Genomic DNA, 72089 nt, shown 5'->3' on the forward strand with positions numbered 1-72089 from the left:
CAAAGTTACTCTCATCACCATCATCCTTTTGAACTCTCACTTTCCAAATATAGAGTTTTTACCAAAAATTTTTATGTAATAACTGTTAATTTATCTAGTTTATTTTATTAAAAAATCAAAAAAGTAAGAGAAATTGGGTACTTGAAATACATTACTTCTTATTCTGCACTGGTTTATTGGCTGTACTAAAAAAGATACAGATATAATTCTAACCACACAATAGGAAAGAGGGGATGTTGCTGTAGAAAAAATAAGATATGACTGTAAGTATAAAATTATCAACCACCTATAACTTAAACATGAATAAAGAAAATGAAAAGCATTTTGAGACTAGATATAAATTTTTGAAGATATAGTGGTAATTCAGACACAGCCTCATTATCTGTAATTAAAAAAAAAGAATTTTAGAGATTATAAGCCCTCGCTTTTTTGAGGGCCAAATTTAATTACAAGAACAATCAATATCAATAACAACAAAAATAGAGAAATAGTGCCTTTATCATATCTAAGAGAAAATTTGAATTATTGTAGCATTAGCATGCTGTGTACACTGATACACTAACAAGGCAGAAGCATGCTGATCTCTGTGAGTTTGAGGCAAGTCTGACTTACATAGTGAGCTCTAAATCACCCAGGGCTAGATGGTGAGATGTTCTGATAAAAAAGGAGCTAGAATAGTTTTGTGTTTACATATGTTTATACACACATGTAAATGTGTTTGTGATTTTCTTAAGGGCAGAGAATGATATCTAGAGACCTATTTTATTAATGTTCTTTCTTGAAGTCAGGGTCTCTCACAAATCCTAGAGTCAGCCAAGAAGCACAAGAAAGTGGATACTTTCACCGCCTCAAGCCTCCAGTGCTAAGCTGGGTACATAGAGATGCTTGAATTTTATGTGGATGCTAGGTTTTGAATTAAATCCTCAGGGATAGACAGCACACACTCTACTCACTCTCCTATCTCTAGCTTCACTAGAATCATTTTGCACTGATTATAGAACTCAAGTTTTCTTTTCCATTGTGAAAAGTTGGGCACATCTATATCCTACAAGAAGACTTCCATGACAAACATATGTGCACCTCTATCTATCAGAGACCCAGAAAATCTTAACTAAAAGCAAAAAGATGATCATCTGAGATAAAGAATGAAACTTGAGTCTATCTATCTTTGCAGATACTAGGACAAAAATTCCTGAATCCGATCTAGATATTTATTTTTGTTGCAAGCATAGGCATAGTAAAATTATGAGTGAAAATTTTCATGTGACAATTATCACCACAAAGCTTTAAGTATAGCTACATAGAAACTCCCTAGCAAAATGCAAAGGAACTGCAATCTTCACAAGAATAATGTAGTCTATTTGCTGATCAACAGAATCCAGGGCTAGAACCTGGAGGAAAGATCTATAATAATCATAAGGATAGATTCTATTGGTGGAGGATGCAAAGTACCTGGAAACACTTTCATAAGTATGGGTTTTATTCACCGGGGGAGAATAGGATTGAGATTTAAACCATGTACAGGATATTAGGGAGAGTCAGATGGAAGCCTGCTTCTGATAGAAAAGCAAAGGATCACCAGGTTGTTCAAACAGATTCACTCTGGCATTCTAGGTGACCAGGCACCATTCACTTCCTTCCCTTGTAGAAAATAGGCCTGTGTGATTGATAATTCTCATTTCACTGACACTCACTCAAAGAATTTTGACAGTTCATTTTTCAACATAAAATATAGGATGGCGATTGTAGAAGTAGGCTGCTGATGGGCTGCATACATGGTTTGAAATTGCTATAGAGATAATTGACACTCAGAATATGCACAGCCCAACTTGAAACAAAGCCCTGTCTTTTGAAAGGACTGTAGCTGACATGGAATTCCAATATAAAGCCTATAAAGATGAGGAAAGCATTTCTCAACTTTGCTGTGTTCAGTTCAGGAGGTAAAGAGGTGAGGAATTGGAGCTGCCAACAGTGACAAGCGATAACTTATCTAGTTTTTAATCTCAAGTGTGTATGTGGGGAGCTGCACTGTCAGTAACATGATTTCTCATGTCATTTGTAGAGAGCTGAGATTTTATTCATTACCATGTGGATTGACTTTGACTCAAAATAAGTCAATGCTTTACAGTCAAGCATTATTATTTCCTGCCTTGGCCATTTGATGGGAATATTGCAAGTGTCAAGCATATTCAAGTTTCTGAAGACAACAAACCACAAATTTCTTTATTTCTAATCATTTCTCTTACCTTTAAATATTTTTATATAATTAAATTATTTCCTTCTTCCCTTCCTTTCATCCAAACACTCCCTTGCCTCTCTTTGTGTTCTCTCCTAAGCATATCATTGTGTTATATCTTTATCATTAATTATATAGATAGATATAGATAAAATAGATATAGTAGATATGGGAGGGAGTTCATATATTAATAACTATAATGTATATAGTGTGTTCCTATATTCATAAATTTATAAATTTAAACCCCTCAGTCTGTATAGTGTAGTATATATGCATGTTTCCATGGCTGGCTATTTGGCTTTGGAAAACCAGTTGATGTAGGTTCTTTACAGTCTGTGAGAAAATTAAAAGAATGGCACCTTGATTTTGCTAAGAATGGTAAACACCTTAAATGCTCTTTGTAAACTAATGTTAATGAAAGACATAGTTTGCTCTCCTTTCCACATGTCAGCAGGTCCTATCTTAAGGAACTATTTCTAGAAGACAATCATGAAAGCTTTTATTGCAGTTTCAGGGCAGCAAACCACATTTATAGAAATAGGAAGAAGCACCCTGAAGAATGTGTGATACAATAAATTGAATTTCTAAACTTACACATATTTCCTACATTTTCCCATAATTTCCATCTTTTTGTAACTTTCATCCAATATCATGTTAATAGTGAGAGGCTATGGCTTGGTCGTGGTGATGCTCATTCTTAACATGGACTCAAAATTTCAATTTTGGATTAATAATTTTGTTTTTTATTGGTTATTTTATTTATTTGCATTTCAAATTTATCCTCATTCCCAGTTACACCCTAATCTCCCCTCTCCTCTTTGCTTTTATGAGGTTGCTCCCCAATAACCCTCTCCTGCCTCAGTGCTCTAGCATTAAGTTTTGTTGTTAAAAATTAAGATGAACTCCAAGGGAGAATCAGGAGAGTTTAAGAGTGTTGTCATGCTATTCATCTTGTCAGCTGGTGTGTTATTAACTTTCTCAGCTGGCTTAAGGAGAAATACAGAGAACCAGCAGAGAAAGCTTGCCTTTTGCAGTGCTGTTTGACAACCCAATGAGAGAGTGAAAGTGGGCTTTAGAGAGTGTGGGAGAAAATCAACGACCTGGAAAAAGTATGCCTGCCCAGGCTTTACCCTGTATCTTAAAGGAAAAAAACCTACAGAAATAAAGAAAGGAAAAGTTGTTTGTTACTTAGAATCTCAAAATAGCAGGAAGTTTGGCTGAAAACAACCTTTATAAGCTGCTGTGCTGGAATTGTATCACCAATAAAGGGTCTCCATGGAAAGGTGCATTATCATTTTAAAGGGATAATTATCCCTCTTTTACTCTTAACCTGTTTATCATGTTCATGTGAATCAGCCTGGAAAGTGGTAGACTTCTGATCAAACTGCACTAATTCTTATTTTTAAAGTTTTATTTCTTTTGCTCACTTTACATCCTGATCACAACCCTGATCCCTCTCTTCCTAGTCTCACACTTAAAAATCCCTCTGTCAATTGCCCTTACCCCTTTTCTTCAGAGAAGGAGAGCCCACCTTGGTTACCATCCCATTCTGGGACACCTAGTCCCAACAGGACTAGCCACATGCTCTCCTACTGAGGCCCAACTAGACAGTCCAGGGAAGGGAAGGGATCCAATGTCAGTGAACAGAGACCAAGACAGCCACTATTCCACTTTTTAGAGTGAAATGAACATTAAACAGCCCACTTTCTACAGATGTATGTAGAAGTCTAGGTCCTGCTCCTACATGCCCCTTTGTTGCTGCAGCAGGCTATGTGAACTCCAATTGTCCCAGGTTAGTTGACTCCTACGGTCTACTTGTGGTGAACTTGACCCCTCTGATCTCCTCAATTCTACCTTCCACAAGATGCCTGGTTTCCCCTGATGTTTGGTTATGCATGGGCTACTGCATTTGCCTACATCTGCTGCTGGCTGAAGCCTCTCAAGAGACACTCTAGTTTCTTATCTGCAGACATGGCAAAGTATCATCAGCAGTGAGAGGGGTTGGCTCTATCTCATGGGATAGGACTCAAGATGGGGCAGTCATTGGTTGTTTGTTCCCCCATTCTCTGCTCTAACTTTATCCATTACCATCATGTAGAAAAGATAGGTCTTTTGGGGGTTAAAAGTTTTTCCATGGGCTATGTGTAGACTCAGAAACATATTCATATTATTTTTTTCTACATTCACTGTCTGAATTTTAAAATGCTGGTTATAATCTTCAATTCAATGATAGAAAGTTTGTAGGTAATATTTTAATTATGATATCTTATTAGAATTATGAAGGAGACAAGCATCAGCCATGTCCGTGTATAGTCAAGAAGACCTACATTAGCTGTGAACAGCTGAATAAAACTAAAAAGGAAACTGAGTATGAGCCTTGACCCACCTCTACTTCCTGACTGTATCCTTCCTGAGATATCCTTCTCTGCAGATCAAGCCATCTCCTCTATGATCTAATCTCTATGATCTGATTTATCTTTGAAATTGTTAAGACTAGGGAACCCTCCCTTCCTTGATGCTTCTCTAAGGTATTTTATTGAAGCCCACTGAAAAGCACAACTACTTTGGATGGCAGAGAACATGAGGATTTGTTGTACATGTTACTTAAGCTTTTATTCTGAACAAGATCACTATCATGATGTTCATAAAATATTATGATGTTACTTTTTAGAAGTCATATTATAAAAAAGTACATATACAGTTGCAGGTTGTCATTATTTTCTGTCTATATGTAAGAGCAAACTCAGCTAGGCTTATGGAAAAGTAAGTTTTGTGAAGTATCCATATGTCTGAATTAACTGAGCTTATTGATAATTGAACATAAGCTAAACAGAGAAATATGGATGCAAAATGATGTTTGTTTGATACCCTACCAATAAAGGTAGTTTCCAGGAAGAAACATAATAATGTATTAAATGTGACCCAGAGTCATATTTATTACTTCATTAAAAAAAGACATTTCTATTTTAGAAGATTATCTCTTTATTCTCATATAGCTTCTCTACCCACTGCTCAGTAAGAAAGAGAAAAATCAATTGGAAAAACAATGAACTGCAAACATCAGATGACTATGGAACAGCTATTAATTGAGGATACTGAAGTTCCAGTTCCTCTTCAATACTAAGATTTCATGAAAGCATAGAAGATTGAGGGAAGAAGATTCAGTGATGAGAAAATGTGTTATTCAAAGGGAATTTCTGAAGTTTTATTTTGCATGACTAATATCTTTGTTGACAAGAATGCAGAAGGGAGAAAAAAGGAAATCAAGGAGTTAAGGAAGTAACAGATGTGAGAGAGAAAATAAATAGCATTAGACCTGAATATGGTAAATATGAAGGATTTACATGGCAGAACTCTATGGGAAACCTAGCACAAGATAATAAGTATTATTTATTTAATTAATTAAAAGGATGACAATTACATAGAAAAAAGATAGATACTGTTACAGATAAATGTAACATACATATAGGTATATGTATATATATATATATTATATGCTTATTAGGGTAGTTCAGAAATAAACTAAGAGACGTACACTTCAGTATTGTTGTCAGCAAACCAAGATAGCGCAAAGTTGATTTGCTGGGTACTGTGTCTTTATTTTGTGAATATCTATCTCTCTGCCATCACATTTGTTGCATTCTTCAAACAAGTGTTTGCATCAAACTGGCAAATAGTGAATCATATTGAGTTTGCATATATATCAAAATAATGATAAAGCTAGGTAATGGTACCTATTTAAGAACATTTTCAAGTTACCTGAATTTGAAATTGAATCAAATTGTGGACATAATTAAATACCAATTGAGGAGGTTAAAATAAAACTTTGGCATCTAATTTAAAACAAACAAACAAAAAAAACACCCTCCAATCATTGAATCAACTATCCTCAATTTTACTTGATCTGATGGTAACTGAAATCAGGATATAGGAACAGTTTATGAAGCAAATTGTGTGAAAATTACATCACATAAATTTTGTTACTCTTCTCTTTGTTGAAATTTATAAAATTAATACTTGAGGAACACTAAAGACATGTACTTAGAGGGCAAGAAGTTGTCCATCATTATAATTGGAAAACGTTTCATAGAATTGATGATGGTTTCTTATTTTGTATGATGTCATACACTGAAACTGCTATTTAAAATGAAAAACACTGCAGATAACCTAGAAATTCCAGGTGACTTTCAACAATATCTAGATAATTGGCCATTTATTCCGATAATGAGAAAAAAGTACTGAAGTGTTGCTAAGTTACAACTCTTTTTTAATTGTAATTAATTATGAATTTATATAATAAAATAGGTATAATGACTATGTAGGAAATCAAGTACAAACATTAATAATCATATTGATTGAGGTGTTATTTTGTTTCTAGATTAATGCAGCAGTATAGTTTGCATTAAATTGCATGTCAAGTATTTCATAAAGTTATAACTTGTTATTTGGTGTACATATCATATCATATGTACACATATCACATTTTATTTTATATTAATGTAAATATCAGCTCCCAATCTTTTTATTTGATCCTTAGCAGATTTATAGTAATAATAATAATAATAATAATAATAATAATAATAATAATAAAATAGTAATAATAATAATGAAAAGAAGGAAGAAAGAAAGAAGAGAATGAAGGAAGAAGGAAAGGAAGTTTTTTCTTCAGGATAGTCATAATCTGACAGAATAGACAAATAAATCTTCTAATTCCCCTTAAAAAGAAGTTAAAGCTAAAGGCATTGACAGAATGAATTTATACTGCAGTTACTGTAGCTCCTGGGAACTAAAGTTGAGTGATAAATGCTAATGCTCCTAAAGCAAAGTCATTTGTGTGTGATTCTGAACTTGTCTGGAGCATTGTGCAAAATACAGGTTGTCATACAGCCTCTTAAAGGCATATTTACCCCGAGGACACAGAGCACACAGAGTTTCAGAATCAATGATGTTATTTAAGAAAAATTGAGGATATTGGATGTATTTCTCCTAATAAATGAACGTTAGCCTTTTTTGACCTTATCAAAGTCAAAGTATTCTCAGAGTTATAGATAAAGTTTATTGTGACAAATTCTCTCTCTCCTAAAAATCAATAGGAAAAAGAAATCATCTTGAAATTGAGAAACTAAGGCTTTTCAACAAAATTCAGGTGTGGGAATTACATTCAAAGTGTGGGACAAACTATAGTTAAGATTGTAGCTGCCAGAGCAGTAGAGATGTAACACACATGCATGTATACATGTACTTGTATGTATGTATGTATGAGTGAGAAGAATCAAGAGTTAGACAGATCCCTGAAAAACATACTGATATAGAGAAGGATCATAGATAAATAGACACCTTTCAGTGTTAACAAAATTCCATAGCAACCTTAGAAAAATATCTGCCCTATTTTTTCTCACTCCAATTGAACGCTTTTCTCCTCCGTTCTTCTGACTTGTTCGACTGGTCTAATAAGCTCAAAGAAAGACCTATACATTGTTATTCAAACATAAATGTGGAATGTTTGAATATCATGTTAAGTGTGCCTGACAACTTCCCTTAATACAGCAAATTTTGCCAAAGTAAATTAAAAAATGTTGAACCCATATCAGTAAACCAAAGTCCCTTAAAATCTCATATTCTCCAGAATGGTATATAATTGGGCTTCCAGAGTCCCAGTCTAACCAGGTTATTCCTTAGCGGGGCTGTCTTTTCTATGAGTGTGGTTCCTTCTCATCTGTTGATCCACTCGGTTTTGTATGCAGTTTTTCCCAGCTACTATTTGTTGTTTGACATTTTTTTAAAAAAGCTATCATTTAAATTTTTATTAATAAGCAAGATTAAACTCGATCCAGATCACTAGAATATGGTAAGTATCTGTGCACGTATTTCTGTGTGTGGAAGTCTGAATGCATGTGCCAGGATATCCATGTGTTTGACTATGTATACATGTCCCTGTGAGTATGCATGTATAAATGTATATGCATGAGTGTATGTGTTTGTCTAAATGTACAGATATTTGTGAATATATGCATATGTCCAACTCTTCGAAATGAAATTGAATGAAGAAATAATGCAAATTCTGAAGAAAGAAATATAATATTCCATTATAGGTTCACTCATAAACAATCTCTATCAAGTATAAAATCATATATAAAACTAATAAATCAGTAGACTCATGATGATGGCCGCTGGGCTTCTCCTTTAGCAAGTGTCTTGACTTTTTATTTTTTATTATCATTAATATTAGACTCATGAATCATTAATGCTACTATTTTTCTTCTCTTTAAGTTCCGTATTCTAAAATAATTATTTCTAAATATGATTTTGTCATTATACATGGTAGAATTTTACATTGAAAATTTATTTCTACATCTTCTCTATTTCATTGTGTAGAAAGGAATATTGTTAAACATGCTACTTCAGAAAATAAACTTAAGTAATAAAACTAAGTCTTTAAGACGAACTATAACTAGAATATTTATAAATAGCCTCCCAAATTTATTTGACAAGATAATTTTGCCACAAATCTAAATAAAGAAACACACAAGGAAAGGTTTTCCTAGAAACATTATGGTAAGTGTTTAAATTTCATACAACTCCAGATTAATGCTTCCAAATACTGTTTTTGGTAGTATACAGGTAAAAGTAAGTTTCAGGAAGACACATGGAAGCATTCCCCACATTCTCAAATGCTTATTTTTCCTGCAACACTACAGATTTCACAACCCTTCAAGTAACTGTCCAATTTAAAAATCTTTGTGTCTCATTTTGATTTTTTTGTAGGCAAACCGTATACAGAGCTGTAGAGAATTTTTTTTTCTTTATTAACTCCAGTATTTCTTATTTACATTTCGATTGTTATTCCCCTTTCCGGTTTCCTGGTCAACACCCCCTAACCCCTCCCCCTCCCCTTCTATATGGGCTTCTCCTCCCCATCCTCCCCCAATCACCACCCTCTCCCGAACAGTCACATTCACTGGGGGTTCAGTCTTGGCAGGACCAAGGGCTTCCCCTTCCATTGATGATCTTACTAGGCTATTCATTGCTACCTATGAGGTCAGAGTCCAGGGTCAGTCCATGTATAGTCTTTGGGTAGTGGCTTAGTTCCTGGAAGCTCTCATTGTTTGGCATTGTTGTTCAATATGGGGTCTTGAGCCCCTTCAAGCTCTTCCAGTTTTTTTCTCTGATTCCTTCAACCCGGGTCCCGTTCTCAGTTCAGTGGATTGCTGCTGGCATTCGCCTATGTATTTGCTGTATTCTGGGTGTGTCTCTCAGGAGAGATCTACATCCAGTTCCTGTCGGCCTGCACTTCTTTGTAGAGAGATTTTAATCCAGCAATAGGACTGCTCTGGCAAGGGATTTCATTCAAAGACTTTTTAGCTTTTCGTGTTCCCCTTGGAATGCATATATATATATATATATATATATATATATATATACCTTTAATCCCAGGAGACATTAACATGCAGAACTCTGAGTTCAAGGCCAGCCTAAGGAGTGCAATTTTCAGGTAAAGTTCATCTTATGCTCAGACATGGTGTTCCATTCTTTAGTCCTGGCCTTCAGGAGACAGATCTCTGAGTTCTAGTAGGTGATTTCAGTCAGGCAGGGCAGGAGGATTGCACTGGAGTGAGTTAGGTACTTTGGCAGTTTGTGCTTTCCATTCAGCTTGTGCAGGCAGTACAGTCAGTGTAGCTCAGCACATCTAGTTTAGATGCAGTTTTTCCAAGCAGAACAATTTAGTCAGAAGCTGAGAATCACTAATATGAACCAGTCAGCTTGGAGAGGAGTTTGAGCCAGAACAGCTGAATTGAACCATCCACTCAGAAGTAGAAAGGGAGATCTTTTTCAGCAGTAAGTTTGGGGGGCTGAAAACAAGATAAGCCTAGATTTGACTGTACAGAGGCTAGGAGCTTCCTGGACTAGTACAAGGTTCACAGCAGAAGCAGTTAGATTCTGAGAAGACAATTATATCAGGCGGATAAAGGAATGAAGGAGTTGGAGGGGCTTATGACCCCATAAGAAAAACAATATCAACCAACCAGAGCTCCCTGGGACTAAACTACTACCCAAAGAATATACATGAACAGACCCATGGCTCCAGCTCTGTATATAGTAGAGGGTGGCCTTGTTGGGCATCAGTGGGAGGAGAAGTCCTTGGTACTGCCAAGGCTATTACCTCTAATGCAGTGGAATGTTATGGGGGGTGAGAAGGAGGTACGGTTGGGGAGAGGGAACACCCTTATAGTAGAAGAGGCAAATGGGATAGGGTGCTTATGGCCTAGAAACAGGGAAAAGGAATAACATTTGAAATGTAAAAACAAAGATATCCAATAAAAAATAAAAATATAATTTTTAAGTCTGTTTATATTACTACCATTCTTTAACCTATTTTTTATAGTCCAGTTGTTACACCCCTCCATGTCTATCCTCTGACAGTTCGTCATGTCATCCATTCCTCCTCCCTGTTTTCCGAAAGGATGTCTGTCCCCACCCTCTCCCCATCCCACCAGACTTCCCCACTGCTTGTGGCCTCAAGTCTCACAAGGGAAGGATGTATCTTCTTTTACTGAGGACAGACCAGGCAGTCCTCTACTGTATATGTGTTGGGAGGGGATCAGCTAGTGTATGCTGCCTGGTTGTTGGCTCAGTGTCTAAATGATCTCAGAGGTTACACAAATCAAATTCTGAGTAAAAACTAACTTCACATTATATTATATTATTTAAAGAATGACTACTCCAGACTGAAGTAGACCATGGATGATCACAGTTAGGAGTTTTGGGAAGTGGTAAGGTACAATGACATGTGAATTCAGCTACAAAGCAATTCATATATATCTCTTTATTTATATTAAAATTTGAATTTTGGTTTAAAAACAAATTACTTTAAAAAGTGAGCCTATTCCAGAAGCTAAGATCCATACTAGGCACCATTATTAGGATGACATTCTGAAGCTTTGTAAGTGATAGGCCCTGGGACAGAAGCCACTTCTATTACTCTAGCAAACACCCATAGAATTAAAATGACTCCTCTTGATTAATCACTATCCTAATAGGTGAGTAGATATATTAATACTCATCAAGGAAGCTTCTATCTACACTAAGTGACAATTATCACAGAGAACTACTGGTCAGTGAAGAGAATAAGGGTCTAAGGAGGGCTGAGGCTTCTATGGGCAATCTACATCATACCCAACCACAGGGATGCTTGTGGACAGAAAGATGACTTCAAAAGCCAGAGGTAGTAGATGGATACATCCAGTGTTTTAAAAACAATAATAGCAGGGCAATGACATGCATAAGTTGACTCAATAGTTGTCATAACATGTACGAGACCTTCATAAACTTAAGACAGAAAATCCTAGCATAGCATGAAGATAATCATGAAGTCTCAACTCTAATTCAGGTGCTATTGATGACTGATTATGTGAGAGGAAAAGATAGTTTTCTTTTAAGATGTATCCATTACTATGTGAAAAAGCACTCCAATGAATTTGACTTCAGTAATTCCACTGGATTTAATTTTGAAATATAACTGAAGTGAAGACACAAAGTTCATTCCATATATGGAATGAATGTTAGTTCTGGAAGAAGTTGTGGAACAGGATGAAAAAAAAACAAAAATACAATATACATGATCCTCTTAGAATTACTGGAAATATAATTTTGAAAAAAAACATACAGAATCTAATTCTTATCTTTACAATTTTGAATATTTTCTCATTAGAAAATAAATATAATCAATTTCATCTGCTCTGTTTAAACATGCAATTTTAGATTCAACAAGCAAAAGACTTTAATTATATTTTTTAAAATGAGCATATATATATTACTATTCTTAATAAAAATTAAAATTCATTGAACATCAATAATATCCATACTCAAATGGGACACTTTTATATGATTTGACTGTTTTATACAAATATGGCTAGAATGTTTGATTAGAAGACACTTCATTCAAAACAAAAGCCTTTGGTAGAACATGTTATGTTCTCAGTTATCTGTCAGCTTTTTACTTCAATGTGTATTATATGCTCCCCTGACTGGACTAGATTAATTATTAGGTAAATACATATATTCTTTATATAGCCCCATTGGTCACATCAAAATGAATGGCTTTGAAAAAAAAAGAAGCTATTAACCTTATTCTCATAAAGATGAATTTTGACAAGTTGCACTCCTATTGATTTAAAAGCATTCCTCTCAGAATCCATCCTGCTGATAGCTTTTAGATATTATTATGGCTCAATAAATGATCAATATATCTGAGTGTGTGTGCTCAATTTGTTTGTTACATTCTTTAACATTCCTGAGATAGTAGATAGAAATCAAATCTATACTTCAGTGGGCATTAGTCCTCAGGGTGATAAAACCATGATATTGTTAAGTGTAACTAGGATATAACTTAGATTGCTGTTGTCTTTCATAACTTTTATTTACTTGCTTCTATTTAAAGCAGAATACATTTTATAATTTTAGATGTTTTTCACATTTATAAAATATATAAACACAGCAATATACAAGTGCATTTACTAAAATATTTTATTGTATGATGTTTCCCAATTAAATATGCAAACAATAAAATGTGTTTCATTAATAAGTCTTTGCATCCTATGTAAACTGACTACAATATCAAGAAAGAACCCACCCTGCCACTAGTGCTTAACTTCACATTTGTAATGCAGGCCTTTGTAAGGACCCTACAGGCAAAAGCACCACCCAGATATAGAGCTGAATGATAGTCATGTAGAGTTCAACAGCAGGAAGCTGAATAGAGTGGTTCCCCTTTGTGCTTGTTCATGTGCCTGATGGGAGATGTTTTTCCTGATAGGTGGATTAAGGTCACAACTGAATTGGATTATTTCAAAGCATTATTGTCAAAAGAGGAATTCGACACTTTGGGTTCCCATGATACATCCCACCATATGTCACTTTCCAACTTGTTGGGTTCAGAACTGCACCCATGCATGTGCTAAATCTTGTCACCCTTGTCTTATTCTTTCAAAGAAACATGAGGCAGTTCAATTTGACTTTTCCTGGTCTTTTGTATTATATTTTAAAAACAGACCACGGACTAAGGCAGTATGCATGTAAATAGACACAAATATGTACATAAAACCAAGTTGTTAATACTAGCATGTATACATATTGTACGTATTTATGTGTTTTGTGTATGGTTGGAGAACTAACAATGGGCATTTTTACAGTGAAATTATATTAGTAGCCATAATAAATGTATAATTGTATCCATGACTTCTGTAATGAAAATAATAAACCTTGATTTGTTCCCCACAACTCAAAAGCAATGTGGCCTTCCTTGAAGAGGGTCCCATGCTCCAACAAACCCTCATCCTAATTCTGCATCACAAAACTCTCATTGAAGGACACCATGCATTCTGTTATCCTCATGGGACATGATCAGGGCAAAAGTCAAGCAGACATTAATGCATAGTGTGAATCTGAGCCTTCAGGCTAGTCAAATGGACTCGAAGGCACTGGGTGAGTCAAAGTGTTAAGGAAAATAAGGGTGAGCTTCATTATTTTAAAGTTTCCCGAGACACATACCAAAATCATTAACTCACCTATTATCTCAATGAAATTATCCCACAAGGGATTTTTGACCGGTATTCTGTGTATTCTATTTATTTGAGTAGAATTTGGGCAAGGTTTTATTGTGGCCTTACCCTCTATTCATTTTTCTTTATTATCTTAGTAAAATAAATATATTAAAGATATCATTCTCAAACAGTAAACTTTATATTTGATGTTGGAAATACTTTTGAATAATATAAATTAAAATGTATACATGATCTGCATTGTGTGAAAACTGTGGAATTTGGACAAGTCAGGATGATCCTAGCAATTTTCACCAACAATAAAATCATTCTATGGTATCTGAGGGCAACTACATCCAGGCTCCCTAGGGATACCAAAATCTATAGATGCTCACATTCTGTGCATAAAATTGAGCAATGTTTTTTATATAACCTCCATAAACCCTCTGTGGTACTTTAAATTGTGTTTATGTTACCTCCCATATCTAATACAAAGAAAACTGCATGCAAGTAATTGTTTGGAAATAATGACAAACGATCTATAGGATCTATGCAGCACATCTGTAACCAATAAATGGCCTGAGTGTATCATCCAAGTTGGCAGTGGTGTAACAGAATTCACTAGGCAGCTGAATCCACAGAAGCAGAATCTAAAGAGACAAAGGGTCAATTCTACCATGCTATAAATTAAATTAAGTTTTTTGTGATAGAAATAACTCCATATCTTTAATCAGTTTGTTTTGTCTATTTTTTTTTAAAAATCAATATTTTACATCTGGGTTTCAAAATAAATAAGTGCTAGGAGAATGCATATATCACTCAAACTTGCTTTAATTAGCCATTTCTAAAGGTTTATACATGTTCACAAAAACTAAAAAAATTATAGAAACTTCAAGTCTGATGAACTTGACTTTTATTTATAACGTTCAATATTTATAGGTTATTTTGTACATTTTAATGCTATTTTTGTCTCAACAATATGAATGATGAGTAAAATAAATCTTTGTCACAAGTCAAGAATAAGATTTTGGTTATGACTGGTATAAAACAAAAATAAAATTTCAAAGAATGTTTTCAAATTCTCTTAAATGTTCTGATTTATCATATTATAAATTTGGCAGCAAAATTTCAAAATATTTAACACATGAGTATTCAATTGGCATCTATCATTAAGAACAGACATACCTAGAGGTTTGTTGTAAGGCATTATTTTCTTAGTTTCTAAATAACAGAGTGCTCTTGTGAAGGAATAAGTTGTGACTGGAAAAGAAAATGATTCTAGGGACTCAGGGTGGTGACTATTGATTCACACAAGAGAAAATTGAGTCCTTAGTTTCATGGTTATAGATAATTTAAATGAAACTAATATGAACAACGTATGATATAGTGGAAAGTGAGGAGTGCTATAAAATGTTATCCTCTGGATGCAAACACATCAACCACACACATGAACTTACAGCAACTCACTTCCTGTGTAAGATCAAGCTAGTCAAAATGCCAGGACAGATGCTGCCGATGACCTCCAGTTCACATCCCACACTGAGGAGCTCTTGGATTGGAAATGGCATTTCTCAGGAAAGATAGATCTGCAGTCCTGTGTATGGTCCACAATCCTAATAGGCACCACTAACTGCAGTCAGTTCGCTATCAAAACAAAGCAGAACACAGAACCTGAAGGAAGGCATGTGTGACAGAGATTAGAGCATTTAGAGTGGGTAATGGGAGAAAGATTAATCGTATTTTATTCAATAAATGCAGAGTATTTTTTAAAAAAATAACATCCAAAAATTGTCTTTAAATTATAAAATAAATGTTTTTTCGGAATTTAATTCTTTATTAGATACATTTCTTTATTTACATTTAAAATGTTATTCCCTTTCCCAGTTTCCTGTCCATAAACTCCTATCCTCACCACCTCCCCCATATGTGTATTCACCTGTGAAACCCCCTTTTCGTCTCCCTCCCGACATTCATCTGCACTGGAGGTCAAACATTAGCAGGACCAAGGACTTCCCCTTCCAGTGGTGCCCAAACAAGGCTATGCCCTGCTACATATGGAGTTGGAGCACTGGGTCAGTCCATGCATAGTGTTTCAGGAGTGCTTTAGTCCCTGGAAGCTCTGGTGGTTTGGCATTGTTGTTCTTATAGGATCGCAAACCCCTTTAGCTCTTTCAATCCTTCCTCTAATTCCCCCAAAGGGGGTCCTGTTCTCAGTTCAGTGGTTTGCTGCTAGCATTGACCTCACTATTGGACATTCTCTGGATGTGTCTCTCAGGAGAGTTCTATATCCGATCCCTTTCAGAATGCACTTTTTTTATGTCCATCTTTATTAATTAGGTATTTCATAGTCACATTTCAATTGTTATTCCCTTTCCCGGGTTTCCAGGCCAACATCCCAGTAACCCCGCCCCCTCCCCTTCTCTATCAGTGTTCCCCTCCCCATCCTCCCCTCATTACCGCCCTCCCCCCAAAAATCAAGTTCTGGTACAGTCTTGGCAGGACCAGGGGCTTCCCTTTCCACTGATGCTCTTACTAGGCTATTCATTGCTACATATGCAGTTGGAGCCCAGGGTCAGTCCATGTATAGTCTTTGGGTAGTGGCTTAGTCCCTGGAAGCTCTGGTTGGTTGGCATTGTTGTTCATATGGGGTCTCGAGACCCTTCAAGCGCATTCAGTCCTTTCTCTGATTCCTTCAACTGGGGTCCCGTTCTCAGTTCAGTGGTTTGCTGCTGGCATTCGCCTCTGTATTTGCTATATTCTGGCTGCATCTCTCAGGAGAGATCTGCATCTGGTTCCTATCAGCCTGCACAAATTTGCTTCATCCATCTCATCTAGTCTGGTGGCTGTATATGTATGGGCCACATGTGGGGCAGGCTCTGAATGGGTGTTCCTTCAGCCTCTGTTCTAAACTTGCTTGCCTATTCCCTCCCAAGGGTTTTCTTGTTCCCTTTTAAAGAAGGAGTGAAGCATTCGCATTTTGGTCATCCTTCTTGAGTTTTATGTGTTCTGTGCATCTAGGGTAATTCAGGCATTTGGGCTAATATTCACTTAATGAGTGTGTATTTTTCTGTGATTTGGTTACCTTACTCAGGACGATATTTTCCAGTTCGATTCATTTGCCTATGACTTACATAAAGTCATTGTGTTTCATAGCTGAGTAGTATTCCGTTGTGTAGATGTTCCACATTTTCTGTATCCATTCTTCTGTTGAAGGGCATCTGGGTTCTTTCCAGCTTCTGGCTATTATAAATAATGCTGCTATGAACATAGTGGAGCATGTGTCTTTGTTTTATGTTGGGGCATCATTTGGGTATATTTCAATGAGAGGTACAGCTGGGTCCTCAGGTAGTTCAATGTGCAATTTTCTGAGGAACCTCCAGACTGATTTCCAGAATGGTTGTACCAATCTGCAATCCCACCAATAATGGAGGAGTGTCACTCTTTCTCCACATCCTCGCCAGCATCTGCTGTCTCTGGAGATTTTAATCGTAGCCATTCTGACTGGTGTGAGGTGGAATCCCAGTGTTGTTTTGATTTGCATCTCCCTGATGACTAAAGATGTTGAACATTTCTTTAGGTATTTCTCAGCCATTTGGCATTCCTCAGCTGTGATTCTTTGTTTAACTCTGAACCCCATTTTTAATAGGGTTATTTGTCTCCCTGCAGTCTAACTCTGCAGTTCTCTTTCTTCCTTGGGTCTTTGTGTTTTAGGTATAAGAGTAATTGTTGCTTCATAGAAGTTATTCGGCAGCATTCTGTCTCTTTCGATTTTGTGAAATAATTTGGATAGCATTGGTATAAGGTCTTCTATGAAGGTTTGATAGAATTCTGCACTGAACCCATCTGGACCTGAGATCTCCTTGGTTGGGAGACTTTTAATGACTGCTTCTATTTCTTTAGGAGTTAAGGTGTTGTTTAAATTTTCCATCTGTCCCTGATTTAACTTCAGTATCTGGTATCTGTCTAGGAAATTGTGCATTTCCTCCAGATTTTCAAGTTTTATTGAATATAGGCTTTTGTAGTAGGATCTGATAATTTTTTGAATTTCCTCTGATTCTGTTGTTAGGTCTTCCTTTTCATTTCTGATTTTGTTAATTTGGACATACTCTCTGTGTCCTTTGGTCAGTCTTGCTAAGGGTTTAACTATCCTGTTGATTTTCTCCAATAATCAACCTCTTGGTTCTGTTGATTCTTTGTATAATTCTTTTTGCCTCTATTAGGTTGATTTCAGCTCTGAGTTTATTTCCTGCCTTCTACTCCTCATGGGTGTGTTTGATTCTTTTTGTACTAGAGACTATAGGTGTGCTGTCAAGGTGCTGACATAAGCTCTCTCCTGTTTCTTTCTGCAGGCTCTCAGAGCTATGTGTTTTCCTCTTAGCACAGCTTTCAATGTGTCCCATAAGTTTGGGTATGTTGTACCTTCATTTTCATTAAATTGTAAGATGTCTTTAATTTCTTTCTTTATTTCTTTCTTGACCAGGTTATCATTGAGTAGAGCACTGTTCAACTTCCATGTATATGTGGGCGTTCTTCTCTTATTGTTAAAGACCAATTTTAGCCCGTGGTGGTCTGATAGGACGCATGGGATTATTTCTATCTTTCTCTATCTATTAAGGCCTGTTTTATGACCGATTATATGGTCAATTTTGGAGAAAGTATCATGAGGTGGTGAGAAGAAGGTATATCCTTTTGCTTTAGGATAGAATGTTCTATAAATATATGTTAAATCCATTTGGTTCATGACTTCTCTTAGTCTGTCTATGTCTCTGTTTAATTTCTCTTTCCATGATCTACCCATTGATGAGAGTGTGATGTTGAAATCTCCTACTATTATTGTGTGAGGTACAATGTGTGCTTTGAGCTTTAGTAACGTTTCTTTTATGTATGTAGATACCCTTGTCTTTGGAGCATAGATATTCAGGATTGAGAGTTCATCTTCTTGGATTTTTTCCTTTGATGAATATGAAGTGTCCTTCCTTATCGTTTTTGATGACATTTTCTTGAAAATCGATTTTATTCGATATTAGAATGGCTACTCCAGCTTGCTTCTTCAGACCATTTGCTTGGAAAGTTGTTTTCCAGCCTTTTACTCTGAGGTAGTGTCTGTCTTTGTCTCTGAGGTGTGTTTCCTGTAGGCAGCAAAATGTTGGGTCCTCATTGTGTATCCAGTTTTTTAATCTGTGTCTTTTTACTATGGTATTGAGTCATTGATGTCGAGAGATATTAAGGAATAGTGATTTTTGCTTTCTGTTATATTCATGTTTGGATGTGAGATTATGTTTGTGTGCTGGTCTTCTCTTTGTTCTGTTGCAAAAATATTAGTTCCTTGCTTTTTCTAGGGTGTAGCTTGCCTCCTTGTGTTGTGCTTTACCATATATTATCCTTTGTATGATTGGATTTATAGAAAGATATTGTGTAATTTGGTTTTGTCATGGAATATCTTGGTTTTTCCATCTATGTTAATTGAGAGTTTTGTTGGATATAATAACCTGGGCTGGCATTTGTGTTCTCTTAGGGTCTGTATGACATCTGTCCAGGATCTTCTGGCATTCATAGTCTCTGGTGAGAAGTCTGGTGTAATTCTGATAGGTCTACCTTTATATGTTACTTGACCTTTTTTTCCTTACTGCTTTTAATATTCTTTCTTTGTTTTGTGCATTTGGTGTTTTGACTGTTATGTGACAGGAGGAGCTTCTTTTCTGGTCCAATCTATTTGGAGTTCTGTAGGCTTCTTGTATGTTTATGGGCATCTCTTTCTTTAGGTTAGGGAAGTTTTCTTCTATGATTTTGTTGAAGATATTTACTGGTCTTTTGAGTTGTGTGTCTTCACTCTCTTCTATACCTATTATCCTTAGGTTTGATCTTCTCATTGTGTCCTGGATTTCCTGTATGTTTTGGGCCAGTAGCTTTTTCTGTTTTAAATTATCTTTGATAGTTTGTCGATGATTTCTATGTAATCTTCTGCTCGAGATTCTCTCTTCTATCTCTTGCATTCTTTTGGTGATGCTTTTATCTATGACTCCTTGTCTATTCCTTTGGTTTTTTATATCCAGGGTTGTCTCCCTTTGTGCTTTCTTTATTGCTTCTATTTCTATTTATAACTCCTTCACCTGTTTGATTGTGTTTTACTGTAATTCTTTCAGGGATTTTTGCATTTCCTCTTCATAGGTTTCTGTTTGTTTATTTGTGTTTTCCTGCATTTCTCTAAGGGAGTTCTTTCTCTCTTTCTTGAAGTCCTCCATCATCCTGATCAAATGTGATTTTAAATCTGGACCTTGCTTTTTTGGTGTGTTCTGATATTCAGTGTTTGCTTTGTTGGGAGTATTGGGCTCTGATGATGCCATGTAGTCTTGGTTTCTGTTGCTTGTGTTCCTGCACTTGCCTCTTGCCATCACGGTGTCTCTGGTGTTGCCTTGTTCTGCTATTTCTGACAGTGGATAGACCATCCTATAGGCAACTGTGTCAGGAGTGCTGTAGACCTGTTTTCCTGTTCTCTTTCAGTCAGTTATAGGAACAGAGTGTTCTGCTTTCAGGCGTGTAGTCATTCCTGTCTACTGTTCTTCAGGTTTTCTTGTGGGTGTGTGTCCTGAGTCTACCAGGCAAGTTACTTTGAGCAGAAAAGTTGGTCTTACCTCTGGTCTCAGTCCTGGAGTTGCTTCTCAGTGCTGGGTTTCAGCTCTCTGTGAGGGCAGCAACCAGAAGGGCCTGCCCCACCTTTGCTCTGGACCCTGTGCACAGGGGTCCCAGGTGGTACTAGGTGTTTTCCTCTGGAATCAGAAATGTGGGCAGAGAGTAGTCTCCTCTGGCTTCCCAGGCATGTCTGCCCCTCTGAAGTTCTAGCTCTCCCTCCCACAGGATTTGGGTATAGGGAGCTGTTAGACCAGGTCCCTTCAGATCTGGGTGGTGTCTGGAAAACAGCATTGAGTGCCCCTATCTTCCTTTTCCCAGAGGTCCTATACAGTTTCCTCTTGGGCCAGGGATGTGGGCAAGGGTGGGCAGTACTGGCGGTCTCTCCTGCCCTGCAGTCTCAGGAGTGCCCACCTGTCTGGGCGGTGAGCTCTCTCTCCCATGTGGTTTGGGAGCAGGGAGCTGAGGGCTAGGGACAGCGAGGTTTCTAAAATAAATGTTTTAAATATTGCTAATATTGCTTGTCATTTTTTTAAATTGACTAAGGGACTACTTGTTTTAATTAAGGTTTAATTGTTCTGAAGAGATACCATAAATGAGTCAACTTTTATAAAGTAAAATAGTTAACAAAAGCTGGCTTACAATTTCAGAGGTTTGGTCCGTTATGATCATGGTAGATAGAATTGCAATTGCCAAGCTGACTTGGTTCTGGAGAAGAAGCTGGGAGTTCTACACCTTGATCTGCAGGCAGCAGAAAGAAACAAGTATCATACTGGGCATAGCTTAAAGATATAGGACTTTTAAACCTGCTCCAGTGTGACATACTTCTTCCAACAAGCCTACATCTCCTAAGAGTGCCTAACACTTTTACATGAATTTATGGTGGTCATACATATTCAAACCAAAAAACTCCATTCCCTAGCCCCTATTGTTTTACAGTCATCACATACTCCAACTTAAAAGAGCACCCTCATGAAAGAAGGGATTAGGGGAATGAGATGAGGTTTTTTTTCTAAGGGAAAGGGGATAACATCTGAAATGTAAATAAAAAAACTAATAAAAGGAAAAAGAAAAAAATAGTCTCCACAGTCTATCACAGTTGAGAACATCTTTAAAAGTTCCACGTTCATAATCTCTCCTGGAATTCATTCCATCTCCTAAAGGTAATCCTCTGTTAAATGAAACAGTAGATAACATGTTATCAACGTACAATGACAAAGATAGGGAGGACAGAGAACATTTCGCAGAAATACTTGACTAAAGCAGGACAGACAACCATGTCGACAAGCCCCAAGCTCGGCATCTCTGTATTTGGTGTCAAATGCTCCAGGTTTCCAACTCCTTTCAGCTTTGTTGATGGAAACATATTTCTTACTCTAAGATGGTTTCCACTGCCTGTTGTCAGCTTTCCTTAGCTGCTATCTCAGGGCTCTGGCATCTCCAACGTCTCCAAAACCTTGGGGTCTCTAAGGCAATCCAGGCTTCACCATCAGAGCTTCACAGAGCTGCCTCTCTGAACCTCCATGCACGGACAGTGCTGCTGTACTGCTTGCCTCGGTGGGTTTCCTTAGTCCTGGAGGGAGATTCTATAACCTCTAAAGCCAGAAAAACCTGACCAAAGCTGCTAAGTTCTGCGGCTTGCCGGAGTTGGAACATGGCCCTCTCTTTCAGCTACACATTACCTGTTTTCTTTTTTCAATTGTTTTTGGAACTGCCAAGTTTGGCTGTCCTGGAACTTGCTCTGTAGATCAGGGTGACCTGAAACTCAAAGATCTGCATGAATTTGTCTCATGAGATCAGAGATTAAAAGTGTGATTCCCCAAGCCTGGACTTAAACTATTCCTTCTCAAAATGCAAAAAGCTTAGGTGGGTAGAAATTTACCCTGAGGTCACAACTCCCTTCATTATAGTTCTTATCTTAAATCTATTTATGAACCACACATTTTATATTTTTCCTTGCTCAGCTTGCACCTTTTCATCAAAATGTTCTTTATAAGAGTAAACATTAGTAACTACAGAACAGAGTTCTCTATATATAGGCTACTATGAGATTCCCCTTGCCAATGTAATTAATCTATATTTCTTAATGTTAGCCTGAGACAGACACTTAGGACAAGGGCATTCTTCACTAAATTATCACAAGAATAATCTCTAAGCAAGAGTCTGAAAAGTCTTCTTAGAGATCTCTTTAGCCTGGCCCCCACAATTCAAGACACACCCAGCCCTACTATTTTCCATGTTTCTAATGGTATATTCCATTTTTAGCAGCACTTAATGCATTCCACTGCTTTCCTAAACCAATGTTCCAAAATGCACATTTCTTTAGACAAAAACATGGTCAGGCTTATTGCAGTAATACCCTAGTTTGGGTACCAACATCTGTAGAGTTTTATTGTTGTGAAAAGACACCATAACCAAGACAACTCTTATAAAAGAAAATATTTAATTAGAGCTGGCTTTCAGTATCAGAGATTTACTACATTATCACCGTGGTGGGAAACATGGCACCTTTTTGGCAGACACAGTCCTGAGAAAGGAACTGAGAGTTCTATATCTTGATCTATAAGGCAGCAGAAAGAGACTGTGTACCACACTGGGCATAGCTTGAGGATATATGTCCTAAAAACTTGCCTCCATAGTGACATATTCCTCCAATGAGACCATAACTATTCCAAAAAGGCTACATATGTTTTCCAAAATAGTGCCACTCCTTGTGGCATTCAATGAATCTATAGGGCCATACTTATTCAAACAACCATATTATCATGCATTTTTATTTTTTTGAAATTATGCCAGCAATAATATTTGGATCACAGAAAATGCTTGAAAGGCACTAGGATGTTTCCAACAATGTTGGGTAATATATGGGGATTTTTGTTTTTATTGCATATTTTCTTTATTTACATTTCAAATGTTATCCCCTTTCCTGGTTTCCCTGGCCCAAACCCCCTATCCCATACTCCATCCCCCTGTTTCTATAAGGAGATCTAATTTATACAAAAGAAAGAAGAGAAGATGGTGAAGAAAAAGAACAAGAACAAGGAAGAATATAAGGAAGAGTGAGAAGAAATTGTGTTACATAAAATTTTCAAGGTTATATTACAGATATACTTTATAAAAATGTTTACCATTATAAGATGTACAAGTAAGATATCACTGTTCATGTTTTATGCACACACACACACACACACACACACACACACACACACACACACACATTCAAATAATTATGGTAAGGAAATGCTGATGTTATTTTACAAAGAAAAAAGTTAATAAAAGCACACAAACTTTTCTCCAATTGTACATTTTTATGAATATTTCTTTACATTCTGGGCTAAAATCAAGGAATATTCAATTCCATTGATATTAGAGATTACTTTTTGCAGGAAAACAAATATAAATACTCAAACAAGCTTATTTTTCTAGAAAAATGGAGTAACTATTTGCTGAACATGAAATAAATACTCCATTTTTGTTACAGTTTAGTAACTATTGCACTGTCCATAAATTAGTGTTATTTAAATTGATGTTTAGAATTGTTTTCATACAATATGAATACATGATCCAGAGTATCACAACAGCTGTGATTTGTAAACATCCACTGGAAAATAATTTCCCACATGATGATCTTTTTCTAATTAGAAATCATATTAATCTTAAATGTCAAGAATTCAATTAAGAAGCAGAAATATTCAAATGAAGTGCTTTTATCTACCTCTTTATTTCAGGCATTATTGATTTTTCTAATTATCAAATTATTTGGAAATGTATTCTCTTACCAATATGTCTTCTTGAAGTTGTCTGTGTATGATTGAATAAAGGGACTGATGATAATTTTACTTCGGAGTCTTAGCAGCAAGACTACTAAGTGATCCAAACAAAATAAATCAAGAAGAACTTTTAACAGAAGACTCTTAATTAAGTTTATACCGAAATAGTAGTGACTACAGAGAACCTGCCATGGAAGTAATTTAATCATTTTTCAAACTATAAAAGATCACTAAACAATGTTTACATTTACAAAAAATAATTACTCCTTTACATGTGCATTTGGTTATGCATTTATGATAATATTTCTCTGGTTTTAGAAATTTTATTTATGCTTAAATTTGCAATAGGGTCACCTTGATATTATAATGTAAATGGGTGATATGCAGACTAGGATACAAAATATTCTAAGAACAATTTCTTCTCAAGAATGTGTTCCTTTTGTTATTCACTTTAACGCACAGTAATTGTGAATGTTTTATATAAGCAAAAGTGTATTTGAAAGACAATTGATAAATGTCTTATACCTCTATAAACTATGTTTGCGTTCCTCATTCACCAGTGAGAATTTACCCTCCAGTTAAAATCAATATGTTTTTGTTGTAAGATATAAGGCAACCAAGTTAAGTATTTCGTTGAAATCTCTGGAATCATTATTTCACAAAAAAAAAAATTGAGGCAGGGCTTCAATATTAGTATAGACATTACTTCCTAGAAAAAAAAAACATGTATCTATTTCACAACAGAATTTGTAACAAAAAAGTTATGCAGGAAGTATTGATGGACTTACTGGGCAGGAATATGTGCTCTTAATCTGATGGGTTTATTTAGAAAGCAGATTCAAGTCGTGTCTGAAATAAAGTAAGATAAATGTAAGACATTTGTATTTATCTGTAAAATGTTGACAGCTCAATCCATTAAAATCAAACAGTTATATGGATCTCAGATCTTTTTCATGAAGGGTAATGATACTGGCATAACTATATGGGGATCATAAAGTTTGACATGTGTTTGATATAACTTTGACAGGATTGCAATGATCTGGAGAAGCCTGATTTGATTTTAACATAGTCAATAATGGCAAAAATTTTATCAGATAAGCTAGTACCTTCAATATTTAAGTTTTACATTTTCTGAATATTTTTTCTCCATTTTACCATGTCAGATAGAGGAGAAAATAAGAGTGTTAGGTTTTGTAACTGAGTCTTTCCTTATATGTATATACTGTTTTTTTAAATATTTAAATGAGAATGTAGATCTGAGGAAATACTGGAACTTTTATATTTAGTTACTTTTATATTTCTGTGGCAGAGCACCATGACCAAATTAACTTATAAAAGAGGGCACTTGATGTAGACTTACGGTTTCAGAGGATGCGTCCATTACCATTATTGTGGAGAGGATAGCAGTAGGCTGGTGTGTTAGAGAAGGAGCAGTATCTTATCAGAGAGTTAAGTAGAAATAGCATGGGCTTCTGAAAATTTGCAGCTTATGTCCAGTGATATATCTTCTCTATCACTGCCTCCTAATCCTTCACAGATGTCCCATCAAATGGGAACCAGATTTTCAAATATATGAGCCTATATGCACCATTCTAGTTTAAACCATTATATATAGCTTTGTTAGTTATAGAAAGATGGTATAGTTCATAATTTACTCGAAAAATTGAATATACACATTGAATTAAAATTAATATAGAATTTCATAGATGAAGATATTATGCATACATTTATTTAAGTAAGAATCCAAGTGGTGGATAGCTCTGAGAAGGGAGTTACTATCTTGTCAAAATCCACTGCAAAATTAGTCACTGTCACAATAAATAAAAGTTTAGTTTATATCTGTGAAAAATAATTACCCCATGCTTTATAGTAAGGAAAATTTATAAGTGGTGAGAACTTGAATAAACTTATGATGGTTTGGAGAGAATACAACAAGGGCACTTGCTGCTCTGACTGAAAACCTGAATAGATTCTCAGCACCCATGTCTAGCTGTGTCCCTAGAACTGTCTGTAACTTTATCTCAATGGCATTTGACATCCTCTGAGGGTACAAGCATGAACCTACATAGCTGCATGGACAAACACATATTCTCTCTTTTTCTCTTTCTTTCTTTCTTTCTCTCTCTCTCTCTCTCTCTCTCTCTCTCTTACACACACACACACACACACACACACACACAATTACACATACACACACAAACAAATTCATACAAATAAAAATAAATTTTGAGAATAAGAATATAGAATAAAATATTTGTCAATGACTTTTTCAATTTACGTTTTGCCACACCATATAGAATAAAGTGAATAAGATGGGTTCACCAATTACTTGTAAATATGACAAAGAGCATTAGTTCTAAAAACTTATTTTAAAATATAAGTCCAAGAAGCTTGAAAACACACAAGTAAATTGGACAGAAGAGTGCTTTACTTAAATTGTATATAACAACATCCCTGTGAGAAAAAACTTTGTCGTCAAGAGCGAGGTACATGATGTCGTGAGCAGCAGATGGCTTTCAGGTACTCAATCTTTAAATATTCTGCAACATGGAAACTATGAATATTGCCTTTGAAAGTGGCCAGAAAGCAATGGTGACCTCGGATGTTGGTCAGTTTTTTTCTCCCCATTGTGAAATTCTTCAATGATGGTGGACCCCCCCCCCCGAGTTCTTTGTCTACATGGTTTAAACTCCCTTTGAGTTACCATCCAGTGATCTCTTGTTCTTTTCCCCAATTTATTTCCAGTGTCATCAGATTATAATGTGTTTGTCTTCCTCCATCTTCTGGATGTCTTTAACGATATCAGAATTAGTAATTCTCTCTTTTAAATTAATTTTCATGTATACATGTAGGCAGGTGATCTTGACAATAATAGAAAGGTTCAAATGTGGTCTCTTAATTTGTGGTGTAAATTTTAATACACTTTCAGGTATGTTGGATTCATTGAAGAATGACAATGGGGAACAGTGTATACACCTGATAGAAAAACACTTAGGTACAATGATACAACATCAGAGATACTCTATATACATCAAACTAACAGCACTTCTTACTCAAAGGGCATTTGTTTGTAATGTGCCATAATAGTTCTATCAAGATGCCTTCCATAGAGTGGAGAGTTTACTTTATTTTGTTCAGTAATGGATTATACAGTTGCGCTCTCTCTAGAATGTACACATCTCTTAAGAACGAGGACATCCTGAGTTTTGCAGGCAAATAATTGGAACTAGAAAATATCATCCTGAATGAGGTAAATCAGACCCAAAAGTATAAACATGGTATGTTCTCACTAATAAGTGGATATTACCAAAAAATGTGTGGAATAACCAAGATACAGTCCACGGAACTCAAAAAGCTCAACAAGCTGAAGGGCCCAAGTGAGGACACTTCAGTCTCACTTGGGAGGGAGTAGTAGTAACCACAAGGGGAGTGGGACTGAGGGACAGGGGAAGGGAAGGGGATGGGGTTGGAGGGAAAGGGGAAGAAGATCTGGTATTGGGTGGGAGAAAAAGACTGAAGACCTGCAGATCAGCAGAAAAAGAGGAAACAGGCAACCTCAGGAGTTAGGAGGTTGGAAGGATGCTCTAGAATGTACCATAGACCTGGGAAATTAGAGACTTACAGGACTCAAAGTAGGGAACTCAAGAGGAAATGCCCTATAGTTCAGAGAGGGAACTTGTTGAACCCACCTCCAACAAAAAGAAAGGGCATCAAGTGAGCGATTGTTAGCCCACAGTCAAAACTCTGACCCATAATTCTTCCTATCTGAAAGAAGTGCAGGGATGGAAATGAGAAGAGCCTGGGGAAAAGAAGGTCCAGGGACAGGCCCAAAGTGGGCTCCAGTTCAAGGGGAAGCCCCAAGACCTGACACTATTACTGAAGCTATAGAGTGTTCACAAAAAGGTACCTACAATGTATTCTCCAAGAGACCAAATAAGCAGCTAATAGAACCAGATGCAGATATATGCACCCAAAAAATGAAAGAAGCTGCTGACTCCTCTGGTTGAATTAGGGAAAAACTGGAGGAAGCTTAAGAGGAGGACAACACTGTAGGAGGATCAGCAGTCTCAATTAACCAGGACCCCCGAGATCTCTCAGACCCTGAAACACCAACTAGGCAGCATATACCAGCTGAGATGAGGCCTCCAACACAATAGAGGAATCTGGTGTGAGTGTGTGTGTGTGTGTGTGTGTGTGTGTGTGTGTGTGTGTGTGTGGTGTCAGGGAGAAGGTATGGGATGTGGAACAGTCAGAGGTGAATGGGGAGGGAAATAATCTGTAGTGAAAAAATTAATTAATAAAAGAAAGTACTCATCTCTTCTTAATTCAATGAATACTGAATTTTGTATGCAATGTGAAACAATGTGGGAAGTACTATTTATTTGAACACTTAGCATTTTATATAATGTGTGCTTTGTGTCAAATCTTACACTTCTTTGTCCAAGAAAATGATAAATTATACACAATTGAAAGTACATTTATAGGTAGATAAAATAAAGAATGCTGAACAAACATGGGTAGAAAAAGTCATCCTTTGAGTATGAGATAAACAATGACTTATGGGTAGAAAACTCTTGAGATTTACTTTTCAAACATGTAATTTTTAAGTGGGCAACACTTTCTACATTGTTAATTGTTTTATAAAATATTTTGTGTGTTTTGTTTTTATCATGACATGCAAAATACTATTCTTTTATAAAGTAAATTATTATATTTGATGGTTTAATTATTATTTGATGGCTTCATATATTCATGTAATGTGATTTGTTCATATGTAATATGATGTACAATGATATTGGAAAATATATAGGCATGTATACTATTTTGGAAATGAAATGAACATTTAGTTAATTTTATTAATATTTCCTCAGATATTAGATTGCACTCAGTATGAAAAAATTCTTGTAGCATGAGGAATAAAAATAATCTAAACACAAACACTTTCAAAGTCCTGAAGTTTTAGAACAAGAGAAAAACAAAAACAAAACAAAACCAATGAGCATACAAAAGCAAGCAGCACTATTTCCTCAAAACTTTACTCTGTAGCAGAACAAAGGAAACTAAGCAAAACACAGAAGATGAGTTGAACAATGGGCAGAGGTACTTTATATAATCCAAAGAGCAATGCAACCTTCAATTGATGCACCTGGACACCTACCATGAGGGCAGGAAGCCTTTTATTCATCAGAGACTTTCATTGAATCACTGCAAAATCAAAATGCCTGTTGGGAAATAAATATTTGAAAACAGAAACAATCTGTGTTGAACTAAGAATGACTTACATTCTTTGTTATATTTATAAATAGTTTAGTAAATAAAAGCACAAGAAGTTTAATATAAGAATTGGATTTTGTTCATAAGAATACTAGGATAACAACTTGTTTCAAAGGAGGGAAATAATTATGAAATTGCCAGTCATAGTGGAAAAGTAAACTCTGGAATGGCCTGTATGCCTCAGTGGAATTGCAGCTATGTCAATGGGTGAATGCAGTATGTGCACTGGTTGTATCCCCAGAACATCCACAGAAAACATGAACCAGGTTAATGACTTACCTTATTGTTCATTTTCAGTTTGCAGTATGTTCTAAAATGCTCAATAATTTCAAAGTTAACACCAGAATCAAAAAGTTAAAAGATACACATAGGAACAAGTAACAAGGAAAGCCAGGCTGCCTGTGAGTTTCACATAGGATTTAGGTCAATCTTGAATTTGGGATGAATATTTGAACCACAACTCCTCTGAATTAGGTCACCCATCCCTGGTGACATATGTATTTCAGAAATTAACATTGACTTTCATGTTACTGAGTATTTTTTCATTATTTTTTCTTTTTGAGATTAAATATAACTACATCATTTAACCCTCTATTCTTCCCTCAAATCCTCATATACACCTACCCTTGTTCTCTTTCAAATTCTTGTCCCCATGTCTTCTTTTTCCATAAAATCTTGTTTCAGACACACACACACACACACACACACACACACACACACACACATTATTCTTAAATACACAAATACAACCTCATTAATCTATTCAGTGATTTTTGTATACTTGAGGGCTGACCACTTGGTTCCTTATAATCAGTGGGCACTCTCTTTCCTGAGGAAGACTTCTGTTTTCCTCTTTCGGCCCTACTTACTTGCCTTGACTTCTTTGTTTAGGGTTGAAGACCCTATTTTGTAGCAGTTTGCTTCCAGATTGAAATATTCCATCCTGCAGTAAAGTTCCTTAGGGCAAAAGGTAAACAACTCAAAGTAGCTACAGAAAGTCTTTGAAGCAAGACCAAGATTCTCTAAGTACCTCTTCTGTCCCTAGAGTATGCAAAAAAAGGCTGAAAATCACTCTGAGACAAACCAAGTTGCAAAGAAAAAGACACCGAGACCAATCCTACTGTCTGAGAGAAACAGAAAAAAGCAGAGCTGACTGAAAGTGATTTAGATCAACTGAATGAGTTGGAAAGGATATTCTTCAAAATGTTTAGCTGCTGAGCAATGTGCAATAGATTCCCAGATTTTCCTTCATAAAAAATGTGTTTATACATCAGATTATGGAAGTATGATGTAAGTATTTCTATGGCATTAGTTTCTCCTGGTGTTAAAATCATGCAGAAAAACACACGTGGTATGCACTCATAATGAGTGGGTATTAGCCCAAAAGCTCTAATTACCCAAGATGCAATCATAGACCACAGGAAGCTCAAGAAGAAGGATGACCAAAATACAGATACTCCTACCCCTTCTTAAAAGGGCAAACAAAAATATCGATAGGAGAGGATACGGCGGCAAAGTTTAGAGCAGAGACTGAAGGAATGGCTATTTAGAGCCTGCGCCACATGTGAGATATATACATAAAACTAGATAAGACTGAAGCTAAAAAGTGTATGGCAAAAGGGACCAGATGTAGATCTCTCCTGAGAGACACACCCAGAGTCTGTCTAATACAGAGGTCAATGCTAACAGAAAACCACCAAACTGAGAATAAGATCCCCTTTGGAGGAATTACAGGAAGATCGAAAGAGGTGAAGGTGCTTGCAACCCCATAAAGGCAACAATGTCAACTAAACAGAGCTTCCAGGGACAAAACCACTACCCAAAGACTATACATGGACTAACCCAGGGCTCCAACTGCATATGTATCAGAGAATATACTTGTTGGGGCACCAGTGGAAGGGGAAGTCCTTGATCCTGTCAAGGTTGGACCCCCAGTGCAGGGGATTGTCAGGGGGGTAAGGGGAATGGATGGGGGGAATGCCCGTATGGGGGAACTGGAGGGGATGGAGGCTTATGGACAGGATACCGGGAAAGAGAGTAACATTTGAAATGTAAATAAATACATCTAAAAAATAATAAAATAAAAAATATGCACATTGTCTTTTAAGGGTTTAAGGAAAATTTCTACATATGCCTGCCAAAAAGTAGGTTGTTCAATTTAATTAAATGTAAAGTTTAATTGACACTCTCCCTTTCCTCAATCCCATATAGTTCATTTAGTGGAGTTTAATCTGCATGATTCTGACAAACCTGGCTTGGGCAGCCCTTGAGCTTCACCCTTTTTCTGTATCTTTTGTTAAGATTTAGACTGTATTCCTAAAGCTAGAAGCCATAGTCTGCTCCCTTACTTGTTTATTTGTTCCTCTAGAAGCTGACTGCAAAATTACCAAGTTTTGAAGTTCAGCAATCAAAGACTTCTTTAGCTCACTTAATTAACACACACAATTAAAAGTATATACCTCATCCTAACACAGGGTTTCCCATTTTACCATTATAAACCTTTTCTCTACATATTCTCTTCATCCAGAGGAATTCCTTTTTCTCCATGACAGACATTCCTGTCCCTCTGTCTCTATCCTTCCCTGTACCTTCCCTCTGGTGCCAAAGAATGGCTTTTGTACTAAAATTTGGTCTTGAGGGTCCTGAGTTTATACTTTTCCTGTCAGTATGTGTTGTGCTTTAAATCTCCAGGAATGTGAGCCATTTTAAAAAGGAAAATATCACCTGTTCCAAAATCTATGTCTTTACAGACACAATATTAAAGTACTTAAGGAAGAAGTGCTTTTTAAAAAGTACATTTACAAGGATTCTACGAACACTGAAGAGATTGGAGATGCACCTTACAAAACAAAGAAAGCTTTAAATTACTGTTAATAATATTATTAATCATTAATTTTCATGGCATTACATTCAAAATTAATTGAAAGTTATGATGTGGTTAAAGATTCCTTTTGAGACCAGAAAGTCATACCTGGCATATTTTCAGTTCTCCTTAATATCTTAGGAGGCCGCATTGGTGTTACAATATAAAGTAAATTAACATATTCTGTTTAGGCTTATGGATTCCTTACAAAATCAAGTTTTTAATTAGATTGAATATTATACACATAACAAAATAATTTTAGTATAAAATATAGTGTCTACTTACCTTTTCTCATAAACTTACATCAAACATACTATTTCTTTCAATTTTGCATTTTATCAATATTTTGAAGTTACCAATGTATGTGTAATCACTTCTCCAGATATGTTCAACCTGCTTCCAAGAGGGCAGAAATTTTAAACGAGATCTGTTATTTCTAGCTCCTAGATGAGGGATGATAATTCTTGAAAACCAAGGTGAATAAAGACAATGGATCATGTTGCTTTACAAATGTGACACAGGTGAAGTAAGATCATAATATATGTAAGCCCTCATGTTTTTCACCTATACAATACAACTTCAACTCAAAAGATGAACTGATAAAATCCCTGGTTTTTATTGGAGAATAAATTGCTGTTGGCCATCTATCACCTGAATGTCAAGTGAAGAGTAAGTTGCAAAGATATTTATGTCCCTTTCTTCTCATTGAACTTATCAGAAAGTTTTCTATCATTGAGACAGTGCCAATGAATCCTCTATACTTAGTCTCCCCTGTATTAAATAGGCACGCAATCTTTCTTTAAAATTTTATTAATCCTACAATGTATTATTTAAAATAAGAGACATGGAAAATTATCATAATAAAATATATAAATCCAATATTCATATATTAAATATACTTTATAATAAAACCATCAACTTCTTAATAAATTTATGGCCTTTTGACTCTATATCATAGGTTCTCATTTATCTTCTTTCTTGAATGAATTGCGTGATATAGGATGTGGCTTAAAATAAATGTGCTATGAAAATATTACCACTTGAGAAGGAGAAGAAAGCAACCACAAGTGGGGAGGGACAGACAGGAAAGGGAAATGAGATGGGGATTGGGGAGAGGGAAACATGATCTTGTATTGGGTAGGGGAAAAGGACTGAAACCCTGAGTGCCAACTAAAAGAATCGAAGCAAGCGCCCTTGGATGGTAAGTGGTTGGGAAGACCCTCTAAAATGTACTAGAGACCTGGGGAGTGAGAAACTCTCAGGACTCAAAGGGGGCACCCTAGAGGAAAGGCCCTATAGTGGGGAGAGGGAACATATTAAATCCACCACCAGCAGAAAGACAGGGCATCAAGTGAGGGATGGGGTAGCTATCCCAAGTCAATGCTCACCTATAATTCTTCCTGTCTGAAGAAATGCAAGGATGGAAATGGAGAAGAGCCTGAGGAAAAGAGGGTCCAGCAGCAGGAGATATGGAGCTTTCACAAAAAAGGATTTACCATGACTGCCCTCCAAAAGACCCACCAAGCAGCTGTAAGAGTTAGATGCAGATATATGCACCCAACCAATGAACAGAAGCTACTGAAACCTCAGATTGGATTAGCAAAAAGCTGGAGGAAGCTAAGGAGGACCAACAGTCTCAATTAAGCTGGACCCCTGATATCTCTTAGACACTGCAATACCAAACAGGCAGTATACACCAGTATACACGTATATAGCAGAGGACCCCCGGGTTGCAATCAATGATAATGGAGGCCCCAGGAAGTGTAGAGGTCTGGTGGGGTAGGTGGGGTGGGACCATCCTTGTAGAGATGGCAGGGGTGGGGGAAGTGCAGGAGCAGGAGGAGGTATGGAATGTGGAACCAATGCATGGTGGATGAGGAGGGGAATAAAATCTGGAGTGTAAAAATAAATAAATAAATAAATAAATAAATAAATAAATAAATAAGAACATATTAGCGCATATCCTCTTCATTCTTTCCTGCCTTTAAGAAATGCCTTTCTGGTGAGTTGAACTTCCTTTTCAGGAGCAAAGTAAAACCTTTACATTTTTACTGAATCAGTTCTTCCCCTTTCCTGACTAGTTTAATGCATAACCCGTTGATGCAATGATTACATCTATTAATGGTATCTAATCATATACGTGCATATTTCTCAGTGTATTTACTAATCTTTTTACTTCCTTTTTACACTATTATTCTGAAGATAGTCATATGAAAAGAAAACCTACGTTTTATAGAACTCTGTGGTTTTTTCCCCAAAATAAATTACTTAAGAATTTTTACCTTAAAAATAAATTCCCAGAGTTTGTCTGTATAGTGAAGAACAAGCTTTTTTTTCCATATACAAATTGAAATACTTTGCATTTATGTGGCGAGAAATTTTGTTGTTTTCAGGGGGCTGGAGAGAAGGCTCTGTAGTAACAGCACCAGCAGTTCTTCCAATGGGACACTGGTTTAAATTCTCAGCACGTTTGTGTTACAAATAGTCATATTACTACAATTCTAGTGATATTTTGGCCACAATGGTGTTTGTTGACATTGCAAGCAAATACTGAATGGACGTGCACAAGCTAAACACCTCTCTATAGTAAAAAAATCACACACACATATGTATATATGGCATATATATATGTATATATGGCATATTTACTATTGATAATTAAATGAGGGTAGTAAAAATATAATAATAACCCCATAATTGTTTCCTTGAAAGAGAAAAATGATCAATCAGGTCAATTGTTTAGAAAGATAAAGTCTGAAACATTAATCTTAACATCTAAAAGTATGTGAATTGCTTTAAAATGAAAAAATGTAAACTTTAAAGTCAATTTAGTATCTAGAAAATGATGAAATGATAAGAGGCAGTTTGTCTCCTGAATAAGTTTGACAAGTGCAGTTTCTTTTCAAAGGATAGAAGATTCAGAGTTCTACATCTTGCTCTTTCTTGTTACTGAGATTAAAAAAATCTAACAATAGGTTTTAGAAGTATATGAGGGGAGGAGAGGATGTAAGGGATTGTAAATTACCTTCTCAAAGTAACAATTTATGTAATTATCCAAAACTTACTACCTTGGTATATAATGTGGATTTCATTATTCTGGAAGCAGAAAAGGTAACATGTAGAAGATATTATGAGTCATCTGTTAGGCAGGCTTTGTCTAAGTCTAGAAAGAGTGTAGACAAGGAACTCTTGAGTCTTGGTTTTCAATAGCTTAAATATGACTTGTCTCTTACATTGCATACTAGTGGTAGAAGACAGTGGGACAAGGATCACTTACGCTGTTCACTCTTAGGACTCATTCTCATAGTTGTGTAATGTGATGGTTGATGCTGCAGCTGCCAGAGAGGCAAAGATCCTAATATGTCTCTTCTCTTCCCATGGTCGGGTGTTAAAACTCCAGGACTTGGGTGGGTGAAGCCCCTTGGCTCTGAATTTGTAACAGGTATCCTGAAGCCTTTGCTAACCAGTTTTTCCAGTTTCTGTTATATTTCTATACAGACTTCAATGCTTCTTTAATACTGAGCTTGCCTCACTCAACTCATGATGAGTCACTGTCACCTCACAGCCTGGCCGACTGTTCTGCTGTCACTACAGCTGTGGCTCCTCTGTCTCTGCCTTCATGGCTGTTTTACTTTTCTGCTCCTTCTTTTTTCAGGTTAGCAACTAGACTTCTTATTATGAGCATTGCTCATTATTAAGAAAGAAAAACGCTCTGGAGGAAATCTTTTTACTGGAAGTAATGTGCAATACCACACCAGGAGAATTTACTAAACTGACTCAACATATAAACTAAACAGTGCATGCCACAAGTAAATGATAGTGTGGGATGAAACCAACCATAGCATTCTGTGTTTAGCACCAGTCACTAGAGTTCAGTAACTAGAATTAATCTAAGATTGTGAAAGCAAAATTTGAGCAGAAACTTTGAAATATCCCTGGCTGAGTTTTCATCTTCAGGATCTAGTGATGGTTTTATTTTCCCAAGGCAAGTACGGATGATCAACTTGATGCTATTGGAGTAAATGTAGTATACCTTACCTGTTTAACACACAGTTGGCGCAAGACAAAGAGAAAAAGAAAAAAAATTAGTATAAGCTTCCAATTAAGAACTCAGTTTGTCCTAGTACACATTGCCCTTGCTTATGTACATGAAAATAAATAATGCTTACAATAATTAAAAACTTGATTAGTAAAACTAATTGTGACTTCAAACCATAATTTTCCACGATATAACAAGGGTGGAGGCCTTATAGATATGTCAAATGCAGTTTTTTCTAGTTTTCTTAGGTAATAGATATATTCGACATAGGTAGATTTAGGTGTTCATGCCCAGGAATGCAAAGCTAATAAGAAGTGAAACTTGGGTTCTATAAACATCTGGAGTGAAAGAAAAGATGAGAACAATATCACATTTGATCTAAAACATAATTCATAGTATGTTTATAAAAAATCTTAGGTTGGATTTATATTTTAGAACTCTCTCAAAAGTGATAAATTTAACTCAAACTCTTGCCCTTTCCCCTATAGGTTTTCCCCTATAGGTTTTCTGGTATTTCTTCAAAAGTATCTCATTCTTAGAACTGAGTGAATCCTTGTAAACACAATATAACTAAATATAAACAGAAAAGTCCTCCCTATTTACTAATAGAATATCATTATGTTTTAAACCATGGATACAACATCTTTACAGTTCTTTCTTAATTATATCAAAGATTGTACAGTATGATCACCTATGTTAATTCTCTCACTCAAGAGTTTACTGTTCATCTTGAATGCTATTCCATTTTTCCTGATTTACTATTTCTAAGGACATGTTCCAGCCATATCTAATCCAAATTGTTTCTAGTACCCCTTCTAAATGACAAATAGATTCTCTATTAATGTTTTGAGTAGGGAACAGCCAGGGAAAGGAAATCATAGTATGAAGAGTAAAAGTTTTGGAAGATCATTAGATTTTAATGAAGAGCCTGGGTAAATGTTCTAAAATTATTTTCTTGAGAAAAAACCGTGTTCTTGCCCAGGCTAGATGTCCAGTTTTCTCCAACATCAAGAAGGTATTCAGCAATTTAATTGAATTCTGACACCATGCCAAGTTATACTTATGATTGTCTGACTCTTACAATGCCAAGAAATGTTCTCAGGAAATACAATACTCATTTATTACAAAGGATACAACCTGAAAATATTTAAGGTGCAGAGCTCACATCTGCATGCTGGTGCTACTGCCAATGAGTGCAAGTGTATATAAAGTTCTGAGTTTGGAATCAGGCAATTTTTCTCCATCAGTCACTATCAATTTATCTTTAGAAGAAAGCTCTCTCATTAAATCTGAAAAAAATCAATTTAATCAAGCTTACTGGCTAATGATTTTCAGGGATCCACCAGTTTCTGCCATTCATTCCCAAGGAACTGCGGTTTTAAGTACATACCAATATGAATGACTTTTACTTGGGGATCCAATCTCAGACTACTATACTGGGTTGTCTTCCCAGTCTACAATGTTTTCTTTTCCTTTGGCATAACATATTTTTAACATGTTCTGTTCTAATCAATTAGAAATTGTTTATTTTTAATTAATGATTCCATTCATTTACATTTCAAATGATCTCCCACTTTCTGGTTGCTCCTCCACAAATGGCCCATCCCACTCTCCCTTCTCCTCCCCCTTCTCCGTCCACTTTGCCTCTATGAGAGTGTTCCCCAACCCACATATCCTCTCATGCCCCATGCCCCATTGCTCCAGCATCACTTGATGCCGGAACATCAAACCTTCACAGGACCAAGGGCCCCCTCCCATTGATGTCTAATATATATATATATATATATATATATATATATATATATATATATATATTCCCTCCCTATGCACTCCTTAGTGGTCTAGTCGCTGGGAGCTGGAGCACTGGGGAGTAAGGAAAGCAAACATTGTTCTACCTATGATGTTGCAATTTCCCTCTGCTCCTCCATTTCTTCCACATTTATTCATTCTTCCAATCAAATTATATACAAAATTAAACTTTCCATCTTTTCCTATGTCTAAAAGACTTAGTTTGGTTTTGTATATAATAGATGGATATTTATTTTTAGGTCTTTATGAAAAATAGCTGGCAGAAATGATATAGTAGGAAGAACTTATTTTGATTCTAGTTTGATGTTTAGTCCATTGTAGTGTAACTGGGCAGAGAGCAATATTCACTTGTTAGCCCTATTGAATCAGAATGGGCATGAAAATATTTTTTGGGAGAGTTAAAACCCCAGCATGGGCAATCCCATGTTAAAGAAAGAGAGGGGAGTTTTTAAGAATTAGAGGGGTCAAGCATAGCACAAGAAAACCCACAGGATTAATTAACCTTGGTACATAAAGACTCACAGAAACTGAAGCTAAAATCAGGGATCCTATGTGAGTCTGACCCTTGGCATATATTTTATGACTGTGTAGCTTGGTGGTCTTGTAGGACTCTTCACAGCAGGAGCAGGTCTGTTTCTGACTCTTTTGCTCCCTTTTGGAGTATTTCCCACTTCCCTCCTACCAGGATGCTTTGTCCATCCTGAATATTATGTGTTTGCCTTGTTGTATTATAACATTTTATGCCATGTTTGGTTGATATACCTGGGAAGCCTACTCTTTTCCAAAAGGAAACAGAGGATATGTTGGCCTATTGGTAGGGTAAGATATTGGGGAGGAAATGAGAGGAGAGGAAGGAGTGTTTAGAATGTAATACATGAAAAAAGACTAAACAAGCAAGCAGGCAAACCAACAAAGAAATCCAACAAATCACCCCAAAAGAAACCAAAATAAAATAACACACAAAAGGGAAAAAAGAATAAAAGACAAACAATAAGCAAAACTAAACAAAAGAAGAGAAAATAGCCTTTAACCAAATAAATTCAAACACACACACACACACACACACACACACAGAGAGAGAGAGAGAGAGAGAGAGAGAGAGAGAGAGACAGAGAGACAGAGAGAGACAGAGAGAGACAGAGAGAGACAGAGAGAGACAGACAGAGAGACAGAGAGAGAGACAGAGAGAGAGAGAGAGAGAGAGAGAGAGAGAGAGAGAGAGAGAGAGAGAGAGAGAATTGTTTAGTTGAATGGCCAAGCTCTCCTGAACTACCCCTAAACTTGAGTCCTGCCTATAGTAGTTGATAAAGCATGTATGAATCTACTGAAGAAAACTAATTTTCAGTCTCCTAGTGAGTAGAATTGGTAGTTCATTGCTAACCTTACCCTGGTAGCTATCTTTTCTTTCTCCATCCATCCACCCATAGTTTAAGATGTAACAAAATAATTTATAAGACCAAATCTATCATACTGACTTTGAACAAGAGAAACCAACAGAAAGAGAAGAACCCAAGAGAATGCATGATAATCTTACAAACGTTCATCCACACACCTAGGAATCCTATATATCCAGGATGTTATATTGGATGTAGGGCAGATATTGGATGCCTATTAAAATGGACAAAACACACTTTAAAATTATTTTTGGTTCTTGACTTTTTTATCCGGTTAAAATCAGAATATTTCTCCAGGGAAGTCTAAAAAGTCTAAAGGGACTTTACTATTCAGCAACTTCAAAATCTATCTTATCACACTAATTGTATGTATGGGAAGTTAACTGTACCTGGTGTTATTAGAATTAATATATCATACTTTGTGTGTATTTTCTCCTAATGAAAAGTCCTTAGTGATTATAAAAATTTAACAAAATTATAATATGACCAGGTTTTTTTTTCTTCTAGTTAAAATCAAAGGTGATGTATAAATTTCAAAGTGACCAGTTTACTTACACAAACTCCCATTTTCTCTCTACTTGGTATTTTTACCAATTATATTTTGAGACTGAAATACCTCTGTGGCTTTTAGGCCTTTATCTCTTTTGGGAGTATATACATTCACATTATTGCCAAACTTTTCTCTCACAAATGTCTATATTCCTACATCTTAAGAGATACAAAGTGAATAAAAATAACTATTTGGTTTATCTTTCAAAACTATTTTGGTTTATCTTATTAGTATAAAACAAGATGTTGGAATGCTTTAATTAAAATTTAAATATAATAATTATAATATACTTAAATTAATTTATAAGTTATGCATATTTTAAATTCTCACTTATACCATCATATATAACTGAAAACAGATTTAGAGACTTGGAAAAATAGGACAAAAGTTTTTTAATCAAATACACTGCTTTTAACAAAATTGTGAGATTTCTAGATAATGCCACTTTTCTCAGTCCATTTTCTGTTTCGTAGGCATCAAATTCATTATTTGTATAAAAGATGTCAATACTATTTTTATAGTGTTGAGAAAAGAAAGGCATAAAGTAGGGGTGCAAAGATGAATGTTCTATGAAAATATAAAGTGACATTTTCATGTACAGACCTTATTGAACTAATAACAGGATTTCTCAGCATACAAATAAGTTATTTAAAGTGACCGATGTTGCACTTAATTGCTTGTGAGGTTACTGGGGCTTTGATCTCATTATCCAATGCCACATTGAGCCTTAACAGAACGTTTTGAAAACGATCCAGTGTTGCTGCTGCTCATCAAGGGTATGGCATGTGCACTTTCACATGCAAAGGGTTCATGCTACAAATGCAGCAGTAAGACTCACACTTGACTGTTTTGATGAAAGAACCCTATGTCATTTCAGAATTTATTCTACAATTCATAAACAAATGTTTGCTTTTGCTTCAGAAATTATTTTCATCTGCTACTTTATTTGTAACAGTAACTATTGTTCTCAGTTACCTGAATCAGGTTTTCCGGACATGTTTGATTATTTATTGTTCATTAATCAGCAATAAACTACTCCACTGAAATCCTTTGACAAGCCTGAAAAAATATGTACAGTTCAATATTAATCTGCATTCAAAGGTATAATTTTGCTATATTGTTTTATTAGAAAGACAAAGAAAGATAAAAGATAATTAAAATGAATTTATGAATTAACACCTAAATTCATCTTAATTCAAGGGATTCTTTTCTTTTGTGGACAGTTTGGAAGCAGGATAATTAGAAACCAGGAGTAATGATTTTTTTTTCTTTTTTGAGAACTTCTTAACTGAAAAAGGCCTGAAATTGGAAGTTGTTACTTATATTTGATAGAGCACAGGGAGAATTTGTAAAATGTGTGCATAATTTTTAGAGTTAAAGTTTTAATGACATTTTATGAATAAAAATAAGTAATTTTTTTCAATGTGGTTTCTCCCCTTTGCAATTTTTTCATGAGGTTATTAGATATGACAGACGTCAGAAGTAGTTAGAGCCTCTGCTAACTGAATCCTTCCCTATTTATCAGGCCTTTCTTCTTCCTCATTAACCAAAATGCGTTTAGGTCATATATCATATCTCTGACAATAACGCCACTTTTATGCTTAATTGGTTAAATAAATGTGTAATTATTGCTCTGTGCTGATATACTATAATAAATTCTTATAACCACAGCCTTCGCCTGATGTAGGTTAGGATATTATTTGATATTCTGTAAGTTGTAATAGCACTAAAACCTCACAGAGAATTTCTTCAAGCCAGTATCATTACTTCCAGGTTGTTAGCAATCTTTGAGAAATAATATAACAGATATCAGAATATTTTATATACAACATTACACTAAATGCTGGCAACATAACTTTTTAAAGAAAATATCTCTGACAGAAGGCCTTAAAATGGAAATGGTAATTTGTTACTAACGGAGAGACCAAAATGTTGACATATGGTAATTAGTAGAATTTATATCTAGCTGTGGGATATTTACAGTAATGATTATATTCTCAGAGTAATTTTGGATCATACAAAATATGGGCTCATTGAAAAATTACAAGAATTATCTTAGAGAAAAGGAAGAATATTAATAGTTGTAAAATCTTTTAACACCTTCTCCTTCTAATTAACACTTCTCTAATGGATGTGAAAAAATGATACTTTGACATTCAATTTTCAAGTAAAAATGTTCTTCATACCTCCCAAAGAGTAAAACAAATGACATATGGGAAAAATTAATATAGTAAAATTTTAAGTGTGTTTTATTTAATATAAAAATCTATTTATATGTTAGGTATGGAGTTACCCAGATCTCAGATTTATCACTGAGTATGAGATCTGAGTTGAACTTAACTAAATGCAATGCTGTCATGCCTTAGTCACTTCGAGGTGCTGTGACAAAGCACCATGTGTGACTCACTGTTTCAGTAAGTTTTCAGTGGATCGACTGCTACTTGCACTCTGGAGTCCTTCTCCATTAGAGAGGAGGGAAGCTGTGGAGTAGATCCCTCAGCGAGTAGCAGTTATTAGAGAGAAAGGAGTAACAGAAGAGGCCATAGCCAAAAGCACCTTCCAAAAGCATGCAAACGACTAATTTCCTTCAACATGGCAAGAGCTTCCATAACCTGCCAATGGTCTATTTAATTTTTAAAAAATGTATTCTTATATTAATTTGTGTTTGTGTGTGCCTGCTTGTTTTTGTGGGTACAATGTGCTCACAGGAGACCAAGAGGGCCAGAGGAGAGTGTCACATTTCCCTGAACAGGAATTATAGACTCTTGAGTCCGTCCTGTGTACATGTTGGGAATTTAATCTAGGTGGGGTTTTTTGTTTGTTTGTGTTTGTTTGTTTGTTTGTTTGTTCCTTTTGCAGAGCAGCAAATGGTCTTAACTTTTGAGCCATTACCCTATCCCCATGACTCTTGAGTGTAATTGATTAGTTCACTGCACTCAAGGTTTAGAAACTTTTGAAAAATCTCTTACAGGCACATGCAAAGTTTGCTTTACTAAGGCTCTAAGCATCCAACTTTAAAGAACATAAGAATCAGAATTAAAAATCATGTACACACATGCACATACAAAAGAAAAGCAGTAGGACAGAGAAATAACATATATTTCTGTTCCATGTGAAAGAAATTAGGAGTTAAGTAATTGAATCTGTTGCAGAATTTTTCACCTACTGTAAACATTGAAACACAAACTCAGCCACTTATTTTCTATTTTTTGTTTTTATTTTGTTTGTTTGTTTTGTTTTTTGTTTAATTTTGTTTGATGTAAATCAAGGAAGGAAAATTTAAGGGGCCAGACTGGATATATGTTAATCTTTTCAGAACTTTCAACTTCTATCACACTATTCAACTCTTTTTTTCTTTTTCTCTTCTTTTTGAAGTGGATATTTTCTTTATTTACATTTCAAATGTTATCCTCTTTCCTGATTTCCCCTCTGGAGTCCCCCTATACCCTCCCCCTCCCTCTGCCTCTATGAGAGTGTTCCCCCAGCCACCCACCTACTCCCTCCCATCTCCTTGCCCTGACTTTGCCCTCCACAGAGACACTGATCCTTTACAGGGCCAAGGGCCTCTCTCTCACTTATGCCCAATAAGGTCATCCTCTGCTACATATGTGGCTGGAGCCATGGGTCTCTCCATGTGTACTCTTTGGTTGGTGGTTTAGTCCCTGGGAGCTCTAGGGGGAGGGAGGGGTCTGGCTGGTTATATTGTTGTTTGTCTTACAGGGTGGAAAACCCTTTCAGTTCCTTCAGTCCTTTCTTTAACTCCTCCAGTAGGGACCTGATCTCAGTTCAATGTTTGGCTGCAAGCACCTGGCTTTGTATTTGTCAGGCACTGGCAGGGCCTCTCAGGAGACTGTCAGCATGCACTTCTTGGCATCCAAACTATTATTTGGGTTTGCCGACAATATAATGACCTCCACATAAAACCTGAAACACTGAAAATAATTGAAGAGAAGTGGGGAAAAGCTTCAAACACAGGAAAATTTTCTGAACTGAACACCAGTGGCTTATATTCTAAGATTAAGAATTGACAAATGGGACTTCATAAACTTGCAAAGCAATATTGTATAGCAAAGGACATTGTCAATAGGACAAAATGGCAACCAACAGATTGGGAAAAGATCTTTATCAATCCTACATCTGAAAAAGGGTTAATATCCAATATATACAAGGAACGCACGAAGTTAGACTCCAGAGAATCAAATAACCCTATTAAAATATGGGGGGCAGAGCTAAACATAGAATTCTCAACTGATAAATACTGAATGGCTGAGAAGCACCTAAAAATTGTCCAATGTCCTTAGTTATCAGGGAAAAACAAATCCAAGAAACCCTGAGACCCTGAGATTCCCCCTTGCACCAGTCAGAATGGCTAAGATAAAAAAGAAAGAAAGAAAGAAAAACCTCAGGTGACAACAGATGCTGGTGAGGACATGGAGAAAGAGGAACACTCCTCCATTGTGGGTGGGATTGCAAACTGGTATAACCGCTCTGGAAATCAGTCTGGAGTTTCCTCAGAAAATTGGACATTCCACTACCTGAGGACCCAGCTATACCATTCCTAGGTATATACCAAATGATGCTCCAACATACAACAAAGACACATGCTCTACTATGTTCATAGCAGCCCTATTTATAATAGCCAAAAGCTGGGAATAACCCAGATGTCCTTCAACAGAGGAATGGATACAGAAAATGAGGTACATTTACACAATGGAATACTAGTCAGCTATTAAAAATAATGACTTCATGAAATTCTTAGGCAAATGGATAGAATTAGAAAATCACACCCTGAGTGAGGTAACCCAATCAGAAAAGAACACTCATGATATGCACTCACTCATAAGTGAATATTAGCCCAAAAGCTCAGAGTACTCAAGATACAATCCACAGACCACATGAAGTTCAAGAAATTGGAAGACCAAAGAGTGGATTTTTCAGTCCTACTTAGAAGGGAGAAAAAATATTCACAAGAGGAAATACAGAGACAATGTGTGGAGCAGAAACTGGGGGAAAGGTCATCCAGAGATGGTCCCACCTGGGGATCCATCCCATATAATCAATTCATTCTCTCTCTCTCTCTCTCTCTCTCTCTCTCTCTCTCTGTCTTCTCTCTTTCTCCCTCCCTCCTACCTTCTTTCCCTCTCCCTCCCTCCCTCCCTCCCATCCTCCTTTCCCCATCCACCCCCCCCTTCGAGAAGAACTCAATTTGCCTTTGTGGCATAGCAGTAGCCTTAGACAATACTGGCATGCATATAGTGTGTTTAATGCCATTTCATTAAAATGCTTTCTTGGAAAATATGAGTTTACCTAATGTTTAATTTTTAAGGCTATTTGTAGTGTGGATTTCCATTGTTGAGGTCATCTCATGTTCTAACATAACTGATAAAGGTTCCAGCCCTCAAATTCTAGGGGAAAATCCAAAACTACAACAGTCAGAATAAATTTACTGCATTCTCATTAGAATGAAAGGAATTTTTTATACTTCTGTGTGGGTGTTCGGGAAGAAAAAAAAAAACAGAGACAACGGTAGGGAGGCTGGGACAGAGATTCATAAGTGCATGAATTCAAGTTAGGTTGTTCAAGATGTGCATATATTGAGGCTCAATTAACTTGTGGAAGTTGGCTCTATCCAACATTTGGATTCTGATAATCAAACTTGTGATGTTAGGCTTGGTACATGTGGCTTTATGTACTGAGCCGTCTTTATGGCCCCCAAATTAGTGCTTTAAATTTAATATGTAAGATAAACTACACAACATTTTTAAAATTTCTCTGTGACTTATTTTTTTTTCTTTTTTTTGGAGCTGAGGACTGAACCCAGGGTCTTGCGCTTGCTAGGCAAGCACTCTACCACTGAGCTAAATCCCCAACCCCATGTGACTCATTTTTTATGTCTTCTTGAGAACTAAATATGTAATTAGGTGGAATAAAATTTTTACTTGGTTTTTGTCCTGATATTTTTGGGAAAGAACATCAACCTTCTCTTAATTTTATTAATGATGAGTATTTTATTACTCTAAGTAGAACCCATGGAATTATATCTGTTGTTTTTGGATAGTGTGATGACTTATGACTGGATCTTATATTTGTATGAAAGCAAAATTATTGGGAGTGAGGGCTATTGTTGACTGGCTGTGAGGAAGAAGCTGTGACTTTGATCTTATCAACCAGCAAAATTCCCAAGAGAACAAAGAAATGGAGATTAGGTTCCACAGCACAGTAAAACAATGATTTAATCAATAATTACTTTAGAAGTCACCAATTCGAAATTTGAAAACTAGTTATGTTCCTTGCGACTGAATATCAATCAAATTGTCACCTAACATGTGACAGAAAGTTAGTGGATAATGAAAACCAGGAGTCTGCCTTTTTGAAGTAATAACAGATCATGCCCAATACATGTATCCATTGGAGGATCTGATTTCTCTTTTTCTGCTATTATATAATTTATTCATAACTAATGATGGGGCTCATCACAGGGTTTCTACTTCTCTGACACTCAGTATTCTTTAATTGCCTGCAGATCGTTAGGCTTGAGTCTTAATGATTGTTCCCACTTTCATTTGTCATTCTTGGACAGTTCTTTATGCAATCCTGTTGTTAAGACCTCAAGAGTATAACTTCCAGGTCATTTCTACAAAATGCAAGAATGTTTTTAACAGAAGATTTTCTGTCCCTCTGGTTTTTATAATTTCTGCCCCCACCTCTAGTATTGAATATCATTATTAGGCCTGAAACTGGGCTGCAAGTGTATCTATTGAGGCAGGATACTACATAATATTTTATACTCTATATTTTGGTCAATTGTGCTTTTCTCTTCTGCTCTGTTCGTTATAAAGAAAGGTTGTTTTGGTGCTCAGTGACAACTACAGTTATCTGTGAATAGAATGATAAGTATTTAGACTATAGTTAGGTATTTTACCAGTCAGCCCAGAAACTATACACATACAGGTAATGTTGTTTGGACTGACATAGTCATATTTATATATTTAAGAATATAATATGTATATGTAATAATAATTAAAGAGGCCATGCATGTGAAGAAGAGCAAGAAGCAAAAAGATATACATGAAAAGGGGGGTTGTAAGAATAAAAGAGAATTTGGAAACAATATAACTATGATTTCAAAATGATGAAAACTTTATAACAAGTTTTTCTCATCTTTTAATAACATCCTTATTGTTGAAAATAAACCTAGGAATTTTCAAATTTGAGTAGATAATTAAATCTCCAGAATTTGTAGCCAATTTATATTAGAGATGTGGTAAGTTTGTGAAGATTAGTTCAGATGAACATAGTTAATGAACTAAATATTTAATTAAAAATCAAGTTAACTTCATTTACCAGAATTTAGTCATGCATTCTAAACTAATGTGTGGCATAACATTACATAGAGAGAAATGTAGGCAAAACTATCAAATCACTTTGAGCTATATATTTTTTGAGTTCAAAATAATTGTCATCTTTCTTCTAGATATAGAATTATAAATGAAAATTTAAAGTTCCCATAATTTGACTTATTGTAATTACTACTAAAATAACACTACAAGATAATTCAGTATCTAATAATGTTTACCTGACATGATTAGACAGATGAAAAATACAAAATCCTTCATCCTTGGTCTGCTATATCACTTAACACAGAAGAACACGTAAAGGCCTTGCTGCTGAGATGACTCTGAGTTAATCCCTGGAGCATGTGTGATGGAAAGAGAGAACTATCTCTGACCTCACCAAATGCATGGACTCATGTGCATGGACACACATACACATACAGGTTAAAATATGTAATGAAATTAAAATTTTAAAACGATGTAGAAATTCTTCATCTTCCTACCATAGTGTTAGCAATCTTTTTTCGATTATTTTATGAGTGCTTGTTCACTTATCAAAAAACTTTCAAAATCTTAAATCTTTAAAAATTAAGAGCCATCTCAGTTACTGTATCCTGTTGTTGGTTGTCGTGCAGTTTTCTCTGCAATGGATACATGCACCGTCTGTATTGCAATATTATTCTTCTGGCATGGAAACAACTTCTCTTAAACCCCATCAGACAAAATAAAATTAAATAAAACATTTGTCTCTATTACTAATATCTTGCAGCAGTCATTGGCCTATTCTTTGCTTATTTTTTCTTGTTTTTAAAAAATTAGCTTTTTTCTTTATTGGATATTTTTATTTACATTTCAAATGTTATTGCTTTTCCTGGTTTCCCGGACATAAGCCCCCCATCCCATCACCTCCACCTCTCCTTCCTGCCCCACCCTGACATTCCCCTACACCGGGGGAGTCCAACCTTGGCAGGAGAAAGGGCCTCTCCTTCTAATGTTGCCCAACAAGGCCATCCTTTGCTTATTAAAAACCTCTCAATAAATCTGATTGGATTTAATTGCGTTAGTTTCTATATTTATCATGTTTACAATGACTAATGATGAATCAAGAAATTCCTCGTCTTTTACCTTACACCAGAGGAAAAGTTAGTGTTTTCTTTTTATATCTTTTCAAGATGATGTTGAGAAAGCCCCCATCAAAATATTCACTAAACGTTTTCTTCATAATGAGATGCTATATACAGTTCCACTTGGGAGGGAGAAGAAAGCAACCACAAGGTAGGAGGGAGGGAGGTACAGGGGAGGAGAAGGGGATGAGTATGAGGGCAGAGGAGAACATGATCTGATATTGGGGGGGGGGGCGACTGAAGCCCTGAGGGTCAGCAGAAAGAATGAAAACAGATGACCTCAGAGGAAGGAGGTTGGGAAAACCCTCTAGAGTGCACCAGAGACCTAGGAAGTGAGAGACTCTCAGGATTTAAAGGGGAGACCCTAGATGAAATGCCCTAGAGTGGAGAGAGGAAATTTACTGAGTCCACCTCCAGCAGAAAGACAGGGCTTCAAGTGAGGGATGGGGTTGCTAACCCACAGCCAAAGCTTTGATCCATAATTCTTCCTGCCAGAAAGAAATGCAGGGATGGAAATGGAGAAAAGCCTGAGGAAAAGAAAGTCCGGTGACAGACCAAAGTGGGTTCCAGCTCAAAGGGAGGCCCCAAGATCTGTCACTATTACTGAAGCTATGGGGTGTTCACAAAAAAAAAAAAAAAAAAACTACCATGATTACTCTCCAAAAGACTTGACAAGCAGCTGAAAGGGACAGATGAAGATATATGCACCCAACCAATGAACAGAAGCTGCTTAAACCTCTGGTTGAATTAGGAAAAAGCCGGAGGAAACTAAGGAGGAGGGCAACCCTGTAGGAAGACTAGCAGTCTGAAATAACCTAGACCACAGAGATCTCTTAGACAATGGATCGCCCACTAGGCAGCATATACCAGCTGATATGAGGCATCCAACACATACACAGCAGAGGACTCACTTGTCCGGGTTCAGTCAGAGAAGATGCACCTAACCCTTAAGAGCCTGGAGGCCCCAGGAACTTTAGAGGTCTGCTGGGGTGGGGGTAGTGGAGACATCCTTGTGGAGACATGGGGGGTGCAGGGGTGCGGGGAGGAGGTATGTGATGTGGAATCCTTGGGGGAGGAGTGGATGAAAGGAAATAGAATCAGGAGTGTAGAAATAAATAAATAAATAAATAAATAAATAAATAAATAAATAAATAAATAAATAAATTTAAAAAATTAAATAAAAAGCAGAAGTTTTCTTTTTTTTCGATTTTTTTTATTAACTTGAGTATTTCTTTTTTTTTTGTCTTTTTATTTTTTTTTTATTAACTTGAGTATTTCTTATATACATTTCGAGTGTTATTCCCTTTCCCGGTTTCCGGGCAAACATCCCCCTCCCCCCTCCCCTTCCTTATGGGTGTTCCCCTCCCAACCCTCCCCCCATTGCCGCCCTCCCCCCATAGACTAGTTCACTGGGGGTTCAGTCTTAGCAGGACCCAGGGCTTCCCCTTCCACTGGTGCTCTTACTAGGATATTCATTGCTACCTATGGGGTCAGAGTCCAGGGTCAGTCCATGTATAGTCTTTAGGTAGTGGCTTAGTCCCTGGAAGCTCTGGTTGCTTGGCATTGTTGTACTTTTGGGGTCTCGAGCCCCTTCAAGCTCTTCCAGTTCTTTCTCTGATTCCTTCAATACGGGACCTATTCTCAGTTCAGTGGTTTGCTGCTGGCATTCGCCTCTATATTTGCTGTATTCTGGCTGTGTCTCTCAGGAGCGATCTACATCCGGCTCCTGTCGGTCTGCACTTCTTTGCTTCATCCATCTTGTCTAATTGGGTGGCTGTATATGTATGGGCCACATGTGGGACAGGCTCTGAATGGGTGTTCCTTCAGTCTCTGTTTTAATCTTTGCCTCTCCCTTCCCTGCCAAGGGTATTCTTTTTCCTCATTTAAAGAAGGAGTGAAGCATTCACATTTTGATCATCCGTCTTGAGTTTCGTTTGTTCTAGGGATCTAGGGTAATTCAAGCATTTGGGCTAATAGCCACTTATCAATGAGTGCATACCATGTATGTCTTTCTGTGATTGGGTTAGCTCACTCAGGATGATATTTTCCAGTTCCAACCATTTGCCTACGAATTACATAAACTCGTTGTTTTTGATAGCTGAGTAATATTCCATTGTGTAGATGTACCACATTTTCTGTATCCATTCCTCTGTTGAAGGGCATCTGGGTTCTTTCCAGCTTCTGGCTATTATAAATAAGGCTGCGATGAACATAGTCGAGCACGTGTCTCTTTTATATGTTGAGGCATCTTTTGGGTATATGCCCAAGAGAGGTATACCTGGATCCTCAGGCAGTTCAATGTCCAATTTTCTGAGCAACCTCCAGACTGATTTCCAGAATGGTTTTACCAGTCTGCAATCCCACCAACAATGGAGGAGTGTTCCTCTTTCTCCACATCCTCGCCAGCATCTGCTGTCACCTGAGTTTTTGATCTTAGCCAATCGCACTGGTGTGAGGTGAAATCTCAGGGTTGTTTTGATTTGCATTTCCCTTATGACTAAAGATGTTGAACATTTCTTTAGGTGTTTCTCAGCCATTCGGCATTCCTCAGCTGTGAATTCTTTGTTTAGCTCTGAACCGATTTTTAATAGGGTTATTTGTTTCCCTGCGGTCTAACTTCTTGAGTTCTTTGTATATTTTGGATATAAGGCCTCTATCTGTTGTAGGATTGGTAAAGATCTTTTCCCAATCTGTTGGTTGCCGTTTTGTCCTAACCACAGTGTCCTTTGCCTTACAGAAGCTTTGCAGTTTTATGAGATCCCATTTGTCGATTCTTGATCTTAGAGCATGAGCCATTGGTGTTTTGTTCAGGAAATTTTTTCCAGTGCCCATGTGTTCCAGATGCTTCCCTAGTTTTTCTTCTATTAGTTTGAGTGTGTCTGGTTTGATGTGGAGGTCCTTGATCCACTTGGACTTAAGCTTTGTACAGGGTGATAAGCATGGATCGATCTGCAATCTTCTACATGTTGCCTTCCAGTTGAACCAGCACCATTTGCTGAAAATGCTATCTTTTTTCCATTGGATGGTTTTGGCTCCTTTGTCAAAAATCAAGTGACCATAGGTGTGTGGGTTCATTTCTGGGTCTTCAATTCTATTCCATTGGTCTATCTGTCTGTCTCTGTACCAATACCATGCAGTTTTTATCACTATTGCTCTGTAATACTGCTTGAGTTCAGGGATAGTGATTCCCCCTGAAGTCCTTTTATTGTTGAGGATAGCTTTAGCTATCCTGGGTTTTTTGTTATTCCAGATGAATTTGCAAATTGTTCTGTCTAACTCTTTGAAGAATTGGATTGGTATTTTGATGGGGATTGCATTGAATCTGTAGATTGCTTTTGGTAAAATGGCCATTTTTACTATATTAATCCTGCCAATCCATGAGCATGGGAGATCTTTCCATCTTCTGAGGTCTTCTTCAATTTCTTTCCTCAGTGTCTTGAAGTTCTTATTGTACAGATTTTTACTTGCTTGGTTAAAGTCACACCGAGGTACTTTATATTATTTGGGTCTATTATGAAGGGTGTCGTTTCCCTAATTTCTTTCTCGGCTTGTTTCTCTTTTGTATAGAGGAAGGCAACTGATTTATTTGAGTTAATTTTATACCCAGCCACTTTGCTGAAGTTGTTTATCAGCTTTAGTAGTTCTCTGGTGGAACTTTTGGGATCACTTAAATATACTATCATGTCATCTGCAAATAGTGATATTTTGACCTCTTCTTTTCCGATCTGTATCCCTTTGATCTCCTTTTGTTGTCTGATTGCTCTGGCTAGAACTTCAAGAACTATATTGAATAAGTAGGGAGAGAGTGGGCAGCCTTGTCTAGTACCTGATTTTAGTGGGATTGCTTCAAGTTTCTCTCCATTTAGTTTAATGTTAGCAACTGGTTTGCTGTATATGGCTTTTACTATGTTTAGGTATGGGCCTTGAATTCCTATTCTTTCCAGGACTTTTATCATGAAGGGGTATTGAATTTTGTCAAATGCTTTCTCAGCATCTAATGAAATGATCATGTGGTTCTGTTCTTTCAGTTTGTTTATATGATGGATCACGTTGATGGTTTTCCGTATATTAAACCATCCCTGCATGCCTGGGATGAAGCCTACTTGATCATGGTGGATGATTGTTTTGATGTGCTCTTGAATTCGGTTTGCCAGAATTTTATTGAGTATTTTTGCGTCGATATTCATAAGGGAAATTGGTCTGAAGTTCTCTTTCTTTGTTGTGTCTTTGTGTGGTTTAGGTATAAGAGTAATTGTGGCTTCGTAGAAGGAATTCGGTAGGGCTCCATCTGTTTCAATTTTGTGGAATAGTTTGGATAATATTGGTATGAGGTCTTCTATGAAGGTTTGATAGAATTCTGCACTAAACCCGTCTGGACCTGGGCTCTTTTTGGTTGGGAGACCTTTAATGACTGCTTCTATTTCCTTAGGAGTTATGGGGTTGTTTAACTGGTTTATCTGTTCCTGATTTAACCTCGATACCTGGTATCTGTCTAGGAAATTGTCCATTTCCTGAAGATTTTCAAATTTTGTTGAATATAGGTTTTTATAGTAAGATCTGATGATTTTTTGAATTTCCCCTGAATCTGTAGTTATGTCTCCCTTCTCATTTCTGATTTGGTTAATTTGGACACATTCTCTGTGACCTCTCGTTAGTCTGGCTAGGGGTTTATCTATCTTGTTGATTTTCTCAAAGAACCAACTTTTGGTTCTGTTGATTCTTTCTATGGTCCTTTTTGTTTCTACTTGGTTGATTTCAGCTCTGAGTTTGATTATTTCCTGCCTTCTACTCCTCCTGGGTGTATTTGCTTCTTTTTGTTCTAGAGCTTTTAGGTGTGCTGTCAAGCTGCTGACATATGCTCTTTCCTGTTTCTTTCTGCAGGCACTCAGCGCTATGAGTTTTCCTCTTAGCACAGCTTTCATTGTGTCCCATAAGTTTGGGTATGTTGTACCTTCATTTTCATTAAATTCTAAAAAGTTTTTAATTTCTTTCTTTATTTCTTCCTTGACCAGGTTATCATTGAGTAGAGCATTGTTCAATTTCCACGTATATGTGGGCATTCTTCCCTTATTGTTATTGAAGACCAGTTTTAGGCCGTGGTGGTCCGATAGCACGCATGGGATTATTTCTATCTTTCTGTACCTGTTGAGGCCCGTTTTTTGACCAATTATATGGTCAATTTTGGAGAAAGTACCATGAGGAGCTGAGAAGAAGGTATATCCTTTTGCTTTAGGATAGAATGTTCTATAAATATCCGTTAAGTCCATTTGGCTCATGACTTCTCTTAGTCTGTCGACATCACTGTTTAACTTCTGTTTCCATGATCTGTCCATTGATGAGAGTGGGGTGTTGAAATCTCCCACTATTATTGTGTGAGGTGCAATGTGTGTTTTGAGCTTTAGTAAGGTTTCTTTTACGTATGTAGGTGCCCTTGTATTTGGGGCATAGATATTTAGGATTGAGAGTTCATCTTGGTTGATTTTTCCTTTGATGAATATGAAGTGTCCTTCCTTATCTTTTTTGATGACTTTTAGTTGGAAATTGATTTTATTTGATATTAGAATGGCTACTCCAGCTTGCTTCTTCTGACCATTTGCTTGGAAAGTTGTTTTCCAGCCTTTCACTCTGAGGTAGTGTCTGTCTTTGTCTCTGAGGTGTGTTTCCTGTAGGCAGCAGAATGCAGGGTCCTCATTGCGTATCCAGTTTGTTAATCTATGTCTTTTTATTGGGGAGTTGAGGCCATTGATATTGAGAGATATTAAGGAATAGTGATTATTGCTTCCCGTTATATTCATATTTGGATGTGAGGTTATGTTTGTGTGCTTTTCTTCTCTTTGTTTTGTTGCCAAGACGATTAGTTTCTTGCTTCTTCTAGGGTATAGCTTGCCTCCTTATGTTGGGCTTTACCATTTATTATCCTTTGTAGTGCTGGATTTGTAGAAAGATATTGTGTAAATTTGGTTTTGTCGTGGAATATCTTGGTTTCTCCATCAATGTTAATTGAGAGTTTTGCTGGATACAGTAACCTGGGCTGGCATTTGTGTTCTCTTAGGTTCTGTATAACATCAGTCCAGGATCTTCTGGCCTTCATAGTTTCTGGCGAGAAGTCTGGTGTGATTCTGATAGGTCTCCCTTTATATGTTACTTGACCTTTTTCCCTTACTGCTTTTAATATTCTTTCTTTATTTTGTGCGTTTGGTGTTTTGACAATTATGTGACGGGAGGTGTTTCTTTTCTGGTCCAATCTGTTTGGAGTTCTGTAGGCTTCTTGTATGTCTATGGGTATCTCTTTTTTTAGGTTAGGGAAGTTTTCTTCTATGATTTTTTTGAAGATATTTACTGGTCCTTTGAGCTGGTAGTCTTCACTCTCTTCTATACCTATTATCCTTAGGTTTGATCTTCTCATTGAGTCCTGGATTTCCTGTATGTTTTGGACCAGTAGCTTTTTCCACTTTACATTATTTTTGACAGTTGAGTCAATGATTTCTATGGAATCTTCTGCTCCTGAGATTCTCTCTTCCATCTCTTGTATTCTGTTGGTGAAGCTTGTATCTACAGCTCCTTGTCTCTTCTTTTGGTGTTCTATATCCAGGGTTGTTTCCATGTGTTCTTTCTTGATTGCTTCTATTTCCATTTTTAATTCCTTCAACTGTTTGATTGTGTTTTCCTGGAATTCTTTCAGGGATTTTTGCGATTCCTCTCTGTAGGCTTTTACTTGTTTATTAATGTTTTCCTGTGCTTCCCTAAGTGTGTTCATGTCTTTCTTGAAGTCCTCCAGCATCATGATCAAATATGATTTTGAAACTAGATCTTGCTTTTCTGGTGTGTTTGGATATTCCATGTTTGTTTTGGTGGGAGAATTGGGCTCCGATGATGGCATGTAGTCTTGGTTTCTGTTGCTTGGGTTCCTGCGCTTGCTTCTCGCCATCAGATTATCTCTAGTGTTACTTTGTTCTGCTATTTCTGACAGTGGCTAGACTGTCCTATAAGCCTGTGTGTCAGGAGTGCTGTAGACCTGTTTTCCTCTCTTTCAGTCAGTTATGGGGACAGAGTGTTCTGCTTTCGGGCGTGTAGTTTTTCCTCTCTACAGGTCTTCAGCTGTTCCTGTGGGCCTGTGTCTTGAGTTCACCAGGCAGCTTTCTTGCAGCAGAAAATTTGGTCTTACCTGTGGTCCCGAGGCTCAGGTTCGCTCGTGGGGTGCTGCCCAGGGGCTCTCTGCAGCGGCAGCAACCAGGAAGACCTGTGCCGCCCCTTCCAGGAGCTTCAGTGCACCAGGGTTCCAGATGGTCTTTGGCTTTTTCCTCTGGCGTCCGAGATGTGTGTGCAGGGAGCAGTCTCTTCTGGTTTCCCAGGCTTGTCTGCCTCTCTGAAGGTTTAGCTCTCCCTCCCACAGGATTTGGGTGCAGAGAACTGTTTATCCGGTCTGTTTCCTTCAGGGTCCGGTGGTGTCTCTGGCAGGTGTCCTGCTGCTCCTGGGCCCTCCCCCACAGGAGCCCAGAGGCCTTATACAGTTTCCTCTTGGGCCAGGGATGTGGGCAGGGGTGAGCAGTGTTGGTGGTCTCTTCCGCTCTGCAGCCTCAGGAGTGCCCACCTGACCAGGCGGTTGGGTCTCTCTCTCACCGGGTCTGGGAGTAGAGAGCTGCTGCGGGCCGGGATCCTCGGGTGTGGGACCTCCGGTAAACACAGAACGTGCCTGGTCCTAGAGAAATTCTGCTTCCATTTGTCCCAAGCTCACCGGGCAGCTTTCTTGCAGCAGAAAATTTGGTCTTACCTGTGGTCCCGAGGCTCAGGTTCGCTCGTGGGGTGCTGCCCAGGGGCTCTCTGCAGCGGCAGCAACCAGGAAGACCTGTGCCGCCCCTTCCGGGAGCTTCAGTGCACCAGGGTTCCAGATGGTCTTTGGCTTTTTCCTCTGGCGTCCGAGATGTGTGTGCAGGGAGCAGTCTCTTCTGGTTTCCCAGGCTTGTCTGCCTCTCTGAAGGTTTAGCTCTCCCTCCCACGGGATTTGGGTGCAGAGAACTGTTTATCCGGTCTGTTTCCTTCAGGGTCCGGCGGTGTCTCTGGCCAACTTGAGTATTTCTTATATACATTTCAAGTGTTATTCCCTTTCCTGGTATCCGGGCAAACATCCCCCTCCCCCCTCCCCTTCCTTATGGGTGTTCCCCTCCCAACCCTCCCCCCATTGCCGCCCTCCCCCCACCAGTCTAGTTCACTGGGGGTTCAGTCTTAGCAGGACCCAGGGCTTCCCCTTCCACTGATGCTCTTACTAGGATATGCATTGCTACCTATGAGGTCAGAGTCCAGGGTCAGTCCATGTATAGTCTTTGGGTAGGGGCTTAGTCCCTGGAAGCTCTGGTTGCTTGGCATTGTTGTACATATGGAGTCTCGAGCCCCTTCAAGCTCTTCCAGTTCTTTCTCTGATTCCTTCAACGGGGGTCCTATTTTCAGTTCAGTGGTTTGCTGCTGGCATTCGCCTCTGTATTTGCTGTATTCTGGCTGTGTCTCTTAGGATCGATCTACATCGGCTCCTGTCGGTCTGCACTTCTTTGCTTCATCCATCTTGTCTAATTGGGTGGCTATATATGTATGGCCACATGTGGGGCAGACTCTGAATGGGTGTTCCTTCAGTCTCTGTTTTAATCTTTGCCTCTCTCTTTTCTGATCAGAGCTGAGAACAGCCCTAATAAATGGGAATTACTAAAACCAGTGAGAAGTCAGCTGAACTGGAATATTATATGCTGTCTTCAAAATAACAGCAGTAGCTTTTCTATGAGGCTATATGAACCTCTCCTTCTATGGTGGTGTATTTGTATGGTCCCAAGTAGAACTGGTTATAGCTCCTCAGTACGTATCCTATACAGTGTACACTGGGTTTTGATACCTTCTCTGTTCCTCGGTTCGTTTTGGCCATATGATTCCTAGAATTACTTTCCAAATCAATTTGTTAAATTTGTATTCTGATATTAAATGTTGATTTTGAGGACATCCAAATCATGATAAGGATTTATGCATTCTTTGGTGATTCTCCAGAAGAGAAGATATTGGAGAGCCTGAGAAAACTGACAAGAATATGACAGAGAAAAGAAGAGGTTGGGGAAACGGATAGAGGAACAAAAATGTATACATCTCACATTATGAGATATTGAGATACAATATCTTTCAAACACACAAAGTAGACAAATCTGTTTCACAAATCCTAATTCTCTCAGAATGAATTAAATGGATGATGTTGGAAACATCCCTCAAGCTCTTTCTAAATTAAATGCGGGCATGGTTACCTCACATATGTTATTTTGCATCATTTCTAATTCCCCCACCTACATACATAAACTCCACATGCAGGGAAGATTCCAGTTTGACCCCAGGGACTTTGTAAGTTCCACAGTATGAGTAAAATGAAATGTGTAATGACTTATTTGCTAATAGAATAACAGGAAATAATTTTATACATAAAAAGATAGCAAAAATTGCAAAAAATTCTATGACCTATTGTTTTGTGTTTCTATGGTAATATTTTTTTCTTTATGAACAAACTGAGGGAATAAAAAGTACGTAGAGTTGCTAACATTAAACTAAACGGAGAGAAACTTGAAGCTATCCCACTAAAGTCAGGGACTAGACAAGGCTGCCCACTCTCTCCCTACTTGTTCAATATAGTTCTTGAAGTTCTAGCCAGAGCAATCAGACAACAAAAGGAGATCAAGGGGATACAGATTGGAAAAGAAGAAGTCAAAATATCACTATTTGCAGATGATATGATAGTATATTTAATTGACCCCAAAAGTTCCACCAGAGAACTACTAAAGCTGATAAACAACTTCAGCAAAGTGGCTGGGTATAAAATTAACTCAAATAAATCAGTAGCTTTCCTCTAAACAAAAGAGAAACAAGCTGAGAAAGAAATTAGGGAAATGACATCCTTCATAATAGTCCCAAATAATATAAAATACCTCGGTGTGACTTTAACCAAGCAAGTAAAAGATCTGTACAATAAGACCTTCAAGCCTCTGAAGAAAGAAATTGAAGAAGACCTCAGAAGATGGAAAGATCTCCCATGCTCATGGATTGGCAGGATTAATATAGTAAAAATGGCCATTTTACCGAAAGCGATCTAGAGATTCAGTGCAATCCCCATCAAAATACCAATCCAATTCTTCAGAGAGTTAGACAAAACAATTTGCAAATTCATCTGTCTAACAAAAAACCCAGGATAACTAAAACTATCCTCAACAATAAAAGGACTTCTGGGGGAATCACTATCCCTGAACTCAAGCAGTATTACAGAGAAATCGTGATTAAAAACTGCATGGTATTGGTACAGAGACAGACAGAAAGACCAATGGAATAGAATTGAAGACCCAGAAATGAACCTACACACCTATGGTCACTTGATTTTTGACAAAGAAGCCAAAACCATCCAATGGAAAAAGGATAACATTTTCAGCAAATGGTGCTGGTTCAACTGGAGGTCAACATGTAGAAGAATGCAGATCGATCATCTGCTTAAGCTTATCACCCTGTACAAAGCTTAAGTCCAAGAGGATCAAAGACCTCCACATCAAACCAGATACACTCAAAGTAATAGAAGAAAAAGTGGGTAAGAGGCTCGATCACATGGGCACTGGGGAAAATTTCCTGAACAAAACACCAATGACTTATGCTCTAAGATCAAGAATCGACAAATGGGATCTCATAAAACTGCAATGCTACTGTAAGGCAAAGGACACTGTGGTTAGGACAAGACAGCAACCAACAGATTGGGAAAACATCTTTGCCAATCCTACAACAGATAGAGGGCTTACATCCAAAATATACAAAGAACTCAAGAAGTTAGACCGCAGGGAAACAAATAACCCTATTAAAAAATGGGGTTCAGAGCTAAACAAAGAATTCACAGCTGAGGAATGTCGAATGGCTGAGAAACACCTAAAGAAATGTTCAACATCTTTAGTCATAAGGGAAATGCAAATCAAAACAACCCTGAGATTTCACCTCACACCAGTGAGAATGACTAAGATCAAAATCTCAGGTGACAGCAAATGCTGGTGAGGATGTGGAGAAAGAGGAACACTCCTCCATTGCTGGTGGGATTGCAGACTGGTACAACCATTCTGGAAATCAGTCTTGAGGTTCCTCAGAAAATTGGACATTGAACTGCCTGAGGACCCAGCTATACCTCTCTTGGGCATATACCCAAAAGATGCCCCAACATATAACAAAGACACATACTCCACTATGTTCATAGCAGCCTTATTTATAATAACCAAAAGCTGGAAAGAACCCAGATGTCCTTCAACAAAGGAATGGATACAGAAAATGTGGTACATCTACACAATGGAATATTACTCAGCTATCAAATCAATGACTTTACGAAATTCATAGGCAAATGGATGGAACTGGAAAATATCATCCTGAGTGAGGTCACCCAAACATGGAAAAACACACACTCATTGATAAGTGGATATTAGCCCAAATGCTTGAATTGCCCTAGATGCACAGAACACATGAAACTCAAGAAAGATGACCAAAATACGAATGCTTCACTCCTTCTTTAAAAGGGGAACAAGAATACCCTTGGCAGGGAATAGGGAGGCAAAGTTTAAAACAGAGGCAGAAGGAACCCCCATTCAGAGCCTGCCCCACATATGGCCCATACATATACAGCCACCCAATTAGATAAGATGGATGAAGCAAAGTAGTGCAGGCAGACAGGAACCGGATGTAGATCTCTCCTGAGAGACACAGCCAGTATACAGCAAATACATAGGTGAATGCCAGCAGCAAACCACTGAACTGAGAACGGGACCCCCGTTGAAGGAATCAGAGAAAGGACTGGAAGAGCTTGAAGGAGCTCGAGACCCCATATGAACAACAATGCCAACCAACCAGAGCTCCCAGGGACTAAGCCACTACCCAAAGACTATACATGGACTGACCCTGGGTTCCAACCTCATAGGTAGCAATGAATAGCCTAGTAAGAGCACCAGGGGAAGGGGAAGCCCTTGGTCCTGCTAAGACTGAACCCCCAGTGGATGTGATTGTTGGGGGGAGTGCGGTAATGGGTGGAGGATGGTGAGGGGAAGACCCATATAGAAGGAGAGGGTTTAGGGAGATGTTGGCCCAGAAACCAGGAAAGGGAATAACAATCAATCGAAATGTAAATAAGCAATACTCAGGTTAATAAAGAAAAAAAAAAACAAAAAAACGGGAAAGAAATACACTAACATTTTGAATGTCAGAGAATAAATTCTTTTTTTTTTAATTTTTTTAACCAAAAAAGTACGTACAGTAAGCACAAGAGAAAGTAAGAATTTCAGGTGGTCCTGAACCTGCTGCTCACTGAGAGAAAGGTTCTCAGGCTTCTAAGACCTGTGTACTCTTCCTCCTCAGTGCCTTCTAAACAAGTGCCCTTTCCGAGCAAAACTTAACCGATATAATCGACTTACTACAATATGTTTTGATCTATAAATTGAGTGAGCCCCTCTATAATTGCCTTTCACAGAGCCATATGAGGTAAAAACTTTCAAGATAACTAGAAAAAGTACTAATGTAGTAAATGCCACATTTGATGCCCATATTAAAGCTTTTTACTTAAATGGAAATTGACTATATAAATGTGTTTTCACAGCCTGAACATTTTAGCATCTGATTCAGAACACAGAAAATAAGTTTCTGCATAGTGAGATTTTTACAAAATAGAACACTTCAGTTCAAACACCAAGAATTCTATAAATGAGAATGTAGTTACAAGAAGATCATGCCAACAACTTTCTTAGCTTTGCAACTATGGAAAAAACAATCCATGCCTAATGTATGGGGAAACTTTAAATTTAAGTACAAATATCCAAAGGCAAAAAGATTCACACTTTACTGTCTAATTTAACATTAAGCTCATTCATCATGAAATGTTCTGTACTACATAATATTTTCAGGTTTTACTCTTATATTTTTATATTACAAATTACCTTAAGAAACATGTTTAAGAGGTAGTCTGTGGACTTATGCATTACTTTATGAAAATTCATCCTGAAGTTTGAATCCCAGTACAACTGTTTTAGAGAAACAATCATTTCTCTTGGCTTTGAGAATCCTACATAATTATCCGAACTGCAAGTTTCTGGTAACCCTGTAACATGAAAGGCTGTTAACCATGCCAAGCAACCAGAGCTTCCAGGGACCAAGCCACTACCTAAAGACTATACATGGACTGACCCTGGACTCTGACCCCATAGGTAGCAATGAATATCCTAGTAAGAGCACCAGTGGAAGGGGAAGCCCTGGGTCCTGCTAAGACTGAACCCCCAGTGAACTAGTCTATGGGGGGAGGGCGGCAATGGGGGGAGGGTTGGGAGGGGAACACCCATAAGGAAGGGGAGGGGGGAGGGGGATGTTTGCCCGGAAACCGGGAAAGGGAATAACACTCGAAATGTATATAAGAAATACTCAAGTTAATAAAAAAAAATGAAAAATAAAAAGAAAGGCTGTTAACCTCATCTTTTCATTTGAATGTATTAGTGTTATACCTCCAATGATCTATAATCTGCGATTTTACCATGAAATTGTTTATGTTGCCAAAAATTTTCAGAAATGAAATGTATTATGCAAATATATGCTGTAATGTTCTACAATGTACCATTGTGTTTCTCTCTAGTTAGGCTTTTTCATTCTCCACAATAATAAAATCTTAAAATTAATAATCCCATGTCATGCTTTGTTTTATTGTCAAAATTATCCAATCAATAATCAACTATAAAAAGGGAGTCTCAATTGAGGATCGCCCATATCGGTTTTTCTAGTGCCATATTTATGAGAAATGGTCTTGATCAATGATTGATGAGGGATAGTTCAGCTTTGGAGGTACCGCTGTAGGGTGACCCTTCAGACTGGAGCCTATAACAAATTATCAGATAGTAGAATAGAAGTAGGTGTTGAAATGAGATTCAGTACACAGTGTTTATACAGGGTCTGTTCTTAGGTACTCTTAGTGTTAGACTAAAACACTTTACCCACCTAAGAAGCTTATGGCCAGAATGTTTTACCACAGAAAGAGAAAAGCAAGCTAGAACACCCTACAACACCTTCAAAACATTCCTATGATAACTATAGTGCTATCAGTTAAATGTGGATCCTAGAAATGAACTAGAATGGCAAGGAAGTTTAGTGTCATGCTTGGAGAGGTTGGAAAGTTCGTGTGTGTGTCATTCAAGTTGTTACTATAAAGAAAAGAAAATGTGTAGTGTACTCCAGTGAGCTTTATCTGATAAGAAGGAACGATTGCCTATTATCTACTTGAAGTAAGGTTTAATTCTTAGGATTGTAAAAAATGTATGTATACTTGAAACCCATTTATTGAATTATTCATATTTGTTAAAGTTGTAAAGAATAGTAAATCTTTTCTAACTACAACATTCCCTCAACCCAACTGTAATGCTGAACTCAGCTCTTATAGCTCCCTCATCAAAATTAGATATAAGCAAAAAAGAAAGAATTGAAGTTAAGAGGAATTATTTAATGAAGAATAATGACAAAATTCATCCCTGTAACCAATACATTAAAGATTAATTCTCAATCACCAATTTAGAAATTGCAACAAATTATACCACACATCTAGGGATGATCAATGTTACCTACAGTAAAACATATTTTAAGTGCAAACTAAACATCATAAACATCATAGAAAGAAAATTCTACAAAGAGCTTCTATTAACAGAGATAAGTCAATATCTCATATCAAGAAAGTTCTTATTGCTAGATAATTTGACAGGTATGCTTAAGTGGAAATTAAGCTTATTTATCATACAAATATAGCAGAATATTTAAAAATAATGCCAAACTTATTCTGTCTTCACACTGTAAACAGAGTAACAAACCTGTGCAGTGCAGAATGTATTTACAGCACAGATTGATGAATATGTTAATCTCACTATTGAAGTATGCTGCTCATTACAATAAAGATCCCTTTGAAAATAGCATTGCTTACTGACAATCTAACGTTCAGCAACTCCAATAGAGATTACTACGATATTAGTGTTGTTTTCATGTCTATCAACACAACTACCATTCTGCAGCCCATTGATCAAAAGTTGATTTTAATTTAAAGTCTTATTATCCTATTTTGTATTTTGACGGAAATACAATAATGCTACCCTAAAGTTTAATTTTATGCCTAAAGCTGCTAATAGCAATCATGCCTATAATGATTCAGGACAATGGAAATTCTGAGCTTCCAGTAAACTCTTCAACATTCAATAAGACATTAAAATGTTCAGCTTTCATTAGAGAAGTGTATATGCATTTGTTTCAGTTTTGGAGAACTTGATTCCTACCCTTATTCCTGGCATAGTAAAATCCAAAATTTAAGTATACAAAGAAATTCCACATGTTGTGCAGGCAAAAAGTAAACTAGAGTTGGAAACATGATATGCAGATGTATCTGGATTGTTGCCAGTCCATGGTCAAACTTTAATGTAAAAGAGATGGCTTCTTATACCTAAGTAGAACAATGCTATCGAGATTGACTCTGTCCCTGATGAATACTCTGGAACTTTTGTTTAAATGACATCAGACAATAGTACTCAACTGCTTTTAAAGAATTAAATCCAAGACTACAAAAAAAATGGATTCCAGATTTATATCAAAAGACTCCATGCCTATAGAGAAATCTTTTGTGAAAAAGTTTATAAATATGGCAATGTTAATTCTTTTATCACTTTACTTTTCATTCATTCCAACTTTCAGTTTCATTAGTAAGAAGTTCTTAGTTGAGGCAAAATATGCCACGAGCAAGAAAATTATGGTAGATTGAAGCTGTTTTAGTGATAAAGTACGTTAAATATGGATTTTAGACAGTGTACTATGGCATTTTTAATGAACATAGTATATACTGATTTTTAAAATCTGTAGCAAATCCAAAACAAAATACTGTTGTTAACCTGGAACAAAATATATCAATTATGCATGTAAATGCATGTGAATATTTAAAACATAATTAGATTTAGATGATATATTAAGTGTTAGGTTTTATGATACTTAATATTCACTGTCAACATTAATATTAGATTTGAGAGACATTTAAGAGATTAGTTAAATATAATTATTTGTATGTCTGTGAAGGCCTTACCAGAGTTCATTAGATTATTAAGGCTCTAATATGATCAAGGGTAACCCATTAATATATTCAAATCTTAAGTAAAATAGTGTGAGGCAGTTTAACCTATGGAAGCATCAACAGTGCCATGTACTTCAACAATACCTTGACCTCAACACCCCTCCCCATTACTATTTGCTACTTCCTAGTTATCAAAAATTAATAGCTTCATTTTTCATGTTTCTCTGGTACAATGTTCTACCTAATCACAGGCATAGAAACAGTGCTATGAATCACTCAATCAGAGAGAGAATTCTCTAAATCCATTAGCCAAAATAAATGTGACTAAATATGTCCTTGTGTAACTTGGGTCCCGGATTCCTGAAAGGGGAAATGAGGAAAGGAGGAAAGGACATATGCCAAATACATGGCAGATGTAGAGACCTATAAAAGCTGAGGTCCTGTGGGAGTGTGCTATGAGATGGGGAAGGCAGAGCACACAGAAGGTAAGCATGTTTATTATATGTTGATCAGGGAAATATTTCTATTGCATATAGATCAACACAGACATTGGGATTATGATACAGAGCTAGACAAGGAGACAGGTTTCACTAAACTGAGTTGGAATTTTATTTGTATGCAAGCAGTTTTCATCCCATAAATAACTAGAAGTAAGACATAATGGACAATTTTGCAAACATGTCAAAATCCACACTTAGGCAAGAGACTTAGAAGTGGAATCAGAGAAAGAACTGGAAGAGCTTGAAGGGGCTTGAGACCCCATATGTACAACAATGCCAAGCAACCAGAGCTTCCAGGGACTAAGCCACTACCTAAAGACTATACATGGACTGACCCTGGACTCTGACCCCATAGGTAGCAATGAATATCCTGGTAAGAGCACCAGTGGAAGGGAAAGCCCTGGGTCCTGCTAAGACTGAACCTCCAGTGAACTAGATTGTTGGGGGGAGGGCAACAAGGTGGGGAGGTTGGGGAGGGGAACACCCATAAAAAAGGGGAGGGGGAGGGGGATGTTTGCCCGGAAACCGGGAAAGGGAATAACACTCGAAATGTATATAAGAAATACTCAAGTTAATAAAAAAATAAAAAAAAAAAAAGAAGTGGAAGACTTGCCACTCCTATGACACTGTAGGGTATTAGTTGATTTTTAAAATTTTATTCCATCTTTTTTACCAGTCCAGATTTTATCTGTCTCCCAGTTAAACTTCTGACTGTTCCAAATTCCATACCTTCTCCATCTCCTGTTTCCTGGAGGATGTCCCCAAACCCCCAGCCCACTAGTCCTCCCCAGTCCCTGGGGCTCCAAGTCTCTTGAGGGTTGGGTGCATCTTGTCTGACTGAGTCCAGACCTGGCAGTCCTCTGTTATATATGTGTTGGGACCTCACATAAGCTGGTGTATGTTGACTGGGTGGTGGCCCAGTGCTTGAAAGACTTTGGGGGCTCAGGTTAATTGAGACTGCTGCTCCTCCTACAGGGTTGCCCTTCTCAGCTTCTTGCAGTTTTTCCCTAATTTAACACAGTCAGTAGCTTCTGTCCATGGATTGGGTGTAAATATCTGCATCTGACTCTTTCAGCTGTTTGTTGGGACTTCCAGAGGGCAGTCATGATAGGCCCCTTTTCGTCACTACACCATAGCCTCAATAATACTGTCAGGCCTTCAGGCCTCTTCTTGAGCTGAATGCCAATATGGGACTCTCTCTGGACCACCTTTTTTCTCAGGATGTTCTCCATTTTTAGCTATGCAGCTCTTTCAGACAGGAAAAAATATGAGTCAGAGTTTTTGACTGTGAGATGGCAACCCCATTCCTCACTTGATGGCATCTTTCTACTGAAGGCAGGCACTAAAAGTTCCCTCTCCCCACTGTCGGGCATTTAATCTAAGGTCCCTCCTTTTGAGTCCTGAGACTCTCTTACTTTCCAAGTCTCTGGTAAATTCTCAAATGGTCCCCACACTTTCTAATATCAGAGGTTACATGTTTCCATTCCTTCTGCTTCCTTTCAGGGCATCTGTACTGTTCCCCTACCCAACACCTGATCATGTTCAGCTCTTCCCCTCCCTGTTGCCTTTCCCACCCAGGTCCCTTCCTCTCTCTCCCATTCTATGATTGCTTTCTTTTCCCTCCCAAAGTGAGATTGAGGCATCCTCACTTGGGCCCTTCAGGTTTTAACTCCTTTTGAGATTTAGGGGATTGTATCTGTGAATTCTATACTTCTTGGCTCATATCCATTCATTAGTTATTACATACTATGCATGTCCTTCAGGTTTGAGTTGCCTCACTCAGGATATTTTCTAGTTCCATCCATTTGCCTGCAAAACTTAGGATGTCCTTGTTCTCAATAGCTGAGTAGTATTACATAGTGTAAATGAACCATATTTTCTGTATCTATTTTCTGTTGTGAAACACCTGGGCTGTTTCCATCTTCTGGCTATGACAGAGAATGCTGCTATGAACATAGTGGAACATGTCCACCTGTGGTATATGCCCAAGAGTGATATAGCTGGATCTTCAGGTAGATCTATTTCCAATTTTCTGAAGAATCTCCAGATTGACCAGAGTTGTACTAGTTTGCAATCCCACCAGCAGTGGAGGAGTGTTCTTCTTTCTTCACATCCTCCCCAACATGTGATATCACCTGAACTTTTGATTTTAACCATTCTGACTGGTGTAAGGTAGAATCCCCAGGTCCTTTTATTTGCATTTCTCTGATACTAAGGACTTTGAACATTTCTTTATGTACTTCTCAGCCATTCAAATTCTTCTGTTGTAAATTTTCTGTGTAGTTCTATGTCCTACTTTTTGATTGGCTTGCTTGCTATTTTAGTGGTTAACTTCTTGAGTTGTTTATAAAGTTTGGATATTAGCCCTCTATCAGATGTGGTGAAGAATTTTTTTCCAATCTTTAGGTTGCTGATTTGTCTTATTGACTAAGTCCTTGGCCTTCCAGAAGCTTGCCAGTTTCATGAGGTCCCATTTATCTGAAAAACCTCCGGAGAGGACCTTTCCCTCAGGAAGAGACCCCAAGCGCCCAATGACCGAGCCGAGGCCACTCAGATGCAATCAGCAAGAGGGTTTATTGGAAAACACATGTACCTGGGGGCACACAGTCTCTTCGGAGGACTTGTGCGCCCAGCAGCTCCAGCATGGGGCTTTTATAGGATTTGGGGAAGCAGAATTGGACGTACAGAAGCAGATGCTTAGTTACGGGGATTGGTGGATTTAAACGAGGCATATAGACATGTTCACGTATGATTGGTTATTTCACATGATGAGGTAATAAGGTATAGCTACACACATTGGCAGGTTTGAATCATATTCGAATGAGGTTGTAACGTGGTAAGAGAGTACATGCGGGCTGGGACGTCCTGACTGCCAGGGGCTAGGGGCTTATCCCTTCCTGCCAGGTGGCCTGATCCGGTACTCCTAGTCTGTTCTGTATTCCTTTCCTTTTATGGTCTGTTAGTTTTAACGGTGACTCGGCCCTAGGTATCTGGGCGTGCCTGGGCTCGTTCAAGCCTGTTGCAGCTCTGAGTTAAGACTCATGGGGGTGGTCTTTCATATCAATTCTTGATCTTAGAGTATGAGCCATTTGTGTCCTGTTTAGGAAAATTTCCCCTTTGCCAATTAGTTCAAGGCTCTTTCCTACTTTCTCTTCTATTAGATTTAGTGTAGCTGGACTTTATGTTGAGGTCCTTGATCCACTTGGACTTGAACTTTGTGCAAGGTGACAAATATGGATCTATTTTCATTTTCCTACATACAGACTGCCAGTTAGACCAGCACAGTTGATTGAATATGCTTTCTTTTTTCCATTGTATATTTTTTGCTTGTTTGTCAAAGATCAAATATCTGTAAGGGTTGGGTTTTATTTCTGGTTCTTCAATACTATCACACTGATCAGCGTATCTGTCTCTGTACCAATACCATGCAGTTTTGATCACTATTGCTCTGTAGCTTGAGGTCAGGAATAGTGGTTCCCCCAGAAGTTATAGATAGCCATACCCCTGTCAAAAATGTATTCATTCAGGATTGTGCTCTCTCTATTTTAAATTATTTCTTTTGTTATGATGACACAAATAGATTTTGAGGCTTCATAACAAAAAGAAGTGATTTGACCTTACATTTTCTCCAGTCTACATAATATGCACCAAGGCAAAGGCATCTATAAAACAAAGCAAGAATCCAGCCATACAATTCATAGAGATACAAAACAGTCATTCAAAACTTATTCAGGCTTTAGGGATGTGAAAAATAAACTACAATTGCTTAAACTCTACAGTTTGTGAACTTGCTATGGCAGCACGAAGGAATAAAGCAGAAGAAAGGAAATAAACAGTGTTCCTATTGCACACATGGTTCTGTTTATTTATATTTTTAGTGTGACAGACTATGAGCCTATTTTAAACAGTATGCGTAACACTAAATAAACACATTTCCTATGATGCGGGGCGTAGTTGTGGTTTTATATTTCAATGACTCGCCAAAAATTGGATTATTTAAGGTTACTTTAACTTAACATGTGTCCTCAGAAAGGGGGAAAGTAAGCCACACTCATTCAGTAATGACTCAAAGTCAGTAGTTGTAGTGAGCGGCACAGGGAAGTAAAGATGGCACTGACAGCCAGCCCTGTCTGAATGTAAACAACTTACTGTGCATGTGCAGGCTTGTCCCCTTGTCAGGGCAGCTGTATGATCTGGCGCCCTCCTGTGGTGAACAACAGTACTGTGCATGCGGGGGGTTTTGCACCCTGCCTCAGTCTGGCTGGGGCGGTACTATGCTAATGGGAGGTTCATGCCCCGCCAATCTCTGGAGGACAAGTAGCTGGGATGACAGTGGGGTGATAGTGGGGTGACTCGTGCCCTGCCAATCCCTGAAAGAATATTAGCATACCGTTGTGGATATAAGGCGAGCGCTTTTGCTGCTCACGTCCCCGTGTCAACAATGAAGGTGTCCTGCAGTAAAGTCTGTTGAGAAGAGTCCAACCCTGTTGCGTCTTCCTTGCCAGCCGAGGTGGGTGCGACAAGTAGTGAATACAAGCTGTCAGTATAAGTGATCTCTTTTTGCCTGAAAAATTTCATCATTCTTCTTTCTTCTCCTTTCCTTTCTTCCTTCTTCCTCCTCCTTCTTTCTAACCAGAGAGCCCAAACTCAGACTTTTATTTACTAACGCTACAACATTAAGCATTTGACAATTTTTACTCATCTTTTAGAAATCCTTTAACTTACATAAATCTTATGAATCCTGGATCATTAGGTCCAGCCCTGCTTTTTTAAAACAGAAACTGAACACAAATAAAAAACATATTTCTTTACAGTTTTTTATACAGTCAGCTTTTCATGGTTAGCTTGTCACCAATCTTGTGGTTTCCTAGTATAGTAGACCACATTATGGAGTAACTATTTTCATGTTAGAACAGAAAGGTGACAGAGTACTTAAATTTAAATAATTTCTTACAAAGGTTTAAAATTTGTACAAGTAAAGCAGCTAGCTTTCCCCAATATCACTCCAGGTATTGTCATCTCCAGTCCTTCAAATAGCTAGGACACAGTACTAACTATTTTATATGCTTGTGAATCTTCATTTAATCTTCTAATCTTTGCTTCTTTATCCAAGGAATTACTCTAAATCATAAATAATCCTTCCTCCTATAAGACAAATTCACCTATCATTTGCTTATTTTTACAGATTCCTCTTTCTTTTCCAATCCATGACATTTCTTCTTGAAACTTGAACTCTCTATCCTTGATGTCCTAAGTTCACCCTGGCTAGTTAATGCAGCAATCATTGGACAAGTGAGCTCATGTATCTCCTCGTATTACAAGTTCAAGGCCAATTCTAGCAATGAGAAAATTCTACAAACAACCATGCAGGGTTTTATGACAGTTTTATGGTGATGTCTAAATCCTTTCCCATGGTCCTAAAGGTCAAGTCCAATGTCTGTTACCCAATACCCCACAGCCTCTTGAGCATCTCCATTCCCCATTCTTGAGAACCATGTCTGTTTCATTTATTATAGAATGCTAAGCTCTGAGTAATGGGGGAACGTATAGTCCCCAGAAAGAGAGATTGAAAGTAAAACACATCGATGAGGCAGGTGATAAGTTTAAGGCCAACAACAGTTAGCAGCACACAGGGGAATCAATTGACTGCCAAATCTGTAGGGGCAGGAATGGTGTCTCATTGCCCAATAAGCAGCCATGCCTGGTCCAGCAGCTGTTCTTTGGCTTGTAATAGCAGGAAGTCTGTAATAAAATGACAGTAAGTCTGATGAATATGATCTAGGGTTTTACTGTCGGGTAACCATGTTTTAAGAAAAAGAAAAATGCATGAGAAAAATAAACTTTAGGTGAGATTTTATTATCTCATTTAGTTCTTATTCAAATCCTGAAAACTGTATTAGGTGGTTTCCTAATGGTTCGTTTTATTCATTTTGGAGTGGGCAGTGAGTTCACTGACTTTTATCCATCATAGATTTTCGTCTGTTGAAAAGAAATGATAAAATTAACTTGTTTCCGATTACTCGTATTTCATCAAACTAAAAAATCTGTGAGCCAGATGCTTTCAAACACTGCACAAATTCACTATTAAGTCCTTTTGAATTAAAACTTCTGAATCTCTGCCCAAATAATTTCAATACTTAGAGTTTCATATTTCTGTTTTCATCAAAAGCTAAAATTTAAAAAGTAAAATCATACTTAGAAAGAACAAAATTGGCCTTGTCTGGTATCAATGGGAGGAGTTATCCTTGGTCCTGTGAAGGCTCGATGCCCCAGTGTAAGTTAATGCCAGGGAGAAGAGGCAGGAGTGAATGGGTGGGTAGGGGAGCAACCACATAGAGGCAGAGGGAAGGGGAAGGGATAGGGATTTTCTGGAGAGGAAACCAGGAAAGAGGATAATATTTGAAATGTAAATAAACAAAATATTCAGTAAAAAAATAATAAAACAACCTCTTTTACCATTCATATGAATTTGAGAAAAAAAAGGCACTTAATTTAGGAAAGCTCAGCATAGAGGCTATAACATTATTTGCGTCATTTTGAGCAAGAAGGATATGTGTGCAGAAGCAACACATACGTATCCTTAGGTCACAAGTAGTAAACTTACTTTGTTAGAACAACATGAAAAAAAAAACAGGGAGGAAATGGAAAATTTGAAAAAGATGTGTCAACACTCATATATGCTGAAAAATTAACATTGTGTGGTAGTTAAATTTCTTACAGAATTTCATGTCCTATTATAAAGATATTAGAAAAATTAATAAAGAAAATGCCATAGTACCAACATTCTGGAATTAGTTAAACAACAGGAAATAGATATTATGGAGGAAAACACCTTCTTTGTTTGTTTGTTGTTGTTGTTGTTGTTTGTTTTGTTTTTGTTTTTCTAATCAGATCATGTGCATGCTCTGCAGGTGAACATTCTTTTTT

The sequence above is a fragment of the Rattus norvegicus genome, chromosome 14, assembly GCF_036323735.1.
Source record: "Rattus norvegicus strain BN/NHsdMcwi chromosome 14, GRCr8, whole genome shotgun sequence".
Lineage (NCBI taxonomy): Eukaryota > Metazoa > Chordata > Mammalia > Rodentia > Muridae > Rattus > Rattus norvegicus.